The sequence below is a fragment of the Scyliorhinus torazame genome, chromosome 9 (genome assembly GCF_047496885.1).
Source record: "Scyliorhinus torazame isolate Kashiwa2021f chromosome 9, sScyTor2.1, whole genome shotgun sequence".
Taxonomy (NCBI): domain Eukaryota; kingdom Metazoa; phylum Chordata; class Chondrichthyes; order Carcharhiniformes; family Scyliorhinidae; genus Scyliorhinus; species Scyliorhinus torazame.
In genome coordinates, this window is record NC_092715.1 from 124,412,237 (window position 1) to 124,484,325 (window position 72,089).

The 72,089-nt window shown below is 46.4% G+C and overlaps 1 protein-coding gene across 1 annotated transcript; it reads left to right on the top strand.

The window, feature by feature from the left end:
- Nucleotides 1-14,368: 14,368 nt before the first annotated feature.
- LOC140429464 (cysteine dioxygenase type 1-like) lies at nucleotides 14,369-45,655 on the top strand. Its single transcript, XM_072516488.1, has 5 exons — nucleotides 14,369-14,606; nucleotides 35,554-35,631; nucleotides 35,767-35,921; nucleotides 41,567-41,736; nucleotides 44,986-45,655. The coding sequence occupies exons 1-5, from the start codon at nucleotides 14,437-14,439 to the stop codon at nucleotides 45,013-45,015; spliced, it is 603 nt and encodes a 200-aa protein (XP_072372589.1). The 5' UTR covers nucleotides 14,369-14,436; the 3' UTR covers nucleotides 45,016-45,655.
- Nucleotides 45,656-72,089: the final 26,434 nt, after the last annotated feature.

A 72,089-nucleotide genomic window follows, 5' to 3' on the forward strand; every position in this document is an offset into this window, starting at 1 on the left:
CTACTGAGACTTCTACCACCTGGCCGGGCTCATTCCCTAATACCAGGTCCAGTACAGCCCCTTCTCTAGTTGGACTATCTACCTATTGTTTTAAGAAGCCCTCCTGGATGCTCCTTACAAACTCTGCCCCGTCTAAGCCCCTAGCACTAAGTGAGTCCCAGTCAATATTGGGGAAGTTGAAGTCTCCCATCACAACAACCCCGTTGGTTTTACTCGTTTACAAAATCTGTCTACCTATCTGCTCCTCTATCTCCCGTTGGCTGTTGGGTGGCCTGTAGTAAACCCCCAACATTGTGACTGCACCCTTCTTATTCCTGATCTCTACCCATATAGCCTCACTGTCCTCCCGCAGTACAGCTGTGATATTCTCCCTAACCAGTAGCGCAACTCCGCCACCCTTTTTACATCCCTCTCTATCCCGCCTGAAACATCTAAATCCTCGAACGTTTAGCTGCCAATCCTGTCCTTCTCTCAACCAGGTCTCTGTAATGGCAACAACATCATAGTTCCAAGTACTATTCCAAGTTCTAAGTTCATTTGCCTTACCCGTATTACATCTTGCATTAAAACATATGCACTTCAGGCCACCAGACCCGCTGTTTTCAGCAACATCTCTCTGTCTGCTCTTCCTCAGAGCCTTACTGGCCCTATTCCCTAGTTCTCCTTCAATCCTTTCACCCTCTGACCTATTGCTCCGGTACCCATCCCCCTGCCATACCAGTTTAAACCCTCCCGTGTGACTCATGGCCAGGTTATATATGCCTCTCCAGTTTCTATGCAACCCGTCCTTTTTGTACAGGTCACATCTGCTCCAGAAGAGCTCCCAGTGGTCCAGATAACTGAAACCCTCCCTCCTACACCAGCTGTTTAGCCTCGTGTTTTAGCTGCTCTATCTTCCTATTTCTAGCCTCACTGGCACGTGGCACATGGAGTAATCCTGGGATTACAACCCTAGAAGTCCTGTCTTTTAACATTCTGCCTAGCTCCCTGAACTCCTGCTGCAGGACCTCATGCCTCTTCCTGCCTATGTCGTTAGTACCAATATGTACAATGACCTCTGCCTTTTTTGCCCTCCCCTTTCAGGATGCCCGCTACCCGTACTGAGACATCCTGGACCCTGGTATGAGGGAGGCAATATACCATCCTGGAGTCTCTTTCAGGTCCACAGAAGCACCTATCTGTGCCCCTGACTATAGTGTCCCCTATGACTATTGCTCTTCTGCGCTTTGACCCTCCCTGCTGAACATCAGAGCCAGCCGTGGTGCCACTGCTCTGGCTGCTGCTGTTTTCTCCTGATAGGCTATCCCCCCTGACATTATCCAAAGGGGTATACCTGTTCAAGAGGGGGACAACCACAGGGGATTCCTGCACTGACTGCCTGCCCCTTTTGGTGGTCACCCATTTCTCTGCCTGCACCTTGGGTGTGACCACATTTATATAACTGCTATCTATGACGCTTTCCACCACCTGTATGCTCCTAAGTGCATCCAACTGCTGCTCCAACCAAACCATGCGGTCTGTGAGGAGCTCCAGTTCGGTGCAATTTCTGCAGATGAAGCCATCCGGGACGCTGGAATCCTCCTGGACCTGCCACATCTCACAGTAAGAGCACTGCACCCCTCTAATTGACATTGCATTAATTAATTCGTAAATTAAATTCAAAAATATTTTTTTTAAGTTACTGTTAACTATATGTTTCCTAGCACTAGATTTCTACTATAAATGTGAAAGCTAAATACAGTACTCTCCGATCTCTGGCTTAGATACCACATTAAATTATAATTAAGTAATTATGTAATTATGTTTAATTAGTTTAACAATGCTTAATTTTTAAATTTAGTGTAGATTCCCAACCAGCCAATCAGGTCACAGCTTTACTGTGATGTTACTTCAGTTTTCCCCCGACACAATTTGAAAAGGTAATAAAAATAAAAATAAAAATCACTTACCTTCCCAGGATGCTCTCTGGTTCTCTCCCTGCAGATTAACAGTTACAGGCCAGAAGAAAGAGAACAAAACAGTAGGGAAAAAGCACCATCTCCCACTCTGCATCGAATTATGTATGGCAGGGGGGTGGGCACGGGAGCAATAGGTCAGAAGGTGAGAGCATTGAGGGAGAACTAGGGAATAGGGACAGTGTGGCTCTGAGGCAGAGCAGACGGGGAGAAGTTGCTGAACACAGCGGGTCTGGTGGCCTGAAGTGCATATGTTTTAATGCAAGGAGCATTACGGGTAAGGCAGATGAACTTAGAGCTTGGATTACTACTTGGAACTATGATGTTGTTGCCATTACAGAGACCTGGTTGAGGGAAGGGCAGGATTGGCAGCTAAACGTTCCAGGATTTAGATGTTTCAGGCGGGATAGAGGGGGATGTAAAAGGGGAGGCGGAGTTGCGCTACTTGTTCGGGAGAATATCACAGCTATACTGCGAGAGGACACCTCAGAGGGCAGTGAGGCTATATGGGTAGAGATCAGGAATAAGAAGGGTGCAGTCACAATGTTGGGGGTTACTACAGGCCTCCCAACAGCCAGCGGGAGATAGAGGAGCAGATAGGTAGACAGATTTTGGAAAAGAGTAAAAACAACAGGGTTGTGGTGATGGGAGACTTCAACTTCCCCAATATTGACTGGGACTCACTTGGTGCCAGGGGCTTAGATGGGGCGGAGTTTGTAAGGAGCATCCAGGAGGGCTTCTTAAAACAATATGTAAACAGTCCAACTAAGGAAGGGGCGGTACTGGACCTGGTATTGGGGAATGAGCCCGGCCAGGTGGTAGATGTTTCAGTAGGGGAGCATTTCGGTAACAGTGACCACAATTCAGTAAGTTTTAAAGTACTGGTGGACAAGGATAAGAGTGGTCCGAGGATGAATGTGCTAAATTGGGGGAAGGCTAATTATAACAATATTAGGCGGGAACTGAAGAACATAGATTGGGGGCGGATGTTTAAGGGCAAATCAACATCTGACATGTGGGAGGCTTTCAAGTGTCAGTTGAAAGGAATACAGGACAGGCATGTTCCTGTGAGGAAGAAAGATAAATACGGCAATTTTCGGGAACCTTGGATGACGAGTGATATTGTAGGCCTCGTCAAAAAGAAAAAGGAGGCATTTGTCAGGGCTAAAAGGCTGGGAACAGACGAAGCCTGTGTGGCATATAAGGAAAGTAGGAAGGAACTTAAGCAAGGAGTCAGGAGGGCTAGAAGGGGTCATGAAAAGTCATTGGCAAATAGGGTTAAGGAAAATCCCAAGGCTTTTTACACGTACATAAAAAGCAAGAGGGTAGCCAGGGAAAGGGTTGGCCCACTGAAGGATAGGCAAGGGAATCTATGTGTGGAGCCAGAGGAAATGGGCGAGGTACTAAATGAATACTTTGCATCAGTATTCACCAAAGAGAAGGAATTGGTAGATGTTGAGTCTGGAGAAGGGGGTGTAGATAGCCTGGGTCACATTGTGATCCAAAAAGACGAGGTGTTGGGTGTCTTAAAAAATATTAAGGTAGATAAGTCCCCAGGGCCTGATGGGATCTACCCCAGAATACTGAAGGAGGCTGGAGAGGAAATTGCTGAGGCCTTGACAGAAATCTTTGGATCCTCGCTGTCTTCAGGGGATGTCCCGGAGGACTGGAGAATAGCCAATGTTGTTCCTCTGTTTAAGAAGGGTAGCAAGGATAATCCCGGGAACTACAGGCCGGTGAGCCTTACTTCAGTGGTAGGGAAATTACTGGAGAGAATTCTTCGAGACAGGATCTACTCCCATTTGGAAGCAAATTGACGTATTAGTGAGAGGCAGCACGGTTTTGTGAAGGGGAGGTCGTGTCTCACTAACTTGATAGAGTTTTTCGAGGAGGTCACTAAGATGATTGATGCAGGTAGGGCAGTAGATGTTGTCTATATGGACTTCAGTAAGGCCTTTGACAAGGTCCCTCATGGTAGACTAGTACAAAAGGTGAAGTCACATGGGATCAGGGGTGAACTGGCAAGGTGGATACAGAACTGGCTAGGCCATGGAAGGCAGAGGGTAGCAATGGAGGGATGCTTTTCTAATTGGAGGGCTGTGACCAGTGGTGTTCCACAGGGATCAGTGCTGGGACCTTTGCTATTTGTAGTATATATATATGATTTGGAGGAAAATGTAACTGGTCTGATTAGTAAGTTTGCAGACGACACAAAGGTTGGTGGAATTGCGGATAGCGATAAGGACTGTCTGAGGATACAGCAGGATTTAGATTGTCTGGAGACTTGGGCGGAGAGATGGCAGGTGGAGTTTAATCTGGACAAATGTGAGGTAATGCATTTTGGAAGGGCTAATGCAGGTAGGGAATATACAGTGAATGGTAGAACCCTCAAGGGTATTGAAAGTCAAAGAGATCTAGGAGTACAGGTCCACAGGTCATTGAAAGGGGCAACACGGGTGGAGAAGGTAGTCAAGAAGGCATACGGCATGCTTGCCTTCATTGGCCGGGGCATTGAGTATAAGAATTGGCAAGTCATGTTGCAGCTGTATAGAACCTTAGTTAGGCCACACTTGGAGTATAGTGTTCAATTCTGGTCGCCACACTACCAGAAGGATGTGGAGGCTTTCGAGAGGGTGCAGAAGAGATTTACCAGAATGTTGCCTGGTATGGAGGGCATAAGCTATGAGGAGCGATTGAATAAACTCGGTTTGTTCTCACTGGAACGAAGGAGGTTGAGGGGCGACCTGATAGAGGTATACAAAATTATGAGGGGCATAGACAGAGTGGATAGTCAGAGGCTTTTCCCCAGGGTAGAGGGGTCAATTACTAGGGGGCATAGGTTTAAGGTGAGAGGGGCAAGGTTTAGAGTAGATGTACGAGGCAAGTTTTTTACGCAGAGGGTAGTGGGTGCCTGGAACTCACTACCGGAGGAGGTAGTGGAAGCAGGGACGATAGGGACATTTAAGGGGCATCTTGACAAATATATGAACAGGATGGGAATAGAAGGATACGGACCCAGGAAGTGTAGAAGATTGTAGTTTAGTCGGGCAGTATGGTCGGCACGGGCTTGGAGGGCCGAAGGGCCTGTTCCTGTGCTGTACATTTCTTTGTTCTTTGTTTGTTTGTTGAATTCAGGATGTGTCTCCTTGACCTGCGCAAAGCTTACTGAGTGCGCTTTCTGTCTGTCTTTTATACAGACCTCAGCTAACCAGGGTGACTCACACTACTTAAGCTTCAAAGAGAAGAATACAATGTACATCTTTGTGCCACGAAACAGGCCTCAGGTGACTGACAGATAACTGCCTCTCAGCAATTAGGGTGGGGGCAGCTTCAGCCAATCAGACACTAAGCTACACACTGCACTTAGTAGAGATCACTTGCGTTAAAATGGAATTCAATGACATAAGCTATGTTGCACTCCTTTCAAACTACGTGGCTCTGAACTAGACGTCTACTCATTTGAGCATTTTGGAACTGGGACCTAGTTGTTCTGTGCCAAGGGAGCCGGAAACTCACACTTACAATCATGGGAGAAAAATGTGTTAATTAGGGCGGCCAAGTTATACAACTGCATATTTGCAAAATGTTTGCAGATTGCAAGGGTGAATGCATTCCAAGGAACTGCAATGGAATAAAAACAACTTATTTGGTTGGTATGATGAAGTAATCTGTTTCTTGTCGTTGTAATGGAATTATGCCAATAAAACAAGATTACATCACTTCATATAAATACCGATTCTGCATATAAATGTACAAAGATAAATAACATATGAATGTATAATAATAATAATCTTTATCAGTGCCACAAGTAGGCTCACATTAACATTGAACAAAAGAAAAGTACAGCACAGGAACAGGCCCTTCACCCTCCAAGCCCGTGCCGACCATGCTGCCCGACTAAACTACAATCTTCTACACTTCCTGAGTCCGTATCCCTCTATTCCCATCCTATTCATGTATTTGTCAAGATGCCCCTTAAATGTCACTATCGTCCCTGCTTCCACCACCTCCTCCGGTAGCGAGTACAAGGCACCCACTAACCTCTGCGTAAAAAACTTGCCTCGTACATCTACTCTAAACCTTGCCCCTCTCACCTTAAACCTATGCCCCCTAGTAATTGACCCCTCTACCCTGGGGAAAAGCCTCTGACTATCCACTCTGTCTATGCCCCTCATAATTTTGTAGACCTCTATCAGGCCGCCCCTCAACCTCCTTCGTTCCAGTGAGAACAAACCGAGTTTATTCAACCGCTCCTCATAGCTAATGCCCTCCATACCAGGCAACATTCTGGTAAATCTCTTCTGCACCCTCTCTAAATCCTCCACATCCTTCTGGTAGTGTGGCGACCAGAATTGAACACTATACTCCAAGTGTGGCCTAACTAAGGTTCTATACAGCTGCAACATGACTTGCCAATTCTTATACTCAACGCCCCGGCCAATGAAGGCAAGCATGCCGTATGCCTTCTTGACTACCTTCTCCACCTGTGTTGCCCCTTTCAATGACCTGTGGACCTGTACTCCTAGATGTCTTTGACTTTCAATATTCTTGAGGGTTCTACCATTCACTGTATATTCCCTACCTGCATTAGACCTTCCAAAATGCATTACCTCACATTTGTCCGGATTAAACTCCATCTGCCATCTCTCTGCCCAAGTCTCCAAACAATCTAAATCCTGCTGTATCCTCTGACAGTCCTCATCGCTATCCGCAATTCCACCAACCTTTGTGTCGTCTGCAAACTTACTAATCAGACCAGTTACATTTTCCTCCAAATCATTTATATATACTACAAACAGCAAAGGTCCCAGCACTGATCCCTGTGGAACACCACTGGTCACAGCCCTCCAATTAGAAAAGCATCCTTCCATTGCTACTCTCTGCCTTCTATGACCTAGCCAGTTCTGTGTCCATCTTGCCAGCTCACCCCTGATCCCGTGTGACGTCACCTTTTGTACTAGTCTACCATGAGGGACCTTGTCAAAGGCCTTACTGAAGTCCATATAGACAACATCCACTGCCCTACCTGCATCAATCATCTTAGTGACCTCCTCGAAAAACTCTATCAAGTTAGTGAGACACGACCTCCCCTTCACAAAACCGTGCTGCCTCTCACTAATAGAATGTCCAGAAAATTGCAATGAAGTTACTGTGAAAAGCCCCCAGTTGCCACACGCCGGTGCCTGTTCGGGTACACAGAGGGAGAATTCAGAATGTCCAATTTACCTAACAGCATGTCTTTGGACTGTGGGAGGAAACCGGAGCACCCGGAGGAAACCCACGCAGACACGGGGAGAATGTGCAGACTCCGCACAGACAGTGACTCAAGTCGAGAATCGAATCCTGGTCCCTGGCGCTGTGAAGCAACATTGCGAACCACTGTGCTACCGTGCCACCAACAATGAAATTGTCCCTTATGTAATTTTTGTAATTTTCCTTCTGCAACAAAGATAAAAAGGGAAATCAAAATGTCCCTCGGATGGAACTTCATTAAAATAACATATCAATGTCGCAGAAAGCTATGGAGGCCAAATCGCCGAGTGTCTTTAAGACAGAGATAGGTAGGTTCTTGATTATTAAGGGATCAGGGGTTGGGCAGCACGGTGGTGCAGTGGTCGCACTGCTGCCTCACGGCGCCGAGGTCCCAGGTTCGATCCCGGCTCTGGGTCACTGTCTGTGTTGAGTTTGCACATTCACCTTTTGCATGGGTTTTCGCCCTCACAACCCAAAGATGTGCAGGCTAGGTGGATTGGCCACACTAAATTGCCCCTTAATTGGAAAAAATGAATTGGGTACTCTAAATTTTTTTTTTTAAGGGATCAGGGTTTATGGGGAGAAGGTAGGAGAATGGGGATGAGAAACAGATCAGTCATGATTGGATGGTGGAGCCGAGTGACCTAATCCTGGTCCTATGTCTCACGGTTCTATGGTCAATCACAAGGAGGGAGGTGGGGGGAGCAGGGGGCGGAGAGATTGAGCGAGAGTGAAAGACATAACGGGGAGGGGTGGTTGGGAGAGACAGCTGGGAATGGGGGACAGAAAGGGAGAAACACTACCAGTTGTTACACTGTGGGGGCAAAGGTCATGTTGGTGTTGGATGGTGATAGTGTCCAGTTTCTGCATGGGGGGAGAGGAGAAATTGCTGCATTTGGTTGGCAAGGCCGTGTACAACCCCAGGGAAATCCAGCTGGTGGGTGCAAGGGTAACCACAGAGCTGAAGATTAATGGAATTAAAATGAATCATAGAATCATAGAATTTACAGTGCAGAAGGAGGCCATTCGGCCCATCGAGTCTGTACCGGCTCTTGGAAAGAGCACCCTACCCAAGCCCACACCCCCACCCAACACCAAGGGCAATTTTGGACACTAAGGGCAATTTATCATGGCCAATCCACCTAACCCGCACATCTTTGGACTGTGGGAGCAAACAGGAGCACCCGGAGGAAACCCACGCACACACGGGGAGAATGTGCAGACTCCGCACAGACAGTGACCCAAGCCAGGAATCGAACCTGGGACCCTGGAGCTGTGAAGCAATTGTGCTATCCACAATGCTACCGTGCTGCCCATGAATGAATAATAAAGTCAGTGATTGAGATTATGACATAATCAGAGAGGGAGGTGAGAGAGGCTTTCTCTGGCGTTCAATGAAGTATAATTGACAATGGTTGCCACATGGTTCCAACTCACGTCGGTGAAAAGTACTTGTGCCTATTAGTCAGAAACTGGGAGCCCATACTGTATTTCCAATGTGTCCATTATAATTGCCAGTTCATCAGTCACTTCCAGTAAAATCTACCTGGGACCTGTTCCACACCGGTTCATACCGAGATATGTTTTCTTTCTGTCCTGAGCATTTTACCCAATGGAAACAGACACACTCTGGCCTCCACCCACGTACTGCAATCAATACCATCCTGGAGGATCACTGCTCAGAGCACTTCATCTTGATGCAGCAACATGCATGGACACAGCAGCAGTGTCCCTGGAAATGGAAGTCATGATTATACACCCTCACTCAATTATTATTGAGCTTCCCTTCAGCACACTCTAGCCTTCATCAATCACCCTTGCCTACCCATCAGATAAGTTCCAACTACCCTCTTATCAGCTATCAGGGACTCTTGATCTTTCCCCCCCAGTGCAGTGGTATATCCCCCCTACCCGCCCCCCATAACCCGCATCCATCATCCTTGGCACCTCCTCTATTTATCATTGAAATTTCCAAAATTACTCTCAAACTTCAGGACTTCGGGAATAATGTTTCCAATTTGACCCTTGCCCTCCACAATCATTCAGGACCTGTGTTCTTCCAACATCTAAGTTCCTTGAATGGTCCAGTTGCCCATGAGGGGTTGTAAGGGACAATGTAGGAGACTACAGCATGACCACATCCATGATGTTTCACCCTCTCCTCTGCTGCACGTCCATAACTTTTGCCTTACCTCCTTGCCTCCCTCTCTCCCTGCTTCCTTCACTCCCTGTCTTGGACAATCCTGCCCCTGTTGCCTTTTGTCTGCCACTATCTGATCTCAATCATCACCTGTCATGGAACAATGCTTTCTGAATAGGGAAAAAACAGCCGCTACACACTAATTCCATGAACATAGAAACATCGAAAATAGGAGCAGAAGGAGGCCATTCGGCCCTTCGAGCCTGCTTCGCCGTTCATTATAATACTGGCTGATCATCCAACTCAATAGCCTGAAGGAGACTACCTACCTGTGCCTCCTGCAAGCCACTTATATGCATTGTGAATCTAAAAGTATGTACTTCACGTTCACCAATACCTTCATTTGAAAGGTGCACTTAATTCTGGTGAACTTGCCTTTTACTGAACATGCATTACATACAAATATATGGAAAGGGCTTTCTAATATTTGGCATTGGGAAGTTCGATTCATCTTCAAACTTCCCAGAATTTGAATCTTAGTTTCATCCTGCCGTCTAGAAGTTGATTTTTGACCTCCCGCTCAATTATGTTCCCTCGCCTGCCTTGCTTTATGCTCACAGGAGCAGCATAGGATTCAGCACCATGTCTCTGTAGTGGTGATTAGATCTAAACCATTTGTCTCGATTTGTGTCACCAGTTCATCTATCTTATTGTGGATGCTTTGCACACTTAAACAGCCTCTATTTTCTTTAACCACTCTTTTTTGCATGGACCTTAGTCACAGATCTGTCCCATCCTATCCTATGCTGATAACTTTTTGCCCACAATGTTACAACATTCTATTGGATTTCTAAGTTACGTTCTAGACCATTACACCAGTCAATGTGGGGTAAGTAATAATGGTGAAATAAATTAAGAGCTGGTTAAAATATGGGTTGGAAAGAAGCTGTTCACTGTTCAGCAGGATTTAATTTCAGAGTTATGATCGTAAATTCCAATGTATCTGTTATCTTAATTTAACTGTTCAGCAACATAAGTAGTCATCTTCACCCAAAGATAGCAGCAGAATTTTCAAGTCTAATCAAGTATAACTGATATTGTTGTGTGGTATTTGTACAGAAATATTGTACTATCTAATTAAGCAATTTGTAGAAATATTACTACAGGAACATGGAATAGTACAATGGTTGAAAGTTGTGAATCCCATTCATTGAGTCTCCAATCTCAGCAGGGTTTAACAAAGGGTAATTCACCTGAAACATGAATGTAACATTGTTACTTTTTCCACAGATGCTGCTGAGTGCTTCCAGCATTTTTCATTTTTATCTGGTTTCACCCTGGCTGTTCCAAGGTGAAGTATTTTCTTATATTTAAGGAAGGAACGGTGAATTCACTTATGCCCATTTCTATATCATCTGAATTAAGACTGATAGTGGTAGAGGTCGGTCAACTTGCCATGGACGAAAACTAATAAATATCTTGTGCACGACAAGGTTTAAACTCACTCACAGCAGCACTTTCAGAAACCCAACTGTAGTGTTTGGTCCTTCACATGCCACAGTATTCCTGAAAGTACTTATTTGCTCAACTGCACTCTCAACTCCACCTAGCACCCAATAAAATCATTACTATCTTTCACCAGAAACAAATTTAATGTTTCGTGTCCATATTACTCTGTTTCTCAATCCACAGATGCTGCCAGACCTGCTGAGTTTTTCCAGTATTTTGTTTTTATTTCAGGTTTCCAGCATCTGCAATATTTTGCTTCTGTTCTAGGATTATTGTTACTGAAAACTGTCTTCTTAAACAACCCCCCCTGACCTCTACATCTAACAATAAGTGTGAAGAGATTATGGATTTCTTCATCATTAAGATTGAGATGATCTGCTTATAGCCCCCTCCTTCCTTTCCACTGGCCTACTAGGCCAAATATCCGCAAAAGGTTTTCCTCTACCTTAGTCCTTAACTCATATCTTTATTTAATTTAGTTTCTATCTCCCTTCACATCCTCTCATTTTGTTCATGTGACCAACCTCCTGCTGCCTTGACCCTATTCCTACTTAATTGCTGACCATCCAACTTCCCCTCCAGGTCATTAAGTTAGCTGATATTGTTAATGGTCCTCGCCCTTCAGGTGCTGTCCCTTGCCTCTTTAAATCAACCATCATCATGCCTCGCCTCAAAAAACTACCCTTGACCCTCGCGAATTACAAGTCCAGCTCTAACCTCCCTTTCCTCTCCAAATTCCTTGAACATGTAATCTCCCAAACCCATCTTTCCCAGAACTCGGTGGGCTGTAACTTCCTTGGAATGGCAATCAGTGGCGAATTGTCACTCCAACACGATTTACCTTTGCCCAACCTCCCTGACTCAGGCCGGGTGAGATTGAAAATGCGAAGCAGGTCAGTGGGTCAGCAGCAAAATGAGAAAGGACTGGAATGAAGGAGGATAAGTCTCCTTTTCACAGTACTAGCCTCCGTAGAGCAGGTAAGTTGAAAGGGAGACGGTAAGTTTCAACGGTAAGTGAATCGGATGTGGGATTGGGGGGCTGAGACATTGGCTGGGGATAGGGGTGTCAAGTGGGGGGGGGGGGAGTAGTGTCAGAGGGGGGTTAGGGTCAGGAGTGGGTTTGGGTTTGGATTTGGATTTCTGTCCCTGTCACAGCACTGAAATGGGTCTTATCAAAGTCTCAAATGACAACCTAATAATAATAATAATCTTTATTAGTGTGACCTATGTGACTGTGACAAAGGTAAACTATTTCTTATCATCCTTTCCGCCCTGTCTGCAACCTTTGGAACAGTCGCCCACAACATCGTCTTCCAATGCCCCTCGGCTGCCATCCAACTGGTTGGGTTTGCTTTCACCTGGTTCCACTTTACCCAGAATATCACTTAAAATGGCTTTACTTCCTGCTCCTGCATCATTACCTCTGGACCTACCCTTGACACTATTTCTCATATAATTTTTTTAAAAATTGCTTACATGAAGTGGGAGTTGCTAGCTAGGCCAGCATTTATTGCCCAACCCTAATTGCCCTTGAGGAGGTGGTAGTGAGCCGCCTTCTTGAACTGCTGAAGCCCATGTGATGGAGGTGCACTCAAAGTGCTGTTAAGGATGTTGCCCCTCAATGGCATCATCCAAAAGCACAACATCAATTTTCACATGTCTGCTGACACCCCTGTCTGACTGCCACTTCTATTGACTCTTCCATTGTTTCTAAATTATAAGATTGCTTATCAATGGGTGAGTTAAATTTCCTCGAATTAAACACCACTGTTTTCAGTCCCTGCTCCAAAATCCATTCCCTAACTATTGATTCTATCCCTCTCCCTAGCAACCTTGATGTCACATTTGTGCTGAGATGAGCTTCCGACTATCTATGTGTACGATCACTAAGATGCCTGTATCCACTTCTATATCGTTGCTGGACTTCTCCCCATGCCTCAGCTCATATGTCCTAAAACCCATAATCATGCGAGTTTAGACATGACTATTCCTTTTATTTATAAATTTAGAGTACCCAATTCATTTTTCCAATTAAGGGGCAATTTAGCATGGCCAATCCACCTAACCTGCACATCTTTTGGGTTGTGGGGGTGAAACTGACGCAGACACGGGGAGAATGTCCAAACTCCACACAGATAGTGACCCAGAGCCGGGATCGAACCTGGGACCTCAGCGCTGTGAGGCTGCAGGGCTAACCCACTGCGCCACCATGCTGCCCCTAGATTTGATTATTCTATTACACTTCTAGCTGTTCTCCCACATATTACCCTGCATACATTTGAAGTTATCCAAACTCTACTGCTAGTGTCCTAACTTGCAGCAGGATCCGTGCACTGATCACCCCTGTGCTCACTGATCTCTACTGGCTTCCAGCTCAGCAACATCCTGATTTTAAAATTATCATCCTTGTTTATCATCCTTGTTTTCAAATGCCACTCTAGTCTTATCCCTCCATATCTCTGTAATCTTCTTCAACCCCACATCCCTCTGAAATATCTGCACGGATCGAACTCTGACCTCTTTGAGTATTTTTCATTTTAATTGCTCCACCAATGGTAGCCAATGGTATCCTAAAGACGTGCCCTCAATCTTGGAATTCCTTCTCTCCACTTCTGTAGTCTATCCTTCCTCATTTGAGACCCTCAGACCCTACATCTTTGACCAAGCTTTTGGTTATGACTTCATATTTCTTTATGTGGCTGGGTGTCATATTTTGTTTTATATTGCTCCTGTGACGTGCATGGGGATATTTTATGAAATTAAAGGAGCTGACAGAAATTGGTGGTTTAAATTTTTTTTAGAGTACCCAATTCATTTAGCGTGGCCAATCCACCTACCCTGCACATCTTTTGGGTTGTGAGGGCGAGACCCGTGCAAACATGGGGAGAATGTGAAAACTCCACACGGACAGTGACCCAGAACTGGGATCGAACATGGGACCTCGGTACTGTGAGGCAGCAGTGCTAACCACTGCGCCACCGTGCTGCCCTTGAAATTGTTTAATCGGTCCAACATTGGTAACTATTCAGCTGGCTCGGCCTTAAACTTTGGACATCCCTTCCTGAACCTCTCTGTTTCACTTTCCTCCTTAAAACTTACTTATTTAACAAAGGATTTGGCCTATTAAGTGATTGCCTCTCAAATTTTGTTTGATAACAAGGCCTTTGGACTGCTGAATTACCACTATAAAATTGTTGTACCATTGGGAGGCACCAAAATCCAAACCATCCCATTGTAACTGGAACTTTAGCCATTTGTGGTGAAATCGTTCATCATAAAGCACAGGGGGTGATTGTCTGCGGATGATTCATTGACTTAGCGATGTGAGATAGCTGCTTCATTATATATAGCCCTGTGTATTAACATTACGTGAACAGCTTGCATGACTTTCGCACATGATACTGAAAAATTGGAAAACATCAATTATTCGGCGGACACGGAATGAAAAATCCCCCCACTCCTGAAGTGGTGTTTGGTCCTTTCCCAGCGCTTTGATTAATTCTATAAATAGCAGGACGCTGGCTGCTGGGCTGGAGCAGTGTAAGGAATTGTGCGCAGAGGTGTGGTTTTGTGCAAATCATGGAGCAGACGGAAATGCAGAAACATCCGAATTTGGCGGATTTAATTCGGGCTTTGCACCAAATTTTTGCGAATGACAAGATTAATGTGGATGAGGTGCAGAATCTGCTGGAATCACACAAGAGCGACTCTCGCGAATGGCTAAAGTACGCCAAGTTTGACCAGTACAGGTGAGACGGGCGAGCCGTGTTTGTAGCAGCGCAAAAGAGTGGAAGGATCAGCTTTGAACAGTCTTTGTATGAAGCCAGGGTGTGGGGCAGGCCTGCAGGCTGGACAGTGGCCACACTGCAGATCCTGCTCTGCTCTTTTGTGTGAATCTGCAGGCATTCCGCGCTGCTTCCTCGCCAAGCGGTAAAAGAATGCTGTACTTTTAGCAAGCTGACCCCAATGCCGCACGATTTGTTTTGTAACTTGCGCCCAGCTTTTTTGCTTTATATTTGATCGCGGCATTTTGCGCTTTGTAACCGGGATTTTTACTGTCCTTGGGCAGTATCGGATTTTTATTCTCCGATCCGATTCAGCTCGATGTTTTTTTTAAATCCTAAAGTATTCCTGGAACATACTAGTCTGCAATAGAGAACGCCTTGCTCTCTGGCTTCTGCGTGCTGGAACTGGACAAGATTATTGCAAAACAAGAATTTCGAAATCGCACGACTTTCCCTTGAGCCTGCCTACTCATACCGTCTGGAGGTGTTTATCAAAGAGTGACGTTAAACCGAGGATACCGGCTGATTTTTAAAAATAAGTTTGAGGACGGGTCACACAGACCTGAAACGTTGTGCGTATCTCTCTTCCCCTCCCCTACTCTTCCAGACCTGCTGAATGTTTCCAGCATTTGTTTCTGTCTTAGTTGAAAGTGGAATTTAAAAATGGGGCTTACTTCTTTTGACCACAGTCCTGTCTGTAATTTTACTCACTTGGCTTTACTGATTTTTGCATTTTGTAAAAATGAAATGTGCTTTTGTAATGTTTTATTATCTGATAATTTCATAATAAAGATTGCAAACTACTTGGTATAATTGCTCCATTGATAACTTGAGTTAGGAGGGAGCAGGCAGTGGCATTCATGTTAAGTGTATGGAAAAAGTTTGTTCATAACTGTTTTTAAAAACAAGTCTGGGTGGCACAGTGGTTAGCATTACTGACCGTCTATGTGGAGTATTCACATTCTCCCCGTGTCTGTGTGGGTTTCCTTCAGGTGCTCCCGTTCCCTCTCCCAGTCCAAAGATGTGCAGGTTAGGTGGATTGGCCATGCTAAATTGCCCTTGGTGTCCAGCGAAGTGCAGGTTAAGTTTAGATTTATTGTCACATGTACTGACGTACAGTGAAAAGTATTGTTCTGTGTATAGTTCAGGCTTGTAGGGTTAGTGGGATGGGGTGGGGGAGGGGGGTGCTCATTCGAAGGGTCAGTGCAGACTGCTAGGGCCAAATGGTGACCTCCTGCACAGTAGAAATTCTGTAGGATTCTATGAAAAATACTAGAGTTAATTGCAACTTTAGCTAAAGATTTCCTTCTCAATTGGTTTACTTTTTTTTTTCCCCCCCCCTCACACTCTTCCTGATTCATTTGGATAGTAAACTCTGGAATTAAATTACGACACCAGAATTCAGAATTAAAAATGGAAAAGTGCTAGACCTACACAGCATAACCTTCTGAAAAAGAGGAAAAATAATGCTTCAGATGCAGATACTGTTTAAAAAGTTATTTTTTTATTTTTAAAAAAATTGATACATAATGTGGTTATCAGGAATCTTGTGTAGTGAAACAAAAGTGATAGACCACAGATGCTGGAAATCTTAAATACAGCAGATAAAAATACTCGGAGAGAAGAGTAGTAGAGTTGAATATACTCTGCAGGAAAGGGCAGCATGTGGCACAGTGGTTAGGTTTGCTGCCTGCGGCGCTGAGGACCCGGGTTCGAATTCCAGCCCTGGGTTGCTGTCCGTGTGGAGTTTGCACATTCTCCCCGTGTCTGCGTGGGTTTCACCCCCACAGTGCAAAGATGTGCAGGTTAGGTGGATTGGTCATGCTAAATTGCCCCTTAATTGGTGAAAAAAATAATAATTATGTACTCTAAATTTATAAAAAATAGAAAGAATATACTCTGCAGGCTAGGACTAGGTAGCATCTGTGGAGGGAAATAGATTTAACACTTGTTGATGGTCTGTCCATGTGTATGAATGAATGAATACAAATGATTATTTTAAAGTTTGTCAGGAATGCTTTGCAAGTGGTATCTAGTTTTTAAAAGGGAACCTTTCATAATTTGCAAGAACATTGGGAAAGAGCAGGGGATAAATTTGAAGATATTAACTGAGAGCCAATGCAGTTCAGATTGATATTTCTGCTATCAATTTTAGTTTTTGAGTTTAAATCTTTTTTTTCTCCTTTTACTCACTGACATATTTTCTGTACTTCACAGCTGGCACATTTGCAGTTGTAATTTAAAAAAATTGAAACCTTGATTTCCTATACTTTATTTAGATTACATTTATAAAAGCTTGGTAGCACACGTGGCCAGCACTGTGGTCCCATGTTCGATTCCCTGCTGGATCACTGTCTGTGCGGAGTCTGCACGTTCTCCCGATGTCTGCATGGGTTTCCTCCGGGTGCCTCCCACAGTCCAAAGACGTACAGGTTAGGTGGATTGCCCTTAGTGTCCAAAAAAAAAAAAAGAGGTTAGGAGGGGTTATGGGGATAGGGTGGAAGTGAGACTAAGTGGGTCGGTGCAGACTCGATCGGCTGAATGGCCTCCTTCTGTACTGTGTTCCATGTATCTATGCATGTAAAAGCTTGAATGGAATTTACTGTTAATTGAAGTACTGTAAATCAACTTAATTTTTATTGGCGAAGACTTTTCTTTGTTCAACTTCTACACGGAGTTATGTGTTATGTTCTTGCCCCATTTAACTTTTAGCACTAAGCTTTGGAATATCTTGTTTCTTCATTTGAAGGATTTGTAGAGTGGCAGATTTCATTCACGTGCTGTGGTATTGCTTTGCACGGACACTAAGTTGGGTTGGGCCTTGCTTACAGAATTGCACAGCAGTTTTTTTCATCTTTTGCCAGGCAATTCTGATTTTTATGGTTGGAGTAATATGTGGCCTCTGCTTGCATAGCTACAAACTTACCTAATTTTGAGACTGTCCAATTGAGATTCAGATCCAATGCCATGCAAACTCTCTCATTTGCTTTTCTGCTGCTCAGAAGATTTTGGTTGCAGAATGTTGGTTGCTTCCATCCTTCTCTTCATGGCATTTATAAAATTGTACACATTATTACAAAATTGTATGCATTATTGCATATATCTTTTATGGTTTTTTTTTTTGACCAATCTTGTGAATGGATGATAAAATTGGCCAAAGGGAGAAAGTAACTCCTCACTGGGTTTATTATGGTGGTTGTTGGTGGTGAGACTGTGTCCCAAGGCTTGGTATTGAGGTAATTGAAATTAAGTACTCCAAAAATATAGATGATCACACCTCACACTTGCCTATAGCTACCAGAACTAGCCTGTAATTCCAGATTGAGATTGGTGTATCTCAGGCCTGCCTCCTGATGGGGACTTGCAGTTAAACATTAGGACGGATAGAGCCTGAAAAGAGCCTAAGTCTTCAGCAGTGGGTTAGTCACTGGCTTCAGGCTGCCTTTTTTATAAAAAAAACATGCAGATGCCCACCCTATATCCATATCTATGGAAAGACTGAAAACGTCTTTGGGTCCTGATGCGCAATCAATTACTCAAGACGAAGTGATTCATAACTGAAGGCTTTAATCTGCTAGAACTCTTCCCCAGCAGCTTCGATACAGAAAGTGAAGGCTGTTGGGATGGCATCGGTTCTTAGCTCCACCCTGAGAGGCGGAGTATATGTACAGCAGCCAATGGTAGACTCCTGGGTCTAACCAATGGTCATTCACCTCTCCGGCACTGCAATACCTGGTATTACCACAGGTCCCCTTTGCCTTCTCAGAAGATTGACCATTAGACATTGGAGCAGAATTAGGCCATTTGGCCCATAGAGTCTGCTCCGCCATTCAATTAAGGCTGATATTTTTCTCATCCCCATTCTCCTGCCTTCTCCCCATAACCCCTGATCCTCTTATTAATCAAGAGCCTATTTATCTCTATCTTGATGCCACTCTTGTGATTTGACCTCCACAGTCTTCTGTGGCAAAGAGTTCCACAGATTCACTACTCTGGCTGAAGAAATTCCTCCTCATCTCCTTCAGTCTTGAGGCTGTGCCCTCGGGTTCTAGTTTTTCCTACCAGTGGAAATATCCTCTCCATGTCCACTATATGCCTCACGGTACCCTGTAAGTTTCAATAAGATCCCCCCCCCCCCTCATCCTTCTAAATTCCAACGAGTACAGACCCAGAGTCCTCCACCACTCCTCATATGACAAGCTCTTCATTCCAGGGATCATTCTTGTGAACCACCTCTGGACCCTTTCCCAGGCCAGCACATCCTTTCGATTTGGGGCCTAAACTGCTCACAATACTCCAAATGGTGCCGAACCAGTACCTTATACAGACTGAGAAGTACATCGCTGCTCTAGTATCTTAGCCCTCTCGACATGAATGCTAACATTGCATTTGCCTTCCGAACTGCCGACTGAACCTGCACATTAACCTTAAGAGAATCTTGAACAAGGACACCCAAGTTCCTTTGTGCTTCTGATTTCCTAAGCATTTCCCCATTTAGAAAATAGTTTATGCCTCCATTCCTCTTTCCAAAGTTCATAACCTCACACTTTTCTACATTGTATTCCATCTGCCACTTATTTGCCCACTCTCCTAGCCTGTCCCAAGTCCTTTTGCAGCCCCCCCGCTTCCTCAATACTACCTGTCCGTCTACAGATCTTCGTATCATCTGCAAACTTGGCAACAGTGCCTTCAGTTCCTTCTTTCAGATCAGTAATGTATATTTTCTTTCAGATCAGTAATGTATATTGTGAAAAGTTGTGGTCGCAACAGCGACCCATGAGGCAGACACTAGTCACTGGCTGCCATCCTGAAAAATACCCCTTTATTTGCCTTCTGCCAGTCAGCCAACCCTCTCTCCATGCCAGGATCTTGCCCTTAACACCATGGGCTCTTAACTTATTTAACAGTTAATGGCACCTTCTCAAAGGCCTTTGGAAATTTAAATAGATCACTTCCACTGGTCTCCTGTCTAACTTCCTTGTTACCTCACGTGACCTCCCCTTGATGAAGCCTGCTGACTCAGTTCTATTTTATCATGATGTGGAGATGCTGGCATTGGACTGGGATGGACACAGTAAGCAATCTTCCAACACCAGGTTAAAGTCCAACAGGTTTGTTTGGAATCACTAGCTTTCATGCTCCTTCATCAAGTGATTTTATCATGCACTTCCAAGTGCTCCGCAATCTCATCTTTAATAATGGACTCTAAAATCTTACCAATGACTGAAGTCAGGCTATCCGGCCTATAGGGGCTGGTTTAGCCCAGTGGGCTGGACAGCTGGTTTGTGATTCAGAACAAGGCCAGCAGCGCGGGTTCAATTCCCATACCAGCTGGGAATTCTGAATTCTCCCTCTGTGTACCCGAACAGGAACCAGAATGTGGCGACTAGGGGCTTTTCACAGTAACTTCATTGCAGTGTTAATGTAAGCCTACTTATGACAATAAAGATTATTTAATTTAATTTCCCGTCTTCAGCCTCCCTCCCTTAAATGGGTCATTACATTAGCCATTTTCCAGTCCTCTGGGACCTTCCCTGCCTTCAGTGGTTCCTGAAAGATCTCCACCAATACCTCTGCTATCTCCTTTAGAACCCAGGTGTATAGTCCATCTGGTCCAGGTGATGTATCCATCTTCAGACCTTTCAGTTTCCCCAAAATCTTCTCCTTGGTGATGACCACTACACTCTCCTCTGCCCCCTGATTCTCATTGAGAAGTAGTTGACCTGAGGAAGGACTGGCACAAGCTCTGCTGCCAGCATTTTTCCACCATTGTGTTGAGGGCCCTTAGTCTACACATCCTTGCCTCCTTCTGTCAAATTTCCACTCAGCGCCAGAGACCAGTGTTCAATTCCAACCTCGGGTGACAGTCTGTGGAGTTTGCACATTCACCTCGTGTCTGCTTGCATTTCCTCCGGGTGCTCTGTTTCCTCTAGCGATAAGGCCCAGTTTATGCAAAAATGACTTACCACAGGTACGTTTGGAGATATGGCCAACTTCAAATGACAATACTCCGGGACCTGGTGACCTGACCTAGTTAAGGAAAGTTTGCAACGTGCAAAAATAGGAGTTTGCAATGCATAAATCAAAAAATCAAATTAAACAGGAACTTTATAACTGTCAGAATCTGCACCTGCAACCACAATGTCGGAATACTGTAAAACCGTTGCCTGAAGGGTGGACCTGCGGTTAGAAAAGGACGTCATCTCAGACCAGGACACGAGAGTCTGACCTATTCTATGGAATACTCCTAACAGAAAGTGTAGAAATCAAAGATCTGAGACTTTCATTTACGATGACCCATGGGACCCACCTCGTACACTAAGCACCCTGAGTGAAGGCTCAGTGAACAAAGGAGACCTCCAAGAAACATTGGGCCAATTCAAAGGGGTGATATTTACTTGTGTCTAAAGCTGTGAGTCTTGAGAGAAATTGTGATTTTTGTATAGTGTAAGATTTGAATACATTATTTGATACAAGTTTAGTGAATAAAATCGTGTTAAATCATAAGTTACAGTGTAGAGTGTTTGATACATAACTGTTTGCCTCTTATAACAGTACAGAGACTGAGAGGTTCAACATCTCCCACAGTCCAAAGATGTGCGGGTTAGGTGGATTGGCTATGCTAAATTGTCTCTTGGTGTGGGGTTGCAGGAATAGAGTGGGAGATTGGGCTTGGGTAGGGTAGTCTTTCGAAGGGTTGATGCAGGCTCGATGGGACAAATGGCCTCCTTTTGCAGTTTTGGGATTCTATGATCTCTAAACTGACATTAATCATAGTCAACTACAGCATACACTACAATTATTCCCATAGTGAGCTTGTACATCAAAATCTGGAATAACATTTTTTAGGCCATCTTCCGTGTCGAATAATCTCTCTCGCTTCCATTCAAAAGAATTCCATTTCCAATTTCTTTTTCTTCCTAATTCCCCAACATTTAAACATCATTAAAGTATACATTTGTTGTACTAGTATGAAAATCATGAGAAGAACTTTAAAAAAAAAAAAAAAAGTTTTAGAGTACCCAATTCATTTTTTCCAATTAAGGGGCAATTTAGCGTGGCCAATCCACCTATCCTGCACATTTTTGGGTTGTGGGGGACAATGAGAAACCCACGCAAACACGGGGAGAATGGGCAAACTCCACACGGACAGTGACCCAGAGCCGGGATTGAACCTGGGACCTCAGCGCCGTGAGGCAGCAGTGCTAACCCACTGTGCCACCGTGCTGCCCTACAATGAATAACTTGAGAAATAATTCTTATCCAAGAGTGAATCCGTACATTTGTATCCCAGTTCCAAGTACCTTCCCACCAACTTGTTTCTTTAATAGTCTTTATCTTTTGCTCAGTTTCTTTGGCTTGTTCGACAACTGTAACTCTAATGAATGTTTGGTGGGCTCTCTCCAACTATTCTTTAATCCAATGTAGACCCTTGGGTAACAATTAGACATTGGTTTCGTATTTCTCAAAATACTGTCCCCAATTCCCCTTAATTGTTTTGGTGGTGTTAACAGTAATTGTTTCGGTGGTGTTAACAGTAACTTTTTCTCAATGTCAACCAGCTCAATTTTGCTGATTCCAGCTGGTATTTGGGGTTGAATGATGTCCAGGGGCCATATTGGTATCTTTTTAATGAGGTGGTTAGACAATATTCTCCCTTCCTTTTGTCAGCCACTCTTGTGATATCAAACATAAGCGTTCTGATATTCAAAGTGCCGTATAGGTCTCAATTCATTTTAAATCCACATAAGGCTTGTTCATTAAGATAATAGGGTAGGGACAGACAATTGTTTTGTCTGCCTGTATGGCCAAGTTTGTACCCACTATCCTTACTTTTCTGCTACATAAGGTAAACATTCTTATGGCCTTTCCAAATCTCTTTAATAATTCCTCTTTTGTTCACTTCCGAAACACTTAATCCTATTTCACTTCTCTGAATTATTGGTATTCCCAATATCATTCCTCAGGCTTTACTTGTGGTTCCTCCGCAACCTTTCCCAAACCACACCTTGCTCAGTTACCAAAGCTGGCCGTATGAAACATTGGGATGCAACTTTCTATTAGTGAGGGCTATTAGTTCATTTGTGATCCAGGCTGGGACCTTTCCTTGTTTAACCTACTCGAGATTTTCTCTCAATTGTTCCAATATCTAATTGTCGTAGATGCTACATGTAATTCTATTCCTTGTTTTTCATCATCCTCTAATTTTCCCTCTAAAATTTGATGAATGCTTCTAGCATGACCTTCTAAGACGTTGTCCATCTGTTCCTCTGCATGATTTCCATATAACCCTCCTTCAGCATTCCTTTCGTCGTCATTATTTAATTCCTGCAAGACTTGTATGACTGTTCGAGTCACCTGCCGCTAATGCTATCATCTTGGCATCCAGCTGGTAAGACACTGGATTCCCTGCAGAGCCACTTTCCATTGATACCATACTGGAACTCTTTATTATTCTTTGCACACTCAGTTGGCATTGATCCACCTCGCATTTATGTTCTCTCTCTGAGGGACTTACTTTGTCAACTATGGAGTATGGGCCGTGATATTTTGGGGATATGAAGGTTTCCGGTTGGTATACCTGTAACATGACCTTTTGACCTCCGTCATATTCCACAGGTTTTACCTTTCCATCAAAATAGGCTTTGCTGCCTTTCTTCTTTTGTGCCATTTTTGTGGCTATGGGTAAATTGGTCCCTTGTACATTGTTGTTGTACAGCTTTTTCATGACAGCTGCCAGTTCAGGTTCAGATAGGTCCAATAGGTCCAATTTCAAGAGGACTTCAATCCTCCTCATGGGTCATCCCATCATTAGGACATGTGGTGTGAATCCAGTGGTGCTGGATACAGTATTTCTTACTAACATTAGTATAAAGGGTAGCACCATATTCCATGTTGCGTTATTTTGCTGTATTGTTTTCTGAATCATTGTTTTTAGAGCCCGATTCATTCTTTACACTATCCAGCTGGATTGTGGGTGATGGGCAATATGGAACTTCTGATATCCTAATAGTGCCATTACGTACGTTCTGCATTATTTGAGCTGTAGGAGTACCCTGGTCAGATTCAGTAATATGGGGCAAGTCCCAATTGGTAAACACCTGTTGTGCCAGGATCTTGGCTGTATTTATTCTGGTGGGAAAGTACATAAGAACCAGGAACAGGAGTAGGGCATCTGGCCCTTGGAGCCTGGGTCCCCCATTGAATGAGATCATGGCCGATCTTTTGTGGACTCAAATCCGCTTTCCCGCCCGAACACCATAACACTTTATTCCATAACACTATTTCTTAATTCTTTAATATACTATCTAGCTTCAACCTATTTGCTGAATGTGTTCATTACCACTAAAATGTACTTCTACCCCCTTTGCGGGGTGGCAAAGGTCCCACATAATCTAGTTGCAAATTGTCCATGGTCCTTCCACGTGTCAGGCATGCCTTACTTCCCCCTTTCTTTGCTTCGTGATCTGGATTGTTTTGTGCACACACACTGTACAATTTTCCATATAATGTTTCACATCTTTGGTGTAATTAGTCAAAGAACAAAGAAAGGTATAGCACAGGAACAGTCCCTTCGGCCCTCCAAGCCTGTGCTGACCATTCTGCCCATCTAAACGAAAATCTTCTATACTTCTGGGGTCCGTATCCCTCTTCCCATCCTATTCATGTATTTGTCAAGATGCTCCTTAAACGTCACAATCGTCCCTGCTTCCACCACCTCCTCCGGCAGCGAGTTCCAGGCACCCACTACCCTTTGTGTAAAGAAACAAACAAAAAAAAAAACTTGCCTCGTACATCTCCTTTAAACCTTGCCCCTCGCACCTTAAAACCTATGCCCCCTAGTAATTGACTCTTTCCCAGGGTAGAGGGGTAAAGTCTCTGACTATCCACTCTGTCTATGCCCCTCATAATTTTGTAGACCTCTATCAGGTCGCCCCTCAACCTCCGTCGTTCCAGTGAGAACAAACCAGTTTACTCAACCTCTCCTCATAGCAAATGCCCTCCATACCAAGCAACATCCTAGTAAATCTCTTCTGCACCCTCAAGCCTCCACATCCTTCTGGTAGTGTGGCGACCAGCATTTAACACTATACTCCAAGTGTGGTCTAACTAAGGTTCTATACAGCTGCAACACGACTTGCCAATTTTAATTCTCAATGCCCTGGCCAATGAAGGCAAGCATGCCGTATGCCTTCTTGACTACCTTCTCCACCTGTGTTGCCCCTTTCAAATGACCTTTGGACCAGTACCCCTAAATCTCTCTGACTGCCAATACTCTTGAGGCTTCTACTATTCACTGTATAGTCCCTACCTGTATTAGACCTTCCAAAATGCATTACCTCACATTTGTCTGGATTAAACTCCATCTGCCAACTCTCCGCCCAAGTTTCCAGACAATCTAAATCCTGCTGTATCCTCTGACAGTCCTCTGACAATCGCTATCTGCAATTCCACCAACCTTTGTGTCGTCCGCAAACTTATTATTCAGACCAGTTACATTTTTCTCCAATCATTTAAATGTACTACGAACAACAAAGGTCCCAGCACTGAACCCTGCGGAACACCACTGGTCATAGCCCTCCAATCAGAAAAGCATCCTTCCATTGCTGCTACTCTGCCTTCTACTATGACCTAGCCAGTTCTGTACCCATCTTGCCAGCTCACCTCTGATCCCATGTGACTTCACCTTTTGTACCAGTCTGCCATGAGGGACCTTGTCAAAGGCCTTACTGAAGTCCATATAGACACCATCCACTTCCCTACCTGCATCAATCATCTTTGTGACCTCCTCGAAAAACTATATCAAGTTAGTGAGACACGACCCCGTCTTCACAAAATTGTGCTGCCTCTTGCTAATACGTCCACTTGCTTCCAAATGGGAGTAGATCCTATGTCGAAGAATTCTCTCCAGTTATTTCCCTACCACTGACGTAAGGCTCACCGGCTTGTAATTCCCTGGATTATCCTTGCTACCTTTCTTAAACAAAGGAACAACATTGGCTATTCTCCAGTGGCTGGTTTTGCACACTGGGCTAAATAGCTGGCTTGTAATGCAGAACCAGGCATCAGCATGGGTTCAACTTCTGTACCGACCTCCCCGAACAGGCGCTGGTATGTGGCGACTAGGGGCTTTTCACAGTAACATCACTGAAGCCTGTTATAATATCCACTCATGTATATAATGAGATACAGGCAGTGATTGACACACAGGATGACCAGTAAGCACACAACACAGTGCTTACAACCAGACAGGACACTACCACTATAAAGCCAGAGGGCACTAGGTTTCCCGCTCTCTCTGGACCCAGCCGCTGAGACAGTCCGAGTCCACAAGCTAAGCTAGTAAATCTGGTCAGGCTACTACAAGGTCTCCAGTCAGTTCAGTATAGTGTCGACCCACAGCTGAATATGTATATCAGTTCTATTGTTGAATAAAACAGTGTTGGATCTTCTCCAGTGTTCAACGTCTGTTTCAAGCTTCCCTGCATTGAGTGCAGTCCACATCGAACCTACCTGCCTAACACATCAAAGCCGACTTGTGACAATAAGCTATTATTATCACCTGAAGACAGTTGAGGATCCAAGGATTTCTGTCAAGGCCTCAGCAATTTCCTCTCTTGCCTCCTTCAGTATTCTGGGGTAGATACCAGCAGGCCCTGGGGACTTGTCCACCATAATATTTTTCAAGACGCCCAACACCTCGTCTTTGTTGATCTCCATGTGACCCAGGCTATCTACAGCCAATTCTCCAGACTCCAAATCCACCAATTCCTTCTCTTTGGTGAATACTGATGCAATGTATTCATTTAGTACCTCACCCATTTCCTCTGGCTCCACACATAGATTCCCACCCCTGTCCTTCAGTGGGACAACCCTTTCCCTGGCTACCCTCTTGCTTTTATGTACGTGTAAAAAGCCTTGGGATTTTCCTTAACCCTATTTGCCAATGACTTTTTGTGACCCCTTTTAGCCCTCCTGACTCCTTGCTTAAGTTCCTTCCTACTTTCCTTATATTCTCACAGGCTTCGTCTGTTCCCAGCCTTTTAGCCCTGACAAATACCTCCTTTTTCTTTTTGACGAGGCCTACAATATCTCTCGTTATCCAAGGGACCCAAAATTTGCCATATTCATCCTTCTTCGTCACAGGAACATGCTGGTCCTGAATTCCTTTCTCAACTGCCAGTTGAAAGCCTCCCACATGCCTGATGTCGATTTACCCTCAAACATCCACTCGCAATCTAGGTTCTTCAGTTCCCGCCTAATATTGTTAAAATTAGCCTTCCCCCAATTTAGCACATTCACCCGAGGACCACTCTTATCCTTGTCCACCAGCACTTTAAAACTTACTGAATTGTGGTCACTGTTCCTGAATGCTCCCCTACTGAAATTTCTACCATCTGGCCGGGCTCATTCCCCAATACCAAGTCCAGTGCAGCCCCTTCCCTAGTTGGACTATCTACATATTGTTTTAAGAAGCCCTCCTGGATGCTCCTTACAAACTCTGCCCCGTCCAAACCCCTAGCACTAAGTGAGTCCCAGTCAATATTGGGGAAGTTAAAGTCTCATCACAACAACCCTGTTGCTTTTACTCCTTTCCAAAATCTGTCTACTGGTCTGTTCCTCTATCTCCCGCTGGCTGTTGGGAGGCCTGTAGTAAACCCCCAACATTGTGACTGCACCCTTCTTAGTCCTGATCTCTACCCATATAGCCTCGCTGCCCTCTGAGATGTCCTCCCGCAGTACAGCTGTGATATTCTCCCTAACCAGTAGCACAACTCCTCCACCCCTTTTACATCCCCCTCTATCCCGCCTGAAACATCTAAATCCTGGAACGTTTAGCTGCCAATCCTGTCCTTCCCTCAACCAGGTCTCTGTAATGGCAACAACATCATAGTTCCCAGTACTAATCTAAGCTCTAAGTTCATCTGCCTTACCCGTAATACTTCTTGCATTAAAACATATGCACTTCAGGCCACCAGTCCTGCTGTTTTCAGCAACATCTCCCTGTCTGTTCTTCCTCAGAGCCATGCTGGCCCTATTTCCTAGTTCTCCCTCAACCTTTTCATCTTCTGACCTATTGCTCCGGTACCCACTCTCTGCCAAACAAGTTTAAGCCCTCCCGTGTGACACTAACAAACCTTGTGGCCAGGATATTTATGCCCCTCCAGTTTAGATGCAACCTGTCCTTTTTATACAGGTCATACCTGCCCCGGAAGAGCTCCCAGTGGTCCAGATAACTGAAACCCTCCCTCCTACACCAGCTGTTTAGCCACGTGTTTAGCTATTTCTAGCCTCAGTGGCACGTGGCACAGGGAGTAATCCTGAGGTTACGATCCTTGAGGTCCTGTCTTTTAACTTTCTGCCTTGCTCCCTGAACTCCTGCTGCTGGACCTCATCCCCCTTCCTGCCTATGTCGTTAGTACCAATATGTATCATGACCTCTTCCTGTTTGCCCTCCCCTTCAGGATGCCTGCTACCCGTTCTGAGACATCCTGGACCCTGGCACCAGGGAAGCAACATACCATCCTGGAGTCTCTTTCCCGTCCATCGAAGCGCCTATCTGTGCCCCTGACTCCTGACTATAGAGTCCCCTATGACTATTGCTCTTCTGCGCTTTGACCCCCCCCTGCTGAACATCAGAGCCAGCTGTGGTGCCACTGCTCTGGCTGCTGCTGTTTTCCCCTGATAGGCTATTCCCCCCAACAGTATCCAAAGCGGTATACCTGTTTGAGAGGGAGACAACCACAGAGGATTCCCGCACTTACTGCCTGCCCCTTCTGGTGGTCACGATGTGTCTCCTTCACGTGCATAGCTTACTGAGTGTGCGCTTGATGCATGTCTCTTATATAAAACTCAGCTAAACCAAGGTGACTCGCACTACTTAAGCTTCAAACAGAAGAATACAATGTGCGCACTTGAGCCACTAAGCAGGCTTCAGGTGACTGACAGATAACTGCCCCTCAGCAATTAGGGTGGGGGCAACTTCAGCCAATCAGACATTTAAGCTAGACATTGAACTTTTAACTGAATTTTTCCTCCACAAACATAACCACTCTTGTGTCAATTCCTTATTGTTTATGCCCATTATGACATTGATAAATGATATGATTTCTATCTTTGGTAGGTACCACGTATCTTCCTCCTTTTAGTACTAGGCCATTCATTTGTCCGACATATCACCTTTAATTGAGGTAATCGCTTTATCTCCCCTTTTGTACTGCTTCAAGATCCCCGATCTTGATTTGGTTAGTTGTGACTGCGCAATTTGCTGTTTTTGAGAGTAGGGGACTGCCATGGGATTCCGTCATGGGCACCCTGTTTTGCCAACTCCTATCTTGTATGCATTTCTGGCTGGAGAAGACCTGTCGTGAGCTTTTACCTGAATGACACCATACTCTTGGCCTTAGGCTTGTGACTAGATGTATTTAAGGCGTGGGGCAGAGGGTAAAGGTTTACCGTCTGAAGATACGAAGTCTGATTTCCCATAGGGGTAAGAAATCTGTTAAGCTAATGCACACGTGCATACTATTTGAATGGATGTCTGCTGGTGTTGGAAAATCTTGGTGGAAACTTACAACGTAAACCACAGCTCCCGTGTGACACTAGCAAACCTTGCGGCCAGGATATTTATGCCTCTCCAGTTTAGATGGAACCCGTCCTTTTTATACAGGTCACACCTGCCCCGGAAGAGCTCCCAGTGGTCCAGATAGCTGAAACCCTCCCTCTTACACCAGCTGTTTAGCCACGTGTTTAGCTGCTCTATCTTCCTATTCCTAGCCTCAGTGGCACGGAGTAATCCTGAGATTACAATCCTTGAGGTCCTGTCTTTTAACTTTCTGCCTAGCTCCCTGTGTGCTTTAGCGCTGGGCAGGTTAAGTGCTAATTCATGTATGACATTGCCTTTTGTATCTTTAACATAGATGCCACATACTATTTTACAGATGCCACCCTCCACCATGGAGGAGCCATCTACAAAAAATTTTAATTCATGGATTTGGGTGTTCTTTGGACATGTACCTTTTGTCGTCTTCCGTTTTATTGTCCTTTGTTTTGGTGTTTGGTGGGTGGCTTTTCACTTGCCACTTCCTCCTTTTTTACTTTGGCACAAAGGGGCCCTTGGAATCCTTTGTCACAATTTGGCAATCGTGTTTCTCCCCACTATAATTCAAATTGTCTGATAAGAGGGTGGGTGTGTTGGCTCTTTTTATAGCTGTCCTGTCCCTGGACCATCCGAGTCATGTGATTTTTGCTCACGTACCATCTTTTATTCTTCCATCCAATAACAATTGGGGAGGGGTGTGTTCTGTTAGAATGGTAAACAGATTTAATCCAAAAATGAAATGAAATGAAAATCGCTTATTGTCACAAGTAGGCTTCAAATGAAGTTACTGTGAAAAGCCTCTAGTCGCCACATTCCGGCGCCTGTTCGGGGAGGCTGGTACGGGATGCGGTATATGTATGCAAAGTGCTGCACAACTCCAAATACTGCTCGTAAATGTCTTTCACAGACTGTGAAGCCTTGCTCCACAGCAGTTAGTAACCTAGATGCATAGGCAATAGGCCCCAATCTTCCATGCCGTTCCTGCAGTAAGACTGCTGAAATTATGCTTACAGTGGCTGCTGCTTCTAGCACAAAGGGTAATTCGGGGTCAGCGACCTGTAGGGCCTTAGCCAGAGCTTGCTTTAGCTCGAGTATGGGGGCATTTTTCTTTAATAGGTCTGAAATGGGAGCAGCTTTCATAGCAAATCCGTCAAGTGTAGTTTCTACAGTAGCATACTAGGCCTAGAAATGATCGGAGTAATTTCAAATTAGTTGGCAATGGCAATTTGGTTATTGTTTTTATTCTACCTTCTATTTCTCATTTTCCATATGTAACGGTTGTTCCCATGCATGTGACCTGTGATTTTGTGAGTTAAGGTTCACATTTAATCCCAATTTGTTTAAAAGGTTCAATAATTCACTGAGCAATTGCAAATGTTCCTTCCTAGTTTCTGTCTAAAGAAGTAAATCATCTACATACTATACAGGTTGGCAGTGCTGAGGTACCCAGGCGCCACCAGCGTTGCCAGCCTGGCCAGAGGCTGACCACCCGGGGGCCTCCGATCACCTAGGAGATCCCCTCCCCCCATGTGCCGATATGCCTGGTCTCCATTTGGGAGGACTAGTACAAATCGGCACTCGGCTGGGGTCTCCTCGGTGAGGCCGCTAGACGATGAGGGGTGCCTGTGCGCATCATTATGGCTAAGTGTACCCTTGCAGTGTATTGTAGTCTTTCATGTTGTGTGTTTCTTTAAATTTAATAAATATTCTTTGTTAATTGATTATAAGAAGACTGGACTGTCTCCTCGCTGGCTTGCATCTTTTGCTTCACATTATTGACATTATACCAAACTGAAAATGTACATCAGCAGGGTTCTTAACAAGCTTAACTAGTCCTAGACCCGCTCTTGTGAAATTCAGTTATGTTCCGATCATTGCCACCTTGATGCTCCCTGACTATGGGGTCATTAATCCTGTTCCATGCCGCATTACCAGATCCAGAATAGCCTGATCTTTTATTCCAAAATGTGCTGTTCTAAACGACTGTCCTGAAAATGCCCTGTCAACTCATCTTCCAGGTTACTGATTCGTCCAACTATTTGTAGATTAAAATCATTCCATGATTTATTGCTGTACTTTTTTTATAGGTGGCATGATGGCACAGTGCTTAGCACTGCTGCCTTACTGCGCCAAGGACCCCGGTTTGATTCCAACTTCGGGTGACTGTTTGCATTTTTCCCCGTGTCTAGGCGGGTTTCCTCCGGGTGCTCCGGTTTCCTCCCACAGTCCAAAGATGTGCAGGTTAGGTGGATTGGCCATGCTAAATTGCCCCTTAAGTGTCCAAAGGTTGGCTGGGAATACAGGGCTAGAGGGGGGATTGGGCCTAGGTAGGGTACTCTTTTTTTTTTAAAGTACAGACTCTGAGGGCCGAATGGCCTCCTTCGGCACTGTAGGGATGATTTCTTCCTGTATACCCTGTCCTACAGTGTTACTGCTAGACCTATAAACTACTCCCATATTTAACTATCTGCCAGTATTCTAGAGTCCCCCCTCCTCATCGATCCACTGTATCCTTCGATTTCTCACTCGCTTGTCCTATTGGGTGTAATCCAAAGATTACTCCCTTAATGGTCCTGCTTGCTTGTTTGTTTCCCTCCTTGCTCCCTAAATTCTGATTGCAGGACTATATGGGCTATGATTGCTAGCTGTTCACCATCCCAGGCTTTTTCCACTTACCTCTGCCCCCCCCTCTTTCCCCCCCCCCCCCCCCCCCCCAAACTTCAAAATACTCTGCCACCACTTGGCACCAAGGAGGAAAAATACTATCCTGTATCTGTAACCACAAACAACTGTCTGTTCCCCAACTATCTCTTTGCCTTCTCTCTTTTCTGATTTTCCTTGTGCAACTGAGCCAACCTTTCAGTTGGTCTTGGCTGAACTCTCACATCAGCCAGCACTAAATACTGGCTGGAGCCTGAGATGCACTCGGAACTTCTGCACTGCCTTCCATGCCCTTCGAGTGCCTGCCTGCAATCACCCATTCCTTCTCTTCCAGCATATTTTGTGGTGTGACCATGCCCAGAATATGCCATGTGCCAAGCTCTCAGCCTTGTGGATGTGACACCAACTGCTGCTCAGACTCTGACACTCTCGTGAGCAGTGGCTGCTGACGATGCTTCCTGCTTTTTCTGGTTATCTAGGACAGGGCATTGGACGTCTTGCGTGGAGGAGCAAGATGTGCACACCATGGTTCTGAACTGCCCTGCCAGTTCTCTATGGGGCTACTAAACATGCTACTTAGCATCACCAACTACTCATCGATGAGCTGCTTTTCATCTGCTGATGTCACTTTATATAGGGAGAATAATTGAAATGAGTAAAACTATTGATTATCCAACAAGCCTTGGATCATAACCTTTAATTTAATTTAAACCATAAATTATCAGCGTAGTCAGACACCTGCTTTGTTTCCCTGATCTGTTTATTGTGGTGTTACTCCTCCATCTTATCATATGTTTGGTTTGGCTTCTAGTTTGGCTCTCCTCAGCTGCTGCTGGTGTCTCCAGTCGCACCCATGTTATTTTCCTGCTTTCTGGTAGAACCTTCCATGTTCTTATCAAACCAAAAATGTTGACAATACCTCAGCAGGTCCCGCAGCATCTGCAGGGAGAAGGAGCTGATGTTTTGGATCCAACATCTGCATCATTTTGCTTTTGCTATATTCTCCCTGGATAATATTTTTCCTGAAACCTTTTGGATTGATTAGTGTTTGTTATAACCTCTAGTTTTAGACTTATAACAAGTGGAAACCTATTTTCTCATCTACCCCATCAAGTAACATTCTTCAGCCTTCTCTCTGGAGAGCCCTGTCCTGTTCAAATATTCCTGAACCTTCATTCTGCTGAATCCTTGTGAATGTTTTCTTGAACCTTCTCTAGTGCATCTTTATTCTTTTTATAATATGAAGATTAGAACTGCACTTCAGCACTGTTCTAACCATTGCTTTACTGAAGTTTAACAAGGCTTTTAAATTCTATTTCTAATAGAAATGTTGTTTATTACCATATTAACATCTCTTTAATGGTTAGTATATCATGTGGATCCCTTTGCTTATTTACCTCGGTTATAAATAACTTTGCAATACTGTAGGCAGAATTTGGCATTTAGCAAGTGAACAATCTGATTGCTGGCATAGGTCCTTGAAGCATCATAGGAAATGATGTTGGCCTCTTGACTTTGTTAAGAAACCCAAATTCACCAAGGTCAGGAACTCAGTCCTGCCTGCATGTCAAATCTGTTTCACAGATTCAGTTCTACATGTTATGTTCTACAGGCCCTTTGTAAGGTGTGGGGTCACCTGGGTCAGGTGACTGAGTGGAGCACCATGGTCAGTAAGTGTCCTAGAGAAAGGGACAGGCAGAGGTCCCAGATAAGGGACAAAGACGGGACAGAAATGGGTCCCAGATGAAGGGAATGGGGGAAAACAGAGTTAAAGAACAGGCTGCAGGGAGCAGGTCAGCAAAGAGGGCTCGAGTGAAGTCCTGGTAATTGAGGAGGACTGTTGGCAAAGGCACCCATCGGAACAATGTGTTCTGTTCAGTACAGCCAAAGGTCTGAAGTTGTGCCTGTAATTTGGTAGACGGGTGTATCCTTGGGGAGTCCAGGGGAATCTCAGAAGGTGAGATTGAAAGACTGAGGTGCACCATTGAAGCTATTAGTTTTGGAACAACTTGGAATTCTCTCAGATGTGATCTTCAAAGGTGAAGTTTGGAGATACGGTTTTGTGGAGATTGATTGACTCCTTCGTGTGTCTAACATCTGGGTGGATTGTTGAGAAGTCCATGGAATCTGTCATTTATTGTGCAGTGTGGTGTTTCTGATCAATTGGCTTGTTAATTCTCATACACCACATTAACCATGTTAAGAGCATAAGATGGATGGTGAAAATTGTCTTTCTGACCCTTGTGAGTTTTATGTAAAGTTTTTTTATTTTTGTTCAATACCTGTGGAATCTTGAGGCTTTATTCTATTCTTTTATCAAGCGTTTTGAATCTCAAGCATTTTTCAATTCTTTCACAGGATGTAGGTGTCGCTGGCTAGGATAGCATTTATTCCCCACCCCTAATTGATCTTTAGAAGATGGCAATGAGCTGCCTTCTTGAACCACTGCAGTCTGTGGTGTAGGTACACCATAATGCTGTTAAGAAGGGAGTTCCAGGTTTTTGACCCAGTGACAGTGAAGGAACAGCAGAATAGTGTGTGACTTGGAGGGGAACTTGTAGGTGGTGATGTTCCCATGCATCTGCTGCTCTTGTCCTTCAAGGTGGTAGAGGTCGTGGATTTAGAGGGTTCAGTCAAGGAAGACTTGGCGAGTTGCTGCAATCCATCTTGTTGATTGTACAGACTGATGGCACTGTGCATGGTAGATGGAGTTGGCAGGAGAAGGGGATGAGAAAATATCAGCCATGATTGAATGGCGGAGCAGACTCGATGGGCCAAGTGGCCTAATTCTGCTCCCATGTCTTATGGAGTGCATATTGAAGGTGGTGGATAGCGTGCCAATCAAATTGGCTGCTTTATACTGAAGTGTCAAGCCTGTGTTGTTGGGAGTTGTACTCATCAGATAAATGGAGAATATTCCATCATACTCTGACTTGTCTTGTAAATGGTGGGCAGGCTTTGGCAAATCAGGAGGTGAGTCCAGAATTCTTAACGTCTGACCTATTCTAGTTACAGTATTTATATGGCTGGTCCAGTTCAGTTTCTGGTCCATGGTAACCCCCAGGATTTTATTGGGTAATCAGTGATGGTAATGCCATTGAATGCCAAGGATATTCTTACTTGTTGAGATGGTTTATTGCTTCTTGGTACCTGTGTGGCATAAAAGTTGCATGCCACTTAGCAACTCGAGCCTGAATGTTATTGAGGTCTTGCTGTAAATGGGCACAGAGGAAGTCACGAATGTGCAAATTTCAGCATCAATCATTAGCGAACATCCCCACTTCTGCCCTTGTGATGTAGGGAAAGTAGTTTATGAAATGGCTCAAGGTGGTTGAACCTAGGTCTATTTTAAACCACTTTTGTTGATCCCTAAGCAGATCTCACCAACAACTTTGGGGTCTAGCCAAGGATCATGACAACCTGTATTTCCAGTAAATCCAAATTCTGCTCATACATATTGGTTGAAAAATTGAAATTTAAGTGCCTCTTCTTCAATGTAACATTTGAATGCCAACATTAACTTGGCAAATTGGAGTAATTAAATCTTTGTATCTTGTGCTTCTGGTTTATCAACCATTTTCTAGCTTGGATATTTTTGTTTTGGAACCATCTTAAGTATCTGTGACATAGTTTTTTGTTTGCTTACAGGTATACAAGGAATCTTGTTGATGAAGGAAATGGAAAGTTTAATTTGATGATACTGTGCTGGGGTGAAGGCCATGGCAGGTGAGCTATTTAAATGATTCTAAAATCTTTTTGTGCTTTGACATTTCATCTTTATATGTCAGTATTTTTATCAAGCTAAAAATTGAAATAGTTACTATTTGAAAGCTCCTGACTTTTTTCTCCATATTATTACAGTAGTATCCACGATCATGCTGATTCCCACTGTTTCTTAAAAATGCTTCAAGGGCAGTTGAAGGAAACACTCTTTAATTGGCCTGATGGTGAGAAAAAAGAACTGACCAAGAACTCTGAGGCAATCTTGCAAGAAAATCAGTGTACCTACATCAGTGGTAAGGCTTCCATAATCAAAGATCTTAAAAATAATATATAGTCATACCGGCTGTTTCTTGTTTTTGATGTTGTAGGCTCACTTTGTTTGCTGCGACAATCACTTATGAATCATCTTTATATTAATTATTTTTTCTGTTTTGTGTTCTCTTGCATGTCCAGTACTGTTCTGTAATTTGTGTAGAAACGTAATCCTATGCCATTCAATAACCCGATGTTAACTATTGTGAAGTATATCATTCTTAAATGTAAAAGGCTAACTTTCACATTGGGAGTGCATAGTAGGCCATTGCCTGACTTCAGCCGAACCTGCCGCTAATGCCAAATCAGCCATATTTTCAGCTCCTCCTGGAGATGTGGGCTGGTAGAATTTGTGTTTCTGAGGCAGCGCTGGAGGATTGCAGATGCCAAGGTAGGCTGTTCGAACATCCGCCTTGGCTTGCTGAGACAACAGCCCAGTCCTCCAACATAGTTGTTATGCCCCTAGCCTTTGTCACCCTCCCCATACCCAGTGTATCCTCCATTACCACTCTCCCAGTACCCATATAGTCATTTAATAGAAATGGAGATCCTTTGAAATGGATGTTAAAAAAATACACCTCTGTAACAATCTTGTTAGAACTGTCTATGGAAAAACACAATGGGGAAAATCAAAGTAATTCCCCTCAAGTGGTCTTAAAATAAACTTCCATTCAGTAACATCAATTATGGATGATCCTTCATTGACCTATAAAACTGAGTGAACACAACTCCTTGCTGAGAAGTTTCCCTTTAACTTTTGAAACTCGGCCAAGCATTCATAATGACCCAGCTGAGCAAAAATGCCCTTGGAAATACAAACAATGGAGGCTAGTGAAACACCAAAACGCTCTTTTTTTTTTTTTTTAAGCTGAACCAAATGTTCTGTCAATTGTGGCAGTCCAGGAACAGATGTCTATTTCTACCTGAAAGCTGCAGACCATTTTATTTTCAATCTTTATGGGTCGTATACAATTAAATCACTTCCGATCATGTCAATAGAGCTCACAAGAAGTTTCCTTCAGATTGGAATGCATGCAAACACTTTTTTGCCAAGGAGAAAAGGATTCAAATGCAGCTCAACACTTGCACAATGCTTATCAATATAATGGTCAACTTGACTTTACAGGAGAGAACCATACATCACTGTTGTAAAAATATAATAAACTGTAATACTGCATCTAATATTTCTGAAACTCAAACCATTTCAGAGCAAACTTTCCCCAGCAAACCTTCTCCAAAGTTCATGACGAGGTAGGATTTTAGAAGCCTTCAGTAACCTATCTGAGCTGATTAAAACCCCAGGGCACAGAAAAAGCAATTTCCTCTCATTATGACCCCCAACATCCAAGGATGTGCCTGCGGAGTGGCGACCTGAGCCTAATAGCCCAATCTGGCAGACTTGTCTTTTGTTCACCCACATCCATTCCTGACATTTTTGGGGCAAGGAAATGTGGCCCAAGGTTTGTGTTCCACCCGTTGTCAATTTCAATTTCCTCCACTATATTTTATGAAGTGAAGGTTCTGCAGCGAGTAATTCCCCTTCTGCTTTCCCAAAGCTAATCCACCATCTGCAAGGCACACTTCAGGAGTTGGAATACTGTGCACTGCCTGAATGCACCTTCACAGAAGAAGCTTGATACTATCTAGGACCAAATAGCCCGCTTGATTGGCACCACATCCAGCACCTAAAACATTCCATTTTCCTTCACCCTGACACAAATTGGTGGTGTGATAAATATTGATGAGGAAGCAAGCCTTCTATTACAGGACAATATAGATGGCTGGTTAGATGGGCAGTACAGTGGTAACTGTAATTTAACCCTGAACAGTGTGAGATAATGCATTTTTGGAGCACTAATAAGGCAAGAGAATATGCAATGAATGGTAGGACCCTAGGAAGTGCAGGGATAAGAGGGACCTTGGTGTGCATGGTCATAGATCTCTGAAGACAGCAGGACAAGTAGATAAGATAGTTAAGAAGACATACGGAATACTTGCCTTTATTAGCCGAGAGCAGGGAGGTTATGATCGAGCTGTATAAAATGCTGGTTAGTCCACAGTTGGACTACTGTGTGCAGTTCTGGTCGCCACACTGTAGGAAGGAAGTGGTTGCACTAGGAGAGTGCAGAGGAGATTCACCAGGATATTGCCTGGGCTGGAGCGTTTTAACAATGGCTTAGGCTGGGTTTGTTTGCTTGTAGCAGAGAAGACTGAGGGGAGAACCTAATTGAGGTGTATGAAATAAGGGATATGGATATGCTGGATAGGAAGGAACTTTTTCCCCTTGGAGGAGGGGGTCAATAATCAGGGACATATATTTAAGGTAAGGGACAGGAAGTTTAGAGGGGATGTGAGGAAAAACCGTTTCACCCAGAGGGTGGTTGGGATCTGCAACTCGCTGCCTGAAACGGTGGTAAAGATGGCAACCCTAAGCATTTAGATGAGCACTTCAAACTCCATTGCATACAAGATTATGGACCACGTGCTAGAAAATTGGATTAAGAGTAGATAGGTGCTTGATGGCCACACTATTGTGGCTGTAGATGCATCACATGAGGGGCAATTAAGGATGGTGAAAAAATGTGAGCCTAGCCAGCAATTCACAAATCTGAAAAAATTAAACTTGCTTTTCACTATATTGAACCTTTTTCCCCTCCTTGTTTGCCTCAGTTAAGAAGTATGAAGATGCTGTTTCTTACTATACCACTTATGTCTCCATCCTACTTTATAGAATCATAGAATTTACAGTGCAGAAGGAGGCCATTCGGCCCATCGAATCTGCACCGGCTCTTGGAAGGAGAACCCTACTTAAGCCCACACCTCCACTCTATCCCTGTAACCCAGCAACCCCATCTAACCTAAGGTCAATTTAGCGTGGCCAATCCACTGAACCTGCACATCTTTGGACTGTGGGAGGAAACCGGAGCACCCACAGGAAACCCACGCAGACACTGGGAGGACGTGCAGACTCCGCACAGACAATGGCTCAAGCGGGAATCGAACTTGGGACCCTGGTGCTGTGAAGCCATAGTGCTAACCACAATGCTACCGTGCTGCCCTACTTTGACCCTTACCTTTTTGCTTGAAATTCCCAAGTTACTCCAGTGGCCTCGTTCTCTTGAGGTTCCATTTGTGCATGGACTCCTTTCGTTAATCAAATGTTTTGTGATACTTGAACTGTCCTTCCACACGAGTATAACTTCATATTGCTGTTGTCAGCATCTCCCTTCCTGTGGAAGTTGAATAATGCTATTGACACCTTGTAGAATGTCATGGTCATCACTGTGTAAGCTTGAATTATATATTTTTCAAATATTAGCAGCGGGATTAAGTTTTGGACCTACCCCACTCTGGCATCTTTCACATTCTGCTTTTGCTAGTTTAGACATGAATACTTCCATGTTTTGATGCAGAAGGAACAATACATTCTTTCAATGATAGTAACTGCATCTGTTGGATTTACATAGGACTTCTAACATAGCAAAATATTCCAACCCATTCACCACTTTCTCGAGGGTAATTAGTGTTGAGCAATGAATGCTGGCCTAGCCCGAAACGCGTACGGGTCCCGAAAGAATTTTAAAAAAGCTAAATTGAGCTGAGCTGAAAAGTAAGACTAGTCCAGCTCAAGAATACTAAGCATACACTTTTTAACCCTTTGAGTTCTTGTTGCATGATAATCATCAGGAGAAAGTTGGTGGCCTCCATTTAATGCTGTGCCTTATTTTGGCCAGTGGTAAAACTTGGTCAATAGATAAATTGGATCTCGTCATAACCTCCTACAAAGGCAGCTCTAGCATCAGTTGGATTTTCCATTTGAAGATAAAGTTCTAGCAATCTGGGTACTTGTGAAGTAAGGGAACTGGTGCATTTTTGGGTGATACAGGGCTGGATTCCCCATTTATTCTCCCGCCAGATCTGAAATGCACCAGTTTTGTGATTTCCCCTTTGATCATAAAGCGGGACGCAATTTTGTGGAATAGGAGAGAATCCCGCCATCGGGCTGCTGCCTTGAGCGGGAGGCTCTAGTGAAGTTCCCCCCCCCCCCCCCCCGGGACCCTTGTGATAGGGGGATCTCTCCAGAAAAGAGACCCCCGGCTGGAGTCAGTGCAGATGGGCAGTGAGAAGAATTAATTACACCTGTAACACCTACCTTGCAACTCCACGAGGGGGTACCGCTCTTACCGGGTGAGAAGAGTGGGCAGTGCATAGTTGGGGGGGGGGGGGGGGGCGCGAGAGTTGGCCCTTGGATAGGCTCTGATGGTCTTTACTAGCATGACTCTGGCATGTTGGACCTTGAGGTGGCCCACCAGGAAGTCCACCACGCCAAGGCAATGCTAGTAGAGTCCACAAGTGATCCGCGCCCACCTGTTTCCGGGGACCGGAGAATCCCAGGAGGCTGGAACATAGGTTACCGGTCCCACTAAATCAATGCAAATGGGTCATTATGATCAATTTGTATTTATTGACCCCCCCCCCCCCCCCCCCCCCCCCAAAAGCTGGCGCACATCATGCATATTGTTCACGCTGCCAATGGTGGGGTCGGACCAACACGTCCGGGGCGCCAATCGTGGGGCACGATTCTCTGAAATAGAGGCAGAGTGTTTGCGCCGTCGTGAACGTGTCGAGGTTCACAACGGCGCGAAACGGCCCCTATCGCGACCGATTCAGGGCCCGAATATGGGCTAGGTGCTGCGTCATTTACGTGCGGCAGGCTTTGGCGCCGCATACATGACGCGGCCGGCGGCGCATAACTGGCGTCACCTGCGCATGTGTGGTTACCGTCCTCCCCCAGTCCGCCCCGCAAGAAGATGTCCGATGGATCTTGCGGGGCTGCGGAAGAAAGGAGGTCCTTCAGAGAGGCCGGCCCAACGATCGGTGGGCACTGATCGCGGGCCAGACCCCATTTGAGGCCCCCCCCCCCCCCCCCCCCCCGGTGCAGGATTCTCCCCACCCCCACCCCCAGCGTTCCCGCACTGTTCCCACCGGCAGCGACCAGATGTGGACAGCGCTGGGGGGAACCCGCCGTTTTGGGCAGGCCGCTCTGCCCTTCTGGCACTGAGAATCGCGGGGGTACCGGTAAATCGCCATTTTGGCTGTCTCGGGCGATTCACTGGACCGCGCCGCACAAAACGCGATTGTGCCGATCTGGCTGCTTCCGTGAATCGCGGGAGGGCTTCGGACCGACGTCGCGGGAAAATTTGGCGACCCAGGCGATTCTCTGAAACAGCGCGGGAGCAGAGAATCGCGTCCCGGCACAGAAAATCCCGCTCCTAACATTTATAGGCTGTGTAAAAGTCAAATTGATGTTGGAGTCAAGTTTCTTATTTGTAAATTTTGGGTTCTTGATTATTATAAAATATCTTTTCCAAGTAAAGCTGGTGGATAAAGTGCATCAGACAATGTAAGTCTTGCGTTTGTTGCTCAAGTTGACATTTGTTCGGAAAAAGCAGATAAAGGGAAAAACTATTTGTGTCCTTCCAGTAAATGTCGTGCCTTTATTTCTAGGTGTGAAGTAAATCATGATGTGTTCTATCAGTTTCTCTCCTCAGCTGCTGTTGAACCTGAGTGTTTCTAATATTTTGTATTCTTCATCTACATCATGTGTTGCTTTTTGCCTTTTTAGATTCAGTTGGGTTGCACAGAGTTGAAAATGTGAGTCACACAGAAGTGGCAGTCAGCCTTCACTTGTATAGTCCTCCCTTTGACTCTTGCAACTGTTTTGATCAAAGAACTGGACACAAGAAGAGAGTGAGAGTTACTTTTTCGAGCAAGTATGGGGAAATAACTCCTCTTGTAAGTATTTGTGTATAAATAGTTGGTAATACAGAACGAGTATTGCTGGGGGAAAAAAAGTATGCTGTGAAAGCTTTTTGTTTTGCACTCATTGGGACAGATTTGCAAGGATACCAATTGGAAGGTGAAGAATAATTTGTACTGCACAAGAAGAGAGTGCTGATTGGCAGAGCTGTTGCTCTATCAATGGTTCCAGCACATGAATAGCTTCCAGCACATGAAAGTGAACCACGATGTGCGCCTGACTGATCACTGCTACCTTATTGGTCAGCAGTGTAATTCTTGGAGCAATCAGGATTGTTAGCAAGTATTGTCCAATGGAATTGCATCTAATGGGCACTTTTGAGTTTTGCAAGCACAGGCTGGTTGGGTACATTTCTTTCTTTGCCTGCTGCAAACAGCTGAAGGGACATGCTGTTTGATATGATCTGCCAGTCCTTGGGACGTACAGCTTATGTACCTGCTGTCATAGCGGCACTGAAATTCATGTACCACATTACTCATTTCTATGAGAGGCAAAATATATTTTCAGCTTGATGACCACATCACCAGATGCCAGTGGGGCAGGAAGGCTAAATGCTTTCTGACCCAGAATTAATTATATAATCCCGAGAGTGCAGAAGGAGGCCTCTCGGCCCATCGAGTCTTCACCGACCCTCTGAAAGAGGACCGCAGCTGGGCTATTTTGACATCCATTACATTTAATACTGGTTTGAAGTCATTCCAACCCTATTATTCTAATTTGTTTTTCTCTGCTCTATAGCCAACTTTATTTAGCAACCATATAGTACTTTCCAATTCATCTTGTGCATTATGGACTCTTAACATGCTATATATTGATATTTAGAACCACCCCTTCCAGCACTTGTGGAATAAGTACATTTTGTAATGGGGTGATGTATTTTTGCATGCAGATAAACTAGACCGTTCAAAACTGAAAACCGCAAATTATTGCTTCACTAATTATTTGTTTTTTATAACTGGCCCCTATTGTACAATAAAGATATTTTACAGATGTAGATTAGTAATTAGAAGATTTGTGGGGGGAGGAAGTCTTCTTTCTACCATATCTCCATAAATAAATGTTTGCTGACCCAGTGTCACGGTGATAGCATTACTGCCTCACAGCTCCAGGAACGTCGGTTCAATTCTGATCTTGGGTGACTCGTCTGTATGGAGTTTGCACATTCTCCCTGTGCCCACATGGGTTTCCTCCGGGTGCTCCGGTTTCCTCCCACCATCCAAAGATGTGCAGGTTAGGTGGATTGGCAATTCTAAAATTGCCCCTTGTGTGTCCAGGGATATGGACCTAGGTTAGAGTGTTCTTTCAGAGAGTTGGTGCAGACGTGATGGACCGAATGGCCTCCTTCTGCACTGTAGGGATTCTATGAAATTCAGTTGGTTGCAATGAAAAGCATTTAAACCCTATTGTATTCAGTTTGAGTAGACAATAAAAATTGTGGCTTAGATTGCAATATTGAGGACCTTGTCAGTGCTGTTGGTGCCTTGCATTGTTTAATTACACTTCAAAACTAGCTGCAGAATAATACTTGATCTAAACATTTTGCGCACACTTCTGCAGTGGCAGGCAACCTAAGCTAGTGAGTGGGCCATGAGCAAGATTGAAATCCGGCTTCTTCACTAACCTTGACCCCATGAATAAGATTAGATACATTTAATAGATGCCAAATATTTCACAATGTTGTGAAAAAATGCTTTTATCATTTTTAGATTAATAGAATTATCAACTTCAAATGGGGAAAACAAAATAAATATTTACACTTGGATGCAGAGGGAGCACTCAGCTCGCACACAATGAATGTTGTGTGCAATCAGCATGCACCTCACATACCCGTGCTTTACATGCGTATCACTTTCAGTCATAACGGCAGGAAAAAAGCTATATGGCCAGGAATTCACTGAATGTGGCAATCCTCCATGTGGGCAACGGTCAGTAAAATGCCTTGTGGGTCGTACTTTGAACCCAGATGGTCTGCAAGTTGTCCACCGCTACCATACACCGATATGAAATTTGGGGGCGAAATTCTCTTTGTTCCACAACGCCGATTTCGTGATCAGCGATCGGACGGAGAATCCTTTTTTATGACGGGGGCGGTGCCTGTTTGACGCAGGTTTTGCATGCACCGCCCCCTCCAAAACAGCATCATCGCGGAGCACGCCACATGCCGTTGGGATGGCCTCGGTATGTCACCTGAAGGCCCTTCCCTGATGGGCCAAGTTCACGGAGGCACGTTCACTTCTGGTCCTGGCCATGCGAGAACCTGGTGTGGCGGATGCAGACTGTGACCAGCACTGCCACAGTCGGGCAGGAGCCGTGCTGCTCGCCGGTGGAGGAGGAGATTCTGTGCGGGCTGGGGGGGGGGGGGGGGGGGGGGGGGGCACGGCACTATCTGGCAGGTCGGGTCCACGCACAGCCGGTGCCATGTTTTTATGGCGTGACCCCTGCATGCTGCATGCTGTACGCGTGGACCCGGCAATTTTCCGGGAGTTTTGCTTGGCGTGGCTGCTCGCCCCTCACCGGTGAGGGTGTGGCACTGACTTTTTTTTAAATGTAAAACGCCACGGATCCTTCGCACTTAGCCTCAGAATCTGAGAATCTGGTCCAGAGTCTGTCGCATGCAGGGTTAATGTGGTACTGAGTATAGTATCACCCACAGTGATGTAAGAAGGCACATACCCAGACCAGGGGTCAGGGTGGCATTGAACAGGGATGGGGTTAAGACCCAAGCATAGAGACAGCTCCGACTCTACCTTTTACTGTGCATGTGTAAATAGTTTTCCTTGTTAATAAAGATGCACAGTTAACCTACTAAAGACTACAAAGACTTCTTTCACTGTTCTGTAACCAACACCCTCTCAACAGGTTTGAGACCATTCGGGGGATTTGTTTGCTACAGCAAAGTATCTAGTTCTTGTGTGTTGATCTTCTTCATTCACTGATGTGGAAAATAAATGTTTCAATTCACCTTCAGTAATCAGACCAAACCCCTAAAGTTTGTTAAGCATTAATCAGACTAGTGTGATGATCACATACCCTGATTTGGTCAATAAGAGCATGAACATAATAACCATTGGGAATATGCTTTTCTCTGTTTTAGCTCAATCGGTTTTAGGCAAACAATGGTTTCAATCACTATTGGCTTGTGTTGGATAGTCTTTTGTAAACAAAAGTGGGAAACCTGTTAGACTGCTGTTATGTCAGTCTAATTTTGTTTTTATGATTTGCAGGTAAAGACAGATTTTCAAGAGAATAACTAAATAATTCATTTGAACGGCCAGGCCAGATCAGTGGAACTTGTGGAATATGCCCGTGTAATGTTGCAGTACATGTGAAGTTGTTGACTGCATTTTGGCCTACACTTTCTGGGGGGAGTGGATGAAAGAAAACATGTAATAATCTATTATCTATTTCCCTGCATTGCAATTTTAATAGTTAATATTTACTTCAGTCTGATTAAGCAAATGTAACTTTTTCATAGAAACAGTCTTCATTATTATTCACTTTTCAGCTTGAGGGCTGCAGAGATTGATGTTATCAAAACGGATGTTTCAGTTATTTTTGTACATGTGCCAATGCTCAATGAAGACATCCTTGTTTTTAATGCTAACTGAATTTCCTAATATTTACCACCTCCTGTTTGAAATAAAATTCCATATTATCCTTTCCCTTGGCATTTTGGAGACCCTTATTGTGGCTAGCTTACATTGAAATGTGATTAACAATACATCTGTAAATGTACTGATTTTATCAAAGCTGTTGGCTTGAAACTTTCACTGTTTTACTTCACAAAGTCGAAGTAATTTTAACCTGTATGTGTATATATATAAATATTTTGAAAAAGCATTTAATTTTTAGTTGTTTTAGTAGTTTAATAAACTTTTAAATTCCTGCATACAAGTGCCTTTAGTTTGTATGGGTAATGAAAAGAGTGCAGTTGGTGGAATTAACTGATTTTACACCCCACTAAATAAAATCTGCCTCAAACCATCCCCCTTTGGTTTCCTGAGAAGTGCAAATGAGTTTGAAGAAAAGAGGCCTGTTTCAAGGAAAGGAATTGAGGAATAAGGTGGGTGGATTGTATTTCATCTCGCATTGAGGAAAATGGATGATTTCACAATATCACATCATCAGCTTGATGCTGCTCAATGCCGAAATAGTTTTGATCGGAGTGTTTCTTTGGAGATTTTAATATTAGGGCTGTAACGTCCTGAGTTTGTACTGTATCTGCTGTGAAGTACCCGACCTTCCTAACTCTGACCAGGTGGGATTTGAGCAACCAAGTGTGTAAAAGGAGTGGAAAGAAGCACCACACGCCTCCTATTTTTTTAAAAATTGGTTCATGGGATGTGGGCTTCGCTGGCTGGGCCAGAATCGATTGCCAATCCCTAATTGCCCTTGGAATTGAGTGGTTTACCAAGCCATTTCAGAGGGCATTTTGAGTCAACTACATTGCTGTGGGTCTGGAGTCATATAGTCGAGGCAAGGGTGGCATATTTCCTTTCGTACAGGACATTAATGAACCAGACGGGTCTTACAACCATCGACAATGGTTTTATAGTCATCATTAAACTTGTAAATCCAGAATTTTATTCATTTCAAATTTCACCACCTGCGTGTCAGATCTGAAGCCAGGACACCATTACTAATTCAGTGACAACACCACTATGCTATCACCGACCCTTTTTACTGCATAAGTTTTAATTTTACACTCCATACTCCATAGCATTTCCACAGTGGCAGTTGGAGACCATTTGGCCCATGGAGTACACCCCTCCCTCACACCATACTTTATGGCTGGACAGGTGATATGCTGTAGCATAAGTGATTGGTGCTCGAGGAATTTCAGCTCAATTGCTGGAGTCTGAGCTTCAGACACTGCAGTATATCTGGGAGGGATAGCGTTATCTGGACACTTTGTTTCAGGAGGCAATCACATCCCATAGTTGAAGTACCTCAAATTTGGCAAGTTGTTAGGACAGCAGGGTGTGACTGCGATTGAGGCAGGGAGAGGGATCCTGACTTCAGAAATGAAGGAGCCTTGTCCAACAGGTACAAGGTAATTGCTCCCTGTGTGGATGAGGAAAAGGACTGCAGGGAGGATCATCTAGCAGAATACTGCGCTGTGGTACAGGAGGCCATCAAGTTGGGGGGAGCAAAAAAAAAAAGACAAGTAGTAGTTGTAGAGGATTCTATATTTGGGGGAACTGATGGCATCCTTGGCAAGTGGTGAGAGTCCCGCATAGTATGTTGCCTGCCCGGTGCCAGGGTGAGTGACATATCTAACCAGCTTGAAAGGTTATTGGAGTGGGAGGGGGAGGACCCAGTTGTTGTGGTCCACGTTGGGACAAACAACATAGGCAAGATTAGGAAATCTATCAGACATGTTAATTTTATTATCGGATGAATGCGTTTAAGAATTTACTGCCAAAATGATGCCTCATTATCGATGTGTAAATGGTCTAGCAACCTGTGGCAATCGCCATAAATTGCTGTACAATTTGTGCTGCATTGCCATTTAGCACCATAAAACAGCAACTCCTGGTCAATATCCCTAGAGTTTCGCAATTATTACATATCGAACATAGAAAAATACAGCACAGGACAGGCTCTTCGGCCCACGATGTTGTGCCGAACCTTTGTCCTAGATTATCATCGAATTTACAGTGCAGAAGGAGGCCATTCGGCCCATTGAGTCTACACCGGCTCTTGGAAAGAGCACCCTACCCAAGGTCAACACCTCCACCCAACACTAAGGGCAATTTTGGACACTAATGGCAATTTATCATGGCCAATCCACCTACCCTGCACACCATTGGACTGTGGGAGGAAACCCGCGCATACACTGGGAGGATGTGCAGACTCCGCACAGACCGTGACCCAAGCCGGATTCGAACCTGGGATCCTGGAGCTGTGAAGCAATTGTACTATCCACAATGCTACCGTGCTGCCCTTAAGAACAAATAAATCTACACTATATCATTTTACCATAATCCATATACCTATCCAATAGCTGCTTGAAGGTCCCTAATGTTTCCGACTCAACTATTTCCACAGGCAGTGCATTCCATGCCCCCACTAGTCTCTGGGTAAAGAACCTACCTCTGATATCCCTCCTATATCTTCCACCTTTCACCTTAAATTTATGTCCCCTTGTAATGGTTTGTTCCACCCGGGGAAAACGTCTCTGACGGTCTACTCTATCTATTCCGCTGATCATCTTATAAACCTCTCAAGTCACCCCCTCATCCTTCTCTGTTCTAATGAGAAAAGGCCTAGCACCCTCAACCTTTCCTCGTAAGACCTACTCTCCATTCCAGGCAACATCCTGGTAACTCTCCTTTGCACCTTTTCCAAAGCTTCCACATCCTTCCTAAAATGAGGCGACCAGAACTGTACACCGTACTCCAAATGTGGCCTTACCAAAGTTTTGTACAGCTGCATCATCACCTCACGGCTCTTAAATTCAATCCCTCTGTTAATGAACGCTAGCACACCATAGGCCTTCTTCACAGCTCTATCCACTTGAGTGGCAACTTTCAAAGATGTATGAACATAGACCCTAAGATCTCTCTGCTCCTCCACATTTCCAAGAACTCTACCATTAACCCTGTATTCCGCATTCATATTTGTCCTTCCAAAATGGACAACCTCACACTTTTCAGGGTTAAACTCCATCTGCCACTTCTCAGCCCAGCTCTGCATCCTATATATGTCTCTTTGCAGCCGACAACAGCCCTCCTCACTATCCACAACTCCACCAATCTTCGTATCGTCTGCAAATTCACTGACCCACCCTTCAACTCCCTCGTCCAAGTCATTAATGAAAATCACAAACAGCAGAGGACCCAGAACTGATCCCTGTGGTACGCCACTAGTAACTGGGATCCAGGCTGAATATTTGCCATCCACCACCACTCTCTGACTTCTATCGGTTAGCCAGTTTGTTATCCAACTGGCCAAATTTCCCACTATCCCATGCCTCCTTACTTTCTGCAGAAGCCTACCATGGGGAACCTTATCAAATGCCTTACTAAAATCCATGTACACTACATCCACTGCTTTACCTTCATCCACATGCTTGGTCACCTCCTCAAAGAATTCAATGAGACTTGTAAGGCAAGACCTACCCCTCACAAATCTGTGCTAACTATCCCTAATCAAGCAGTGTCTTGCCAGATGCTCAGAAATCCTATCCTTCAGTACCCTTTCCATTACTTTGCCAACCACCGAAGTAAGACTAACTGGCCTGTAATTCCCAGGTTATCCCTATTCCCTTTTTTGAACAGGGGCACGGCATTCACCACTCTCCAATCCCTGGTACCACCCCTGTTGACAGTGAGGACGAAAAGATCATTGCCAACAGCTCTGCAATTTCATCTCTTGCTTCCCATAGAATCATTGGATATATACCCTCAGGCCAGGGGGACTTGTCTATCCTCAAGTTTTTCAAAATGCCCAACACATCTTCCTTCCTAACTAGTATCTCCTCTAGCTTACCAGTCTGTTTCACACTGTCCTCACCAACAATATGGCCCCTCTCATTTGTAAATACAGAAGAAAAGTACTCGTTCAAGACCTCTCCTATCTCTTCAGACTCAATACACAATCTCCCGCTACTGTCCTTGATCGGACCTACCCTCGCTCTAGTCATTCTCATGTTTCTCACATATGTGCACATATGTGTAAAAGGCCTTGGGGTTTTCCTTGATCCTACCCGCCAAAGGTTGTTCATGCCCTCTCTTAGCACTCCTAATCCCTTTCTTCAGTTCCCTCCTGGCTATCTTGTATCCCTCCAGTGCCCTGTCTGAACCTTGTTTCCTCAGCCTTACATAAGTCTCCTTTTTCCTCTTAACAAGACATTCAACCTCTCTTGTCAACCATGGTTCCCTCACTCGACCATCTCTTCCCTGCCTGACAGGGACATACATATCAAGGACACGTAGTACCTGTTCCTTGAATTTGTGTATTCATTATTAATTAACCACACAAGGGCGGCACAGTGGTTAGCATTGCTGCCTCACAGGGGGCACGGGAGCGATGAGTCACTGGGCTAGCAGATTGGTAAGTCAAGGGAGTCAGGTGGGGGGGGGGTGGGGGGGGAGAATACAACCAGTGGATGGCAGAGGTGGGGTTATCGGGGGATGTTGCTAGAGGGGGGGGGGAGTTATTTTGCTGACGTGGGGGGGATCTGAAGTAGGTAATGGAAAGGAGGTCGGGGGTGGAGGCGGCCAAGAGACGAGCCAAGAATGGCGCGGCGCACGGGCCGGGGGCGGGCCCAAGAAAGGTTATGGCTGACTGGCGGGGGGGGGGGGGGGGGGGGAGAGGTTGTGCCCCCCAACCAGGCTGATCACCTGGAATGTCAGGGGACTAAATGGACCAGTTAAAAGGGCACGTGTGTTCGCGCATTTGCGGGCTCTGAAGGCGGACGTAATTATGTTGCAGGAGACACATCTGAAAGTGTCGGACCAGACTAGGCTAAGGAAGGGCTGGATCAGCCAGGTCTTCCACTCGGGCTTGGACTCTAAGTCCAGGGGGGTAGCAATTATGATCAATAAGCGGGTTCAATTTGAGGCAGACGGCGGGGGCAGATTCCTTATGGTAAGGGGCAAGCTGGAGGGGAGAAGAGTGGTGCTGGTGAACATATATGCGCCGAACTGGGACAACGTTGACTTTATTAAAAGAGTGCTGGGGAAGATCCCGGACCTAGACTCACGTCAGTTGATAAGGGGGGGGGGGCACTTTAATACGGTCCTTGACCCGGGGCTGGACCGGTCATGTCCCAGAACGGGTAGGCTCCCAGCAATGGCAAGTGAGCTGAAAGGGTTCATGGAGCAAATGGGGGCTGTGGACCCATGGAGAGCCAGACAGCCGACGGGAAGGGGCTACTCATTTTATTCGCATGTTCACAAAGTATATTCTAGGATTGATTTTTTTACCTTGAGCAGGGACTGTGTAGGGGAGGTAAAGAATACGGAATACTCGGCAATCACTATCTCGGACCATGCCCCGCACTGGGTGGACCTGCAGGTCGGGGGGGGGGGGAGCGAATTACCAACGCCCGCAATGGAGGTTAGACGTAGGACTGTTGTCGGAGGAGGGGGATATGTGAGAGACTTCGGATGTGCATGCAAAATTACTTGCAGGTGAACGATACGGGGGAGGTGTCAGCAGCGACCCTGTGGGAGGCGCTGAAGGCAGTAGTGAGGGGGGAGCTGATCTCAATTTGGGCTCACAGGGTCAGGGCGGACAGAGCAGAAATGGACAGACTGGTTAGGGAAATTCACCGGATAGACGAGGAACATGCGGGGTCCCCGGGGGAGGACCTACTCAGGGAGAGACGGAAATTGCAGGCGGAACTGGGGGTGTTATCCACGAGTAGGGCCGTGGAACAACTTAGGAAGACGAGGGGAGTGGTGTATGAGCATGGGGAGAAGGCCAGCAGATTGCTAGCGCAGCAACTCAGGAAGAGGGAGGCGGCCAGGGAAATAAGTAGAGTGGTTAATGGGGAGGGGAGCAGAGTGGAGGACCCGGCAGGACTGAATAAGGTATTTTGGGACTTCTATAGTAAGCTGTACACTTCAGAACCCCTGGAAGAGCCGGAGGAGATGAAAAGTTTCCTGGATGGACTAACCTTCCCAAAAGTAGGCAGGGGACTAGTGGACGGGCTGGGACCCCGATTAGAGCGGAGGAGGTATTGGGGGGCCTAAAGGCCATGCAGTCGGGGAAAGCCCCGGGGCCGGATGGATACCCAGTAGAGTTTTACAAGAAGTTCTCGGAGATAGTGGGACTGGTCCTGACAAGGGTTTTTAATGAGGCAAGGGACAGAGGGACCCTACCACCGCTGATGTCGCAAGCCACCATCTCGCTGATATTGAAGCGGGACAAAGACCCGGAATCCTGCGGGTCATACAGGCCAATCTCCCTGATCAATGTGGATGTCAAGCTCCTGGCGATTAGAATTGAGGACTGCGTGCTGGAGGTGATTGGGGACGATCAGACAGGGTTTGTGAAAGGCAGGCAGCTGACAGCTAACTTGAGAAGATTGCTTAATGTGATCATGATGCCCCAGGCGGGCAAGGAGGTGGAGGTAGTGGTGGCAATGGATGCTGAGAAGGCCTTCGACCGGGTGGAGTGGGGCTATTTGTGGGAGGTGCTTGGACGGTTTGGGTTCAGGGAGGGACTGGTTAATTGGGTCAGAAGGGCAGCACGGTGGCTCAGTGGGCTAGCCCTGAAGCCTCACGGCGCCGAGGTCCCAGGTTCGATCCCGGATCTGGGTCACTGTCCGTGTGGAGTTTGCACATTCTCCCCGTGTTTGTGTGGGTTTCACCCCCACAACCCAAAGATGTGCAAGCTAGGTGGATTGAACACACTAAATTGCCCCTTAATTGGAAAAAATGAATTGGGTACTCTAAATCTATATTTTAAAAAAGAGGAGAAGAAAAAAAAATTGGGTCAGACTATTGTACCAGGTCCCAAAAGCTAGCGTTAGGACAAACAGGATAATGTCATATTATTTCAGACTACATCGTGGGACCAGACAGGGGTGCCCACTCTCCCCGTTGCTGTTCGCGCTGGCCATAGAGCCGTTGGCGATTGCGTTGAGAGCTGCGAAGGGGTGGAAGGGAATGATTAGGGGGGTGGGTGGAACATAGGGTCTCTCTCTATGCGGACGACCTGCTTCTGTACATGTCGGACCCACTGGCTGGGATGGAAAATATACTGGAAACATTGAGGAAGTTCGGCCGGTTTTCAGGGTACAAATTAAATATGGCCAAGAGTGAGATGTTTGTGGTGCAGGCAAGGGGCCAGGAGAGTAGGCTGAAGGAGCTGGTGGAGGAACGTTTCTGGTACTTAGCGATACAGGTGGCACGAGACTGGGGCAGGTTGCATAAGTTAAATTTGACTAGAGTGGTGGAACAAATGAAGAGGGAGTTTCGGAGATGGGATGCACTCCCGCTGTCACTTGTGGGGAGGGTGCTGACTGTAAAGATGACAATCCTCCCTAGATTTCTGTTCATCTTCCAGTGCCTCCCGATCTTTATCCCATGGTCCTTCTTCAAAAGGACTGGCAAAATCATCATGAGCTTTGTCTGGGCGGGAAAATCCTCGCAGGTGAAGAAGGCAATGCTTGAAAGGAGCCGCAGCGAGGGGGGACTGGCATTGCCGAGTCTGATCAACTACTACTGGGCGGCTAACATAACCATGATAAGGAAGTGGATGGTGGGTACGGGGTCTATCTGGGAGCGAGTGGAGGCGGCTTCGTGCAGGGGCACACAGTTTGGCAGCCCTGGTCATGGCTGCCCTACCGCTGTCGCCAGCCAGGTACTCCACCAGCCCGGTAGTGGGGGCGGCCCTGCGGATATGGGGCCAGTGGAGGAGGCATGTAGGGGGGGGTGCGTGCGTCTGTCTGGGCTCCAATATGTGATAACCATCGATTCGCCCCCGGGAACATGGATGGAGGGTTTCGAACATGGCGGCGGGCCGGGGTGGGGAGGGTAGGCGATATATTCCTGGCGGGGAGCTTTGTGAGTTTGAGGGGCTTGGAGGAGAAATTTGGGCTGGTAAGGGAAAATGACTTTAGGTACTTACAGATGAGGGACTTTGTACGCAGACAGGTCCCATCCTTCCCACACCTCCCGCCAATAGGGATCCAGGACAAAATAGTCTCTAGAGGAGAAGGAGGAGACTAGAGTCTCTGATATCTACAAGGTGCTCGTGAAGGGGAAGAGTCCCAAACGGAGGAACTGAAACTCAAATGAGAGGAGGAGCTTGGCAGGGTGATGGAGAACGGGCTGTGGGCGGACGCCCTGAGTAGGGTAAACTCAACTGCAACATGTGCCAGGCTCGGCCTGATTTAATTTAAGGTCGTTCACTGGGCCCACATGAAGGTAGCTCGGATGAGCAAATTCTTTGGGGTAGAGGACAAGTGCGCTAGATGTGCAGGAGGACCAGCGAACCATGTTCACATGTTTTGGGCATATCCTAAGCTTAGGGAGTACTGGGAGGGATTTGCGGGGGTCATGTCCCGGGTGCTGAAAACAAGGGTGGTGATGAGTCCAGGGGTGGCAATTTTCGGGGTTTCGAAAGACCCGGGAGTCCAGGGGGAGAAAGAGGCAGATGTTCTGGCCTTTGCTTCCCGAATAGCCCGGCGGCGAATACTGCTGGCATGGAGAGACTCAAAACCCCCGAAACCTAACTATGGCTTTCGGACATGTCAAGTTTTCTGGGTATGGAAAAAAATTAAGTTCGCCTTGAGAGGACTGGGGTTCGCCCGAAGGTGACAACCATTCATCAACTTCTTCGCGGGAGAGTGAACGTCAGCAGGGTGGGGGGGGGCGGGGGGGGGGGGGGGGAGGAAGAGGGGGGGAGGGGGAGATTAGAGTAGAGTAGGAGGGATAAATAGGTGGGGAGTGTCTAGGGGAGTGGAGCGGGCATGTGCAGTATGGTTTGATTGAAGTATTGGTTTTATATTGGTGTTTGCACATTTCTGTTATCTGTAACTGTTTACAATGCCAAAACATACCTCAATAAAATTGTTTGTGAAAAAAAAAAGTTTTGTTTTGACTGCCTGTCCTCCTATAATCTGATTTGTTTTGCAAATCATAATGACTCTGGTGTTTTGTTCCAATTTATTTTGTGCTGACAATTCTACTGGAATCTTATTCAAGTGAATATTCTTTGGCTGAGGCATAAGCTGTGAGCATTGACAGGTGATTTAACCAATGAAGTCACCAGATCTGACACGCAAACCCTCGTTCACACATTGCCTCTTTGCTCACTGACCTACAATTGACTCCCAGTCTATCAAGGCCACAATTTCAAACATTCTGATCCTAGTGTTTAATTCAATTGGAGTGACCTCATTCCTTTATCTATAAACTCCTCCAGCTCTAAATCTCTCCAAGAACTCTAGGTTCCCCTGGACTGTTGGGCATCCAACAATTTATTTTACCCACCATTGATGGACCTATTTTCAGCTCAACAATTCCCTACCTAAACCTCAGTCTCCACCTCCACTTCGATTTAAGATTATCCTTAAAATTTATCAGTTGCCCCTCCTTCTTTGACTGATAATCCCTTGGATGTTATACTGTGATAAAGGTGCAATAGAAATGCAAGTTGTTGTGAAACAAAAACATCCTCACTGTACAAAATAGGAAGGAGGCTTTGATTTAAATACAATCACTTGTCAAAGGACTTGTTAAATTATCCAGGTTATTGTCAATAATTCCATAGCAATACTATTAAAATTAGTTGATGCTCCAGAGTATTCACACATTGCCTTCAGCTGAAGTAGGGTTTAGAGGGCAGAACATAATTGCACCAGAATCAAATATACAGTATTTTGGTTTAGTTATCATTCGGAACCAAGCTTATCCCAGTTTGCAAAGTTGATTTGGTTGAAATGGAACAGGCTATGAAGCCTGACATACAAACAGCACCACTTCTGGCAAGAGAATGTAATCACAGTTTGACAATTTATATGGAAAGCTATTATAAAGATGAACACGAGTTAATATTCGGAATAGTTGAGTCCACCCCATTAAAAAATATAATTTATCTTTTGAATTGTTGCAAGCATGAGGTTTTAGAAGATGATTATTGTGGTAGTGTGTGTAGAGGTATTATGGTACCTGGTAATGCTGGAACACCATTGGTAGATATTGTATGTTTCCTATTGGTCAAGCTGTATGGTAGCTCCGCCCTGCAAGGCGGGGTAAAAGAGCCAGTGCCGCCCCAGCTGCCTTCTTTCTGTACCTGAGCTGCTGGGGGAAACATCTAACTTATTAAAGTCTTCAGTTGGACTACAACCTCGCTTTAGTGGTCATTGATCGTGCATCAATTATGCTTTGGGACTGTCTTCAAGGGTCAATGGAGTTGTGACTAGGGTCATGTAATCTCATATGAATTCTGCTCGACAACAGGACTGGGTGGCTTTGCTATTATGGGGCAGCGATCCAGAGTGAAACTTACCTAGAGCAAAGTACATAATGTTTACACCTGAAACAAAAGCAAGAGTGGCGGAGAGTAGAGTTTTTGATTCCTTACGGTGCAGAAGGCGGCGATTCGGCCCATTGGGTCGGCACTGACCCTCCGATGGAGCCCCCCACCCAGACCCACTCCTCTGCCATATCCCCATAATCGCACCTAACCTTTTCTGGCCGCTCTGACAATTCAGTGTGGCCAATCCACCTAACCTGCACATCTTTGGACTGTGCAAGGAAACTGGAGTACTCGGAGAATACTCACGCAGACACGGTGAGAATGTACAACCTTCACACATAGTCACCCAAGGTTGGAATTGAACCTGGGACCCTAGTAAAAGAGGCAAAAGTGCTAATTATTGTGCCACTGTGCTGTCCTCATTTTTGGACAGAAGGAGAAAGAGCTCTCTCAAAGACAAAAGGTTGCAGCTAGTGTGGTCAGCAAGGAGGATTGTGCTGCCTTTCTGTAGACTACCAGGCAGAATGTGGGAGGGAACACTGTCTCTGGTTAAAGAGACACATTACATGGCATTGTCCTTGCATGATTGGGGAAATAATTCCCTAGAGGAGGCTTTACTGCTGGGGTTGGTTTAGGGCATCTCCCGAAACTAAGAGAAGTACCTTTTGATGGTCACTCGATGTTATAATTCTGTAATAAGGGGAAGCAAACCTGTTGGGACACTGGGAGTGATACTGGACTGGTTTTGTAAAAACGGCAATTCTGAAGAGAGTGGGCAGTGAAACCCATTGTGGTGTGGGATTTTCAGTTGTGTTTAAAAATTAGAGGCGTGTGGTAGTGTGGCCTCTTTAGGGGGATGGGCTCCACAGACCATGTGACCAGCTCAGGGCCAATCGTGCGGGAGCACACAAACCCTGGCCAAGGGGAGTTTACATGGAGGATCCCGGGCAGTGGGAACCAAGAAGCCGAAGTGTTAAGACCATTTATATTGAGTTCTGTGCCTGTTACTTAACTGCCTTTCCCTTTCATTAATAAACCCTTTTGTTAACTACTGAAAGCCTCCAGTGTATGTCTTGAGCCATCACATTGGTGATGTGGCGACGAGGTTAAAGTTTTCGATCGCAGCCGACAGCCATCATGAATCGAGGGAGGGAGAAAGGAACAGTTGAGAAAGTAGAGAAGCTCCAGCAAGAGTCGGAATTATTTAAACCGTGAGTGGAAATGCTTATCATTGGTAAACTTAGACCCATTCGACCAAGGGATTGGGGGCTAGAATTAGTACATCAAATGGCTTTTTTTTATAGCAAACAAGATCACAGGTGAGGATAAGCTGGCGGTGATATTTCTGAACCTCACTCCCCTGACTCGAAGACCTTTGACCAGATAGTGGAATTAGTACAGAATACGTCAACCCAAGGCCCTCAATTATCCTCCAACGTTTTATGTTTAACTCTGCAGTGTAGAGTCTGTCTCAGCTTTCATAGCCAGGCTTCACTAGCTTAGTGACATGTTGCGTGAACAGCTGGTTTATGGGATCCATAACCTTAATAAACAGAAGAAGCTTCTGGCGGAGACCACAATTACGTTGGTAAAAGCGATCGGGATAGCTCAGATGACAGAAGGCACCAAAAAGGCACCACTGCGCATCAAGGTATGGTTGAAGGGGAGGTTAACCAAGTATAGGGCAGTATGGCCATGACATCTGCGATGGGATCAACAGGCACAGTGCAGAACCAGAATCGGTGCTTAGGGCAGGACAGGGACCCAAGGAGCAGGAAGGAACGGGGTGTCAACCTGAATCCGATGTGGACTGATATTGTTGCGGGGGGGGCCATCCCCAATAGACCTGCCATTTTCTGGAGTTCGGGTGCTCCCAATGTAATCGAAGACGGCACATTCACACGTTGCTGCGCGAGGCAAAGATTGCCAATGCAAAAAGAAACAACAGCATTCCGTAGCGCCACTGAACATAGCAGCAAAGAGCTCTGAAGAGGAGTATGCAATGTATCGGTTGAATTCAGTCCAAATGAATAAGACGGCTCCGACTGAAATTGTCTGAAGGCAAATGGTAAACCCCTTAAAATCAAATTTGACATTGGGGCTTTGGTGGCCGTAGTGGGTGAGCAGACTTTTCAATATTTTAATGCAGGAACGCTTGAAGCTTGAAGAGTACTACAGCCAAGCTCCAACATACACCGGGGAAATGTTTAATATCCTCTGAACAGTCAGTGCCCCAGTAGAATAGAGAAGACAGGATACCAAACTGCCTTTGGTTTTCATGGAAGGACATAGACCCAGTCTGTCGTGAAATGATTGGTTATGGACGATTCGGCTCAACAGGTTGGACATCTTCAAAATATCTAACAGCGTGCTCCAAGTTGTCTGAAGGCAGTATGAAGATGTCTTCCACAAGGAATTGGGCCAGATTAAGGACATAAAAACCAAGATAAATGTCAATCCAGAGTCAACGCCCAAGTTCTTCAGAGTCAGACCAGTGCCATACGCATTGCATCAGAAGGTTGAAGCAGAGCTAAAGAGATTGGAATAACTGGGTATAATAAAGCCGGTTCAGTTTTCAGAGTGTCAATAGTTATTGTCCTTAAAACCGATCGTTCGCTAAAGATTTGTGGGCCTTGTCATATGTCAGCATGACCATAAATCAGGCTGCCCAGGTCAATTAGTGTCCGATTCCTCGAATTGAGGACTTCTACATTAAGCTGGTGGGGGGCCTCACCTATTCAGTCACGCCTATAAGCAATTAGAGTTGAATGAGGAGTTTCAGACGTTTGCTACAATCAATACCTACAAAGGTCTCTTCCAGTGTAGCAGACTGCCAATCTGCATCACTTCAACCTGCGCTATCTTCCAGCGTAGATGGAAAATCTCCTCCAGGGAATTCCCAAGGTGATGGTTTACCTTGATGACGTGCTAGTCACTAGCATCACACCAGGCTAGCCTAGAGGAAGGATTAAAGAAGTTTTGTGATGCAGGAGTCTGCCGAATATGCGAAAAAGTACTTTCCAGGCCTCAGGGGACATACCTAGGATTTTGTGTTGATGCGACAGTTGCACCACTTTCACGAAAATGTCAAGGCCATACGTGATGTCCCTCTCAAAAATGTCAGCAAGCTTAAATCCTTCCTCGATATGGTCAATTATTATGGAAGGTTTATTTTGAATTTAGCCTCAAGATCAGCACCTTTATACCAGCTATTAAGGAAAAATTAGCAGTGCCAATGGACAGGGCCCCAAGAGGGAGCCTTCCGAGTCGTGAGGCAACCATTCCAGTTGTCAAACCTCTTGGTGCATTTTGACCCGGGGAAACTAATTGTGCTGACATGTGATGTGTCCCTTTATGGTACAGGGGCAGTTTTATCCCACAAAGTGGAGATTGTTCTGTATGACCTAAAGCCTTTGCTTCAAGGATCCTTTCTGAAGCAGAACAAAACTATGCCTAGATTGAGAAGGAGGGCTTGACGGGTTATATTCGGTGTGAAGAAATTCCCCCAATATGTGTACAGTCGACAGTTCAACGTAATGGCTGACCACAAGCCATTACTGGGCCTTTTAAGTGGGGATAAGACCATGCTGCCCATACCCTCGGCAAGGATGCAGCGATGAGTCTTGTTGGCAGACTACAACAGTGCTCTTCAGCACCGACCTGGGATGCAAATTGCTAATGCGGATGAATTAAGTCATCTGCCCCTACCCAGGAGCATTCTGCTATCCCCTGTACCCCAGGAGATCATTGTAGCTTGAAACTTCCTAGACACTGCCATGTCCGCAGAGCACAAATTAATTGGACACTATTCTTTCAAAGGTTAACCGAATGATACAATTTGGTTGGCATTACGAGAGTTCTGACCATTTGAGGCCTTACCATAACACCGTAAGACACAGGAGCAGAATTAGGCCACTCGGCCCACTTCACGTGTCTTGACGAGTTGACACATGAAGATGGCATGATACTTTGGGGATCACAGTTGGTCTTTGGCCAGGGGGTCCCTCCTTCAACAGCTACATACTGCCCACCCAGAGCAGATGAAGATGCTGGTACAGAGTTACGTTACGTCTGATGGCCAGACATTGATAAAACCATTAAAGTACTACAACAGTACCACCCTTGCCAAATGCAGCAATCTTTGCCGCCTTCCGCTACACTTCAGCCTTCAGAATGGGCAGGTCACCAATGGACCAGGGTCCACATTGTTATGGGTAAGATGTTTTTGGTGCTGGTGGATGTCCACTCTAGGTGGCTATCGGTTCAAGAGATGGGGACTACGATCTTGGTGGCATAGTAGATGCCTTGCGCAGAATATTTGCCATTCATGTACTTCCCAAGTCAATTATTTCAGACAATAGCATCCCCTTCACCGACGATGATTTCCAGGTTTTTGTGTGAGCCAATGGCATAAGACACACAAGGACAGTCCCCTACCATACAGCAACAAACAGTCTGGCTAAGAGGGCTCTCCAGATTTTCAGAAATGCCATGAAAAAGCAAAATTAGCCAAAGGGTGGCTAATGTTTTGTTGTTGTACAACTCAACCCCTCATTCAACCACGGGTGTCACACCAGTTGAGATGCTCATGGACTGTCAGTTGAGAACTGAATTGGATCTTGGCGGGGAGGGTGGAGGAACGCCAGGCCTCCGAGAAGAGTCAGCGGTCACAGCAAGGGGGCAACAGGTCGTTTCCGGTGGGAGATCCAGCTTTGGTCCATAATTTTGCCTCAGGTTCATCTTGGGTAGGAGGATGAGTTGTGGCCCAGTCAGGGTCGGTGTCTTATGTGGTTAATGTAAACGGGAAGACTGTAAGAAAGCACATCAACCACTTACGGAGTCAAAGGGTGGCGAACCCTAATTTGGAGTCAACAAGTCCAGCTATCATCGTGAATAACCCTGTAACTCTGTCCAGCCAAGTGGAGCCAGGGAGTCCCATTTCTGTTCAAACAGCTGTGTCTGCCGAAGTTGGTGAGGCCAGGTCGTCTGTCATAGGGTCAGCATGGTGGCACAGTGGTTAGCACTGCTGCCTCACGGCGCCGAGGTCCCAGATTCGATCCTGACTCTGGGTCACTGTCCGTATGGAGTTTGCACATTCTCCCCATGTTTGCGTGGGTTTCACCCCTACAATCCAAAGATGTGCAGGTGAGGTGGATTGACACGATAAATTGCCCGTCAATTGGAAAAAATTAATTGGGTGCTCTAAATTTATTTTTAAAAAAGAAAAAGGTTGCCTGTTGTAGAAGTGATGCCGGTTTGAGGTGGCACTGACTGTTGACCACTCGACCGCCCAAAAAAGTGCCAAGCCTGTTGCAGGGCTATGGAGGGCCAGGAGAACCTGGTGGTTCCGGACTGATTAACTTTCCCTGTTGTCTCTGTTTACATTTGTTAAGTTCTGTATATAGTGTTTGGGGTGATTGTAATAAGTATCTTAAAATAGAAGCATAGAAAATAAGAGCAGGAGGAGGCCATTCGGCCTTGGGGCCTGTTCAGCCATTCATTATGGTCACGGCTGATCATTCAATTCAATAACCTGCTTCTCCCCATATACTTTTATCCCATTCGCTCCAAATGCTATATTTAATTGCTTCTTGAAAACACACAGGGCTGGATTCTCCATTTCAGAGACAAAATGTTGAGTCCGGTGCATGATTCGTGGAGTTCCACAACAGAAAAATTAGCGCCGCACCTGGACCGATTCAGCAACTGTTAAGGGGTTAGCACCGGCACCACGTGGAACACAATCGATTCCAATGATAAACAGTGCGGGATTCGCCGGTTTCGCGATTGACACTCAGGAGGCTGACAAGCTGCAGCCGCATATACACACTGCACTCCCCACACACACCATCCCAGCCAACAAGATGGCAGCGAGGAGAGCGGCACTCTGTTTCATGGATGCCGAGATCGAGATCCTCCTGGACGCGGTTGAGGAGATGCGGTTGATCTTGTACCCCGCCGCCATTTGTCGTGCCTGGGCGCAGGTGACAGAGGCAGTCAGCACCGTCAGCAACACTGTCCAGACTGGTCAGTAGTGCAGGAAGTAAGTGAACAACCTCTTTAGGACGGCCAGGGTGAGTGGCCACACTATGCCTCTGGCACGAACCCCGTACCACACTGCCGTAACCCTACCACACTGCCCCGCACCCCCACACACAACCCGGAGGGTGGCCGATCCCCGCCCTGCACCACATGCCGGTACCCAAACCGGTCACCAGGGCCAGGTGCCCTGGCCACTGAGGCCACCAGCTACCTACCCCCTGGACTGCAAGCGTTGATCGGACTGTCCGTTTGCACACCCCACCACACAGGAAAAGGCCACTCACAGGGGCGGGAGAAAACTGGAGGGGGAACGCCGGACATGAGGCCCGTCACCACCACAGAGCAGAGGGCCCTTGACATGGTCGGCACCTGGAGGAAAGAGTGGTTGCCAGGGTAGAGTTCGGCCATGGGCAAGGAAGTGAGACCCCGTTGAGTTCATAGAATCAACACTGCAGAAGGAGGCCATCAGCCCATCTGATCTGCACCGGCCCTTGGAAAGAGCACCACACCTCCACCCTATCCCGTAACCCAGTAACCCCACCTAACATTTTTTGGACACTAAGGGCAATTTAGAATCATAGAATTTACAGTTCAGAAGGAGGTCATTTGGCCCATCGAGTCTGCACCGGCCATTGGAAAGTGCACCCCACTTCAGCCCACGCCTTCACCCTATCCCCGGAACCCCGCAACTCAGTAACCCCACCCAACCTTTTTGGACACAAAGGGCAATTTAGCATGGCCAATCCACCTAACCTGCACATCTTTGGACTGTGGGAGGAAACCGGAGCACCTAGAGGAAACCCACATCGCCATGGGGAGAACGTGCAGACTCCGCACAGTGTCCTGAACTGGGAACTGAACCTGGGACCCTGGAGCTATGAAGCAACGGTGCTAACCACTGTGCTACCGTCCCAGTTGAGGTTGCGTGTGACACGTGTGACAACACCACACCCCTAGCACCACCCTCACCCTCCCCTCACCCCCACCCTCACCCATACCCTCACCACCCACACAACCCGCACCTCCACAACCCCCACTCTCCCGCCCCAGCCAGTGCCACTGCCCCCCTGTGATCCGAGCAATGACGACCATCAGCTGCACATCATGCATGTCTGTGCCTGATACCCGGACAATGTGCACAACACCTTCATCCTATCACACTCGACGATTCCTGACATGTTCGAGATGCCCCCCCCCTTGACTGAAGGGTTGGCTCCTGGGTGACAGGGGATATCGGCTGCAGTCGTGGCTGATGACACCTATCCGCAGACCACGGGCTGACTCCGAAACCTGCTACAACGACCAGGAGCGTGACTGAGCAGTGCTTCGGCCTCCTGAAGATGCGGTTCAGGTGCATGGACTGCTTTGGAGGGGTCCTCCAGTATGACACTGAGAGGGTCGCCCTCATCATGGCAGCCTGCTGCGTCCTCCACAACATTGGAGAGGGGCGACGTGCTGGAGCAGGAAGATGAATACCAGTCCACGGCCGACGAGGAGGATGCCACTACAAGGTGTGGGCCCTGGGTTGGCAGTAACACCAGGTCTAGTCTATGGGATGGAGGATGATGACAACCCGCTCTGTGATGAGCTCTGGTGCTCCTCATCATTTGACAATGTCTGACTCCTGCCCACCGTCCACCTGGGTGATCCCTGCATGCAAGCTGGCCATTCCATCACACGGTCGTGTTGAATCCCTGCGTTGACAATGGTGGGGACGCCCGGTGCGAGGGAGGGTGAGGGGGAGGGTGGGCAGCCCAGGCCACCGACAACGTCCGCCCATTCTCCCCCCGCCACCCCGCACCCCTCTCTGGCTATCTCAGACTGGCCCACCCCTCACACCCATCTGACAGAGCATCGAAGCAGGTTGTAACAGTGTGAACAGGTGTTGAATGTGACAACGTATATACATATTTGTACCCTTGCCCCTGTGTTCTTTGTTTTGCTTTGCCTGGATGGCTTGGATTCGTAGTGTTGAACAAAGAACCACAAGCTTTGTTAACTAACAAAACTAATTTATTAACACTACTAAATAAGATTTGTATGCATTCCTCGAGTATAAGGTTACAACATTAAACTATGCTATCTCTAACTGCATAATACACATCTGATCTATCTTATGCTTAAACACCTTCTACCCAGAAGTCACATGATATTTATATGACTGTTCAGTTGTTCACTCTAGTGGTAAGAAGCAGTAACATTAACTTGTTAACTCTTTACATGCCAGTCAATATACATATCCTGACAGTCCCTATAGCTAAGATGTGCCTTGTACCCATGGCAACTTAACTGGTGCCTAACTTTCTGGCCTTACGGGCCTTATTTCCATGTCTTAGTTGACCCCCAGATGGTACATCAGGAGTGGTGGCAGCATGCTGTGATTCCCACCCTGAGACCTGGGTCCCCATTGGCGACCGTCTTCTGGCTCAACCAGGTTCAATGGGCGACATGGTGACCCAGTTGACACTGCGGGCTCTGCCCTGCATGTCCCCCCCCCCCCCCCCCCCATCCCCGCTCCCCTGGCCCCACCAGTGCCTGGCACCCTGGGGTCAAATGGCCCTGGCGCCTGTCCCTGATGGAAGGGGTACCATCAGCTGGCACTGCCCTTGCCAGCAGTACTCTCCGCGGCCCCCGCCGGCACTCCCTGTAGGTGCTACAGTGGACATTGCCGTGTGTGGGCCATCTGATGCTCCGCCTGTGTAGGGAGTCACCATGGCCACTCGGCCCTTTCCCCCATCACTCCTCTCCCCGCCAGCCTTGGCAGCCCGGCCAGTGTCCAGCTTGGCAGCCCACAGTCGCACCTCTCCATGTCCCACCTCCTCTCTCTCTTTCAACAGCAACGATGCCAGCTTCACGAGTTTTAAAAACACAAGGGATCTGCCCCGTCAGGAATTCGGCCCATTGGAGATGGAAAATCGCGGAGGCCCTGGAGAATACCGGTCAGGCCCGCTAATGATAAACAAACATTGTCTACTGTATGTACATTGCGGTACACATTGACACCATTGTTGACGTGACGGAGAATTGCAATTTGGCATCAAATCAGCGCTTTCCGCGATTTTGGCGTCGGAACCTATTCTCCTCCCAATCGTGTTTTCCGATTTCGCCGTCAGCCAACAGAGCATCCCGCCAAAAATGTTTTGGCCTCAACTACTTTCTGTGGTAGTGAATTCCACAGGTCGCCCACTCTCTGGGTGAAACGATTTCCCCTCATCTCTGTCCGAAATGGTCTACCCCGTACCGTCATCTGGTGACCCCTGGTTCTGGACACCCCCACCATTGGGAACATCCTTCTTTGATCTACCCTGTCTAGACCTGTTAGAATTTTATAGGTTTCTATGTGATCCCTCCTTCTTCTGAACTCCAGTGACTACAATCCTAACCGACTCAATCACTCCTCCTATGTCAGTCCTGCCACAAGCTGGTGAAGCAACAGCACAGGTCTACTTGTGTGCCAAAAAGCATAAGCAGCAAGTAATCAACAGAGCTAAATTATTTCACAATGAATGCATTAGATCTAAGCTCTGCAGTCCTGCTGTATCGAGAATGGTGGTGGACAATTAAACAACTCATTGGAGGAGGAGCTCCACAAATATCCTATCCACAATGATGGAGGAGCCATCATTGTGCAAAAGACAAGGCTGAGGCATTCGCAACAATCTTCAGCCAGAAGTGCCGAGTGAATGCTCCATCTCGGTCTCCTCCGGAGGTCCCCAGCATCGCAGATCAGTCTTCAGCCAATACGATTCACTCCACGTGATATCAAGAAACAGCTGAAGGCACTGGATACTGCAAAGGCTATGAACCCTGACAATATTCTGAAGACTTGTGCTCCAGAACTTGCCGCATCCCTAGCCAAGCTGTTCCAGTACAGCTACAACACTGGCATCTACCCGGCAATGTGGAAAATTGCCCAGGTGTGTCCTGTACAAAACAAACAGGATAAATCCAACCCAGCCAATTGCCGTCCTGTCAGTCTACTCTCCATCATCAACAAAGTGATGGAAAGAATCATCAACAGTATTATCAAGCAGCATTTACTCAGCAATAACAGGCTCACATGCTGAGTTTTGGTTCTGCCAGGACCACTCAGGTGAGGTGAGAGTGCCTTGATATCAAGGCAACATTTGACGAATATGGCAACAAAGAGCTCCAGCAAAACTGGAGTCCATGGGAATCAGGGGGAAAACTTTCTGGTTGGAGTCATACCTGGCACAAAGAATGATGGTCAACTAACAAAAATGAAGCAATTATCTGCATCTAATAGAGCAGTCATACCCAATCTTTTTGCTCGGTGTCCACATATGCAAATAGTTCTCATTCAAGATAGGTTTTGGCATAGAATTAAACAATTTCAAAAAGAAAAAAGAGGTTTTAAGGAAAGAAACAATTGCTGAGCAAAGTTAAATTGTTAAGTTAAAAAAGTGTGGCAAGGCAGCACAGTGGTTAGCACTGTTGCCTCACAGCACCAGGGACCCGGGTTCAATTGCAGCCTTGGGTCACTGTGCGGAGTTTGTACGTTCTCCCCTTGTCTACGTGGGTTTCCTCTGGGTACTCCGGTTTCCTCCCACAGTCCAAAGATGTACGGGGTAGGTGGATTGGTCGTGCTAAATTGCCCCTTAGTGTCCAGAAAAATGCAAGTTAGGCTATGGGGTTGCAGGGATAGTGCGGGTCTTAGATCAGTGCAGACCCGATGTGCCGAATGGCCTCCTTCTGCACTGTAGGGATTCTACGATTCAATGAAGAGCAAGTAATAAAAATAGCCTACATGTGAGAGGGTCAATGTATATGGGTGAGTGAATGTGAGTGGGTGTGTATGTGTTGGTGTGTGGCGGTAAGAGTGAGTGAGAAACCTGGGGCGAAATTCTCCATTATCGGCGGAAAGTCCGCCGATCGGCGCAAAAAACGGCGCAAATCCCACTTGCGTCACGTCATAAAAATGGGCCGATAGTCTGCGGCCCGAAATGGGCTAGCAGCGGCGTAACGGGATCCGCGCTTGCGCAGTGGTTCACGCCGTGCAGCGTCATACGCGCTGCACGGTGTGACGGCTCATAAGGCCGCGCTGCGCCCCCCACCCGACCGGAACAGCCGACCGCAACACCCGACTTGATGGCTGGCCGTCGCTCAGCCCCGAGGTTCGAGTCACGCGATGTGGAGGCGCTCCTGGACGCGGTGGAGCAGAGGAGGGACGCCATGTATCCCGGGCACGGCTGCAGAGTTGCCCCACGCCACAGCCGGCGTCTGTGGAGGGAAGTGGCAGAGGCCGTCACCGCTGTGGCCCTGACACCACGGACAGGCACCCAGTGCCACAAGAAGGTGAACGACCTCGTCAGAGCAGGCAGGGTGAGCCTCCCCATATCCCCCCTCCCCCATATCCCCCCTCCCCCATATCCCCCCTCCCCCATATCCCCCCTCCCCCATATCCCCCCTCCCCCATATCCCCCCTCCCCCATATCCCCCCTCCCCCATATCCCCCCTCCCCATATCCCCCCTCCCCCATATCCCCCCTCCCCATATCCCCCCTCCCCATATCCCCCCTCCCCATATCCCCCCTCCCCCATATCCCCCCTCCCCATATCCCCCCTCCCCCATATCCCCCCCCATATCCCCCCCTCCCCCATATCCCCCCTCCCCATATCCCCCCTCCCCCATATCCCCCCTCCCCCATATCCCCCCTCCCCCATATCCCCCCTCCCCCATATCCCCCCTCCCCCATATCCCCCCTCCCCCATATCCCCCCTCCCCCATATCCCCCCTCCCCCATATCCCCCCTCCCCATATCCCCCCTCCCCCATATCCCCCCTCCCCATATCCCCCCTCCCCATATCCCCCCTCCCCATATCCCCCCTCCCCCATATCCCCCCTCCCCATATCCCCCCTCCCCCATATCCCCCCCCATATCCCCTCCCCATATCCCCCCCTCCCCCATATCCCCCCTCCCCATATCCCCCCTCCCCCATATCCCCCCTCCCCCATATCCCCCCTCCCCCATATCCCCAAGTGAATCCAGCCCTAACCTTAACCTCTGCAATGCACGCGCAACCGATGGCGTGCATTCATATACCTGCCTAACACTGTTGCCTTTTACCCCTGCCACCACCCCCCCCCCACAGGAGAAACGCGCACACAACAATAGGGAGCATGAGTGCTCTGAGTGCTGAATTTGGTGCTTTTTGAGTGCGATAGTGAGAGTTTGGTGACCGAGGGAGTTAGGTGAGGAGGGAGTAAGGTGCTCCTTTCATTTTGTTTCCGACATTTCCGCAAAGAGTGCGAAGAGAGCCAGGAGTTTACAGGAAGTGTAGCTGACTGGGAGTAGAGTCGGAGGGTGGAGATCTAGTTAGTCCACACAGCAGCTATATTCTGTAAGGTAAGAGGGGATGGAGGCTAGGCCAGTTACATGCTCCTCCTGTAGGATGTGGGTGGTGAGGGATACCACCGGTGTCCCCACTGACTATACCTGCGGGAAGTGCACCCAACTTCAGCTCCTCAAAGACCGTGTAAGGGAACTGGAGCTGAAGCTGGATGAACTTCGGATCATCCGGGAGGCAGAGGGAGTGATTGAGAAGAGTTACAGGGAGGTAACCACACCCAAGGTACAGGACAAGAATAGCTGGGTTACAGTCAGGGGGAAAAAAACAAACAGGCAGACAGTGCAGGGATCCCTCGTGGCCGTTCCCCTTCAAAACAAGTATACCGTTTTGGATGCTGTTGGGGGGGATGACCTACCGGGGGAAGGCCCTAGCGGCCAGGTCTCTGGCACTGAGTCTGGCTCTGGGGCTCAGAAGGGAAGGGGGGAGAATAGAAAAGCAATAGTTGTAGGAGATTCAATGGTTAGGGGAATAGATAGGAGATTCTGTGGTCGCGAGCGAGACTCCCGGAAGGTATGTTGCCTCCCGGGTGCCAGGGCCAGGGATGTCTCGGATCGTGTCTTCAGGATCCTTAAGGGGGAGGGGGAGCAGCCAGAAGTTGTGGTGCACATTGGTACCAACGACATAGGTAGGAAAAGGGGTGTGGAGGTAATAAACAAGTTTAGGGAGTTAGGCTGGAAGTTGAAAGCCAGGACAGACAGAGTTGTCATCTCTGGTTTGTTGCCGGTGCCACGTGATAGCGAGGCTAGGAATAGGGAGAGAGTGCAGTTGAACACGTGGCTGCAGGAATGGTGTAGGAGGGAGGGCTTCAGGTATTTGGATAATTGGAGCGCATTCTGGGGAAGGTGGGACCTGTACAAGCAGGACGGGTTGCATCTGAACCAGAGGGGCACCAATATCCTGGGAGGGAGGTTTGCTAGTACTCTTCGGGAGGGTTTAAACTAATTTGGCTGGGGAATGGGAACCGGATTTGTAGTCCAGCAACTAAGGTAGCCGATATTCAGGACGCCAAAGCATGTAATGAGGCAGTGGGGAAGGGAACACTGACAAAGGAGAGTATTTGCAGGCACGGAGATGGGTTGAGGTGTGTATACTTCAACGCAAGAAGCATCAGGAATAAGGTGGGTAAACTTAAGGCATGGATCGGTACTTGGGACTACGATGTGGTGGCCATCACGGAAACGTGGATAGAAGAGGGGCAGAAATGGTTGTTGGAGGTCCCTGGTTATAGATGTTTCAATAAGATTAGGGAGGGTGGTAAAAGAGGTGGGGGGGTGGCATTATTAATTAGAGATAGTATAACAGCTGCAGAAAGGCAGTTCGAGGAGTATCACCCTATTGAGGTAGTATGGGTTGAAGTCAGAAATAGGAAAGGAGCAGTCACCTTGTTAGGAGTTTTCTATAGGCCCCCCAATAGTAGCAGAGATGTGGAGGAACAGATTGGGAAACAGATTTTGGAAAGGTGCAGAAGTCATAGGGTAGTAGTCATGGGCGACTTTAACTTCCCAAATATTGAGTGGAAACTCTTTAGATCAAATAGTTTGGATGGGGTGGTGTTTGTGCAGTGTGTCCAGGAAGCTTTTCTAACACAGTATGTAGATTGTCCGACCAGAGGAGGGGCAATATTGGATTTAATACTGGGTAATGAACCAGGGCAAGTGGTAGATTTGTGAGTGGGGGAGCATTTTGGAGATAGTGACCACAATTCTGTGACTTTCACTTTAGTAATGGAGAGGGATAGGTACGTGCAACAGGGCAAGGTTTACAATTGGGGGAAGGGTAAATACGATGTTGTCAGACAAGAATTGAAGTGCATAAGTTGGGAACATAGGCTGGCAGGGAAGGACACAAGTGAAATGTGGAACTTGTTCAAGGAACAGGTGCTACGTGTCCTTGATATGTATGTCCCTGTCAGGCAGGGAAGAGATGGTCGAGTGAGGGAACCATGGTTGACAAGAGAGGTTGAATGTCTTGTTAAGAGGAAAAAGGTGACTTATGTAAGGCTGAGGAAACAAGGTTCAGACAGGGCATTGGAGGGATACAAGATAGCCAGGAGGGAACTGAAGAAAGGGATTAGGAGAGCTAAGAGAGGGCATGAACAATCTTTGGCAGGTAGGATCAAGGAAAACCCCAAGGCCTTTTACACATATGTGAGAAATATGAGAATGACTAGAGCGAGGATAGGTCCGATCAAGGACAGTAGCGGGAGATTGTGTATTGAGTCTGAAGAGATAGGAGAGGTCTTGAATGAGTACTTTTCTTCTGTATTTACAAATGAGAGGGGCAATATTGTTGGAGAGGACAGTGTGAAACAGATTGGTAAGCTCGAGGAAATACTTGTTAGGAAGGAAGATGTGTTGGGCATTTTGAAAAACTTGAGGATAGACAAGTCCCCCGGGCCTGACGGGATATATCCAAGGATTCTATGAGAAGCAAGAGATGAAATTGCAGAGCCGTTGGCAATTATCTTTTCGTCCTCACTGTCAACAGGGGTGGTACCAGGGGATTGGAGAGTGGCGAATGTTGTGCCCCTGTTCAAAAAAGGAACTAGGGATAACCCTGGGAATTACAGGCCAGTTAGTCTTACTTCGGTGGTAGGCAAAGTAATGGAAAGGGTACTGAAGGATAGGATTTCTGAGCATCTGGAAAGAAACTGCTTGATTAGGGATAGTCAGCACGGATTTGTGAGGGGTAGGTCTTGCCTTACAAATCTTATTGAATTCTTTGAGGAGGTGACCAAGCATGTGGATGAAGGTAAAGCAGTGGATGTAGTGTACATGGATTTTAGTAAGGCATTTGATAAAGTTCCCCATGGTAGGCTTCTGCACAAAGTAAGGAGGCATGGGATAGTGGGAAATTTGGCCAGTTGGATAACGAACTGGCTAACCGATAGAAGTCAGAGAGTGGTGGTGGATGGCAAATATTCAGCCTGGATCCCAGTTACCAGTGGTGTACCGCAGGGATCAGTTCTGGGTCCTCTGCTGTTTGTGATTTTCATTAATGACTTGGATGAGGGAGTTGAAGGGTGGGTCAGTAAATTTGCAGACGATACGAAGATTGGTGGAGTTGTGGATAGTAAGGAGGGCTGTTGTCGGCTGCAAAGAGACATAGATAGGATGCAGAGCTGGGCTGAGAAGTGGCAGATGGAGTTTAACCCTGAAAAGTGTGAGGTTGTCCATTTTGGAAGGACAAATATGAATGCGGAATACAGGGTTAACGGTAGAGTTCTTGGCATTGTGGAGGAGCAGAGAGACCTTGGGGTCTATGTTCATACATCTTTGAAAGTTGCCACTCAAGTGGATAGAGCTGTGAAGAAGGCCTATGGTGTGCTCGTGTTCATTAACAGAGGGATTGAATTTAAGAGCCGTGAGGTGATGATGCAGCTGTACAAAACTTTGGTAAGGCCACATTTGGAGTACTGTGTACAGTTCTGGTCGCCTCATTTTAGGAAGGATGTGGAAGCTCTGGGAAAGGTGCAAAGAACCTTTACCAGGATGTTGTCTAGAATGGAGAGTAGGTCTTACGAGGAAAGGTTGAGGGTGCTAGGCCTTTTCTCATTAGAGCGGAGAAGGATGAGGGGCGACTTGATAGAGGTTTATAAGATGATCAGGGGAATAGATAGAGTAGACAGTCAGAGACTTTTTCCCCAGGTGGAACACACCATTACAAGGGGACATAAATTTAAGGTGAAAGGTGGAAGATATAGGAGGGATATCAGAGGTAGGTTCTTTACCCAGAGAGTAGTGGGGGCATGGAATGCACTGCCTGTGGAAGTAGTTGAGTCGGAAACATTAGGGACCTTCAAGCAGCTGTTGGATAGGTACATGGATTACGGGAAAATAATATAGTGTAGATTTATTTGTTCTTAAGGGCAGCACGGTAGCATTGTGGATAGCACAATTGCTTCACAGATCCATGGTCCCAGGTTCGATTCCGGCTTGGGTCATTGTCTGTGCGGAGTCTGCACGTCCTCCCCG

What these genes read in the sequence shown, in the direction of transcription:
- LOC140429464 (XM_072516488.1), top strand. Translation starts at nt 14,437, where the DNA reads ATGGAGCAGACGGAAATGCAGAAACATCCGAATTTGGCGGATTTAATT. An exon ending in GCCAAGTTTGACCAGTACAG is followed by an intron (nt 14,607 to 35,553) that starts GTGAGACGGGCG and finishes GTTTGCTTACAG; the next exon opens with GTATACAAGGAATCTTGTTG. An exon ending in TGGGGTGAAGGCCATGGCAG is followed by an intron (nt 35,632 to 35,766) that starts GTGAGCTATTTA and finishes ATATTATTACAG; the next exon opens with TAGTATCCACGATCATGCTG.